General features: G+C 35.0%; 2 protein-coding genes across 3 annotated transcripts in view; one reads left to right on the top strand and one right to left on the bottom strand.

Moving 5' to 3' along the window:
- The first annotated feature begins 255 nt into the window (after window positions 1–255).
- On the top strand, window positions 256–42406 carry LOC140152626 (hyalin-like). 2 transcript variants are annotated; one of them, XM_072175048.1, is made up of 15 exons: window positions 256–650; window positions 8613–8738; window positions 13012–13311; window positions 15760–15885; window positions 25214–25465; window positions 25819–26088; window positions 29050–29334; window positions 30175–30453; window positions 33675–33953; window positions 35620–35868; window positions 38647–38719; window positions 39113–39153; window positions 40254–40420; window positions 40806–40893; window positions 42375–42406. In XM_072175048.1, exons 2-13 carry the CDS (start codon window positions 8657–8659, stop codon window positions 40409–40411), a joined length of 2394 nt encoding a protein of 797 aa, XP_072031149.1. In that variant the 5' UTR covers window positions 256–650; window positions 8613–8656; the 3' UTR covers window positions 40412–40420; window positions 40806–40893; window positions 42375–42406. The 2 variants fall into 2 exon arrangements, with proteins under 2 accessions (XP_072031149.1, XP_072031150.1); XM_072175049.1 differs by lacking the exon at window positions 35620–35868 and having other exon boundaries at window positions 262–650.
- Window positions 42407–62921: 20515 nt separating this feature from the next.
- The window catches only part of LOC140152627 (uncharacterized), a 24560-nt gene continuing 15392 nt past the window's right edge, over window positions 62922–72089 (bottom strand). The window contains exons 5-6 of the mRNA XM_072175050.1: window positions 71261–71344; window positions 62922–68033 (exon numbers count right to left, since the gene is read on the bottom strand). Of these exons, the coding sequence (XP_072031151.1) occupies window positions 63624–67937 (4314 nt within the window). The 5' untranslated portion in view covers window positions 67938–68033; window positions 71261–71344 and the 3' untranslated portion in view covers window positions 62922–63623. The remainder of the gene's footprint in view (window positions 68034–71260; window positions 71345–72089) is intronic.

Raw genomic sequence — 72089 nt, forward strand, 5'->3', positions numbered from 1 at the left:
ATTCCTTTTTTTTTCGAATATAATAACATTTTCGCCCAAACTATATTTACTTTTCTTTTGAAAATATGCAAAAAAAGAAAACAATGTTTGTTGTTAAGGATTACAAGTATATATAATAGAAAATAAGTCTGTAAACGCTTCACACTTATTTTATCTTTCATTGTCAAAACGGGCATAATGCATGAAATCGGACTTGAGTAATTTTATTTTGCGGCAGACGAGAGAGAGCATGCTTGAATGACGTTTCACCGTGCGTGCTTACTGCCGCGGTTAACAAGCACGCGAGCGTAAAACATACAACAGGAGTTGGTATCTTGCTCAAATAATTCACATACCTACCGCTACCTGTGAAGTAATACGTGCTACTCTACTTTGTCGCTATAAAAAGAAGTGTTGAAGCAGAGAATAGTCTCGGTAGCAAACAGAAACCCACCTGGATTTCTTTTTTTTAAATAGTTGGTAGCAGACATCGAACTTTGAACAGAGAAATACACATGCTATCTACATTTTGGTCACACTCATGGTGTCTTGTGTGCATGGTTCTGTAGGAATTCGTTAATTTCGTTTCAAGACAATGAGCGGATATATTGGAGCTGTTTTTTAATTGCAGCAGCCTTTCCAATATAAAAGGGTATTGATTTCCTAATAAGGTAAGGATGTTTTGTTGTTTTAAGCGACGCAATCATTTATTATTATTATTATTAATAATAATTTTATTAATAATAATAATAATTATTATTATAATTATAATTATAATTATAATTATAATTATAATTATAATTATAATTATAATTATTATTATTATTATTATTATTATTATTATTATTATTATTATTATTATTATTTATAGTAGTAGTAGTAGTAGTAGTAGTAATAATTTTAGGAAAACGGTGAAACCTATGAGGTAATCAATGGTTTAGTATAATTGATAAGCTTCACCAAACAAAGGGGTCAACAATCGACTTGGTCAGATTGCTGTATTCAACATGCATGGGGACTGTGCCATCCCAGAAATGCGTTAATTAAAAGTGCTGCAACTTCTTAATTATTCATGCAAGATATATATATACACAAGTATACCTTTCTGAAATGGATATTAGTCCAGAAATCTAAATCTAAACACAGATTTGGTGTAAAACCAACAATTTTGGAGACAACCACAAAAATCATCTTTTGCCTCGATGTTTTGAAAGAAACTATAGAAAAAAGAACAATCAAAAATTTGACGAAATATAGGTGACAGGCCTATAATTATCTAAATACAGTTCTTTACTTGACTTCTTGCAAGTTACATCATTAACATATTAGCAACATAATGGACGCTTCCCATAATTTAACGTTCAATTATAATTATATTACTATCTAGAAAGATTAGTTTGGTTTTCCCGGTTACACCCACACTCCCATTAGAAGAATAATCTCCAAAGAAAACACATAATTCCTTTTGAACTGACTACAATAATGGAACATGAATCGTTAATGCATTAAGGCGGGGACTAAAATGTCATATTTGGCATATATATAAATAATTTGAATCAATTTAGACTTGGATGATTGCCAAGACAAACACTACTATTCTGCTTCTGCATTACCAACTAAATAATTGTAAATCGGTGTTCGTTTAACCATTGTTATAGGAACGCAAACAATCAAACCCACTGCTTGTTGACAAACAGGCTGAAACAGCATATGAAAAAGTAATATGTGACGTGTCATGTCAAAAGGAGACACTTTTGGGCAGGATCATAAATGGAGAAATAGGCAAAAATCTGCCGGTGGGTGGTTTTTTCACAATTTGGGTTTGTTGCGAATTTGTGATGATATTAATGCTAAAAATATTGTCTGATAGTTTCAGACCGGAATATAATTGGCATCTACTAGTTTTTGAGACATTTTTCAAGTTAATTCCTACTCTCAACATTGTCAATAATATTTTTAAAGGTCAATATCTCAATTTCCAATTTTATAAAACCATAACTTTCAAACTCAATATCTTCGCTTAGGAATGTCCGTTTCATTGGGGAAAACGCCGTTGTGGAGCAAACTATCTCTATATTTACGATATGTAAAAAACTCAAAATTCATAACCTGCCCAAAAGTGTCTCCTTTTGACATGACACGTCACATATAATTTGCCACACTTAATACTTTAAACTTTTCAAACCTGAGACTAGTAAGGGACGCACCATTAGATATTATCGGGGGGGCTAGGGAGTTTTGAAAAAAAAATTTTGCCTCACTGATGAGTAAAAAAAATTTTGCCTCATTGATGAGCAAAAAAAAAAATTTCCCCCTACCCAGCTCTGTATAAAGGTATACATTAAAATTGAAAAAATACATCTTTGCCGCCGAAAAAAAAAAATTTGCCTCCAAAGCCAGCGAAAAAAAAAAAATTTCGCCGCAATGGGCGGCAAAGAAAAAAAAATTTTGCCTAACCCAAACTCCCTAGCCCCCCCGATAATATCTAATGGTGCGTCCCTAAACCAACAGTCTCAGTTGACACTAAATGATGGGTCAAAGGCTCAAAGCAACCAAAACACCATCAAAACTAAATTGTCGATGTTGAAAAAAATATATAATACATTACAGATGTTGAAAATAAACCTACCTTATACACATTAGTATTTAAACCGTTTTAATGTGCTTTTACTGAACTATGCATTATCTCCATACAAACGATCAAATAATTATGTCTTATTGCCAATACTAGTACGTGCGTGAAAATAACTCTTAGTTTCATTCATTACATATCAGTCAGCCAAGAAATATGTTGGGCGAAACATGTTTCAAATCACCAAATGGTTGGTTTGAAGAATAGAACACATTTTTGACGCCAAAACAAACAGTGCCGAGAACATTGAGACAAACAAGTATAGTTCCTCTCTACAGCATTCTGATCACAACGTGCTTTAAGCTGTAATATTTTTAATAGTTTTCGAATTCATTCGTCTAAACATTTACTAAATGGCAGAGCCAAATATATTTTAATAAAACTACATGAATATGTGTATTCAAAGTAGTACTGTTTGCTGATTACTGAAAAGCTTAGATATTGGGGGTAATAGAGATCAACATCACCTTAAAGGTTTCAATACCTTGGAACACTGATCATGAAACCATGAAACGCTGGTTCGAATCCCGCTTCAGCTCATGTCTTTGCTCCACCGTTTGATTAAATTAATGTCAATGCAGATACATCTATTTATATATATTTAATTCTTTCACGTTTGAATCCATGCATTATACAAATGAGACGAGAAAAATGTTTGTGGTATTGAAATCCGGATAAATAATTTGGTAAAAATAATATTTTCAAATACTGTTAATCCTACGACAATAACTTAACTCGTACTGAAATTGTTTGCCACTACAATTACATTCAAAAAGGTGCTGATTTCGTGTTGATAATTCGATCAAAATAATATTATAGTCCTACGATAATAAGTTCGTATGCGGAGATTGTTCACCAAACAGGTGTTGAAAAATAATATTATTCAAATAGTGTAAGTCCAGCGATAATACGATAATTCTGCTCTAAGCTTGTTCAATACTACACTTACATTCAAATATTGCCCCGTTCTTGAGATAAAAATCTAAACTTTCTACCCCATGATTTTTTTTCCAACACTACACAATGAACTATACACTTAAATGGGTGTTTGAGCAGAATATGCCTTGTCATCTCACAGAATTAGTTAGACCTCAAAAGGTCTGCAAATTATATGGCGTAAAATTACCTAATTGGTCGTTACTTCTTAGGACGCTCTACAAAATCCAAAGAAACCACATTCAACAAAGTTTAACTATTGTCGATCTAAAAATATTTGCTTAATAGAATTGAGTTTGAGTCTCTGAACGGGTATGGTTGAACTTTGGTTAGGGCGAATGGGATGACAGGAGACATACGTTTCTAGTTTTAGCCACATATAAACTTTAAAAAATGTAGTGTACTTCTTAATATTAATACATTAATTTTAGAGGAAATAGGGCAGCCAATAATATTAACATTTATATTTCCATGCGGTTCTTGAGTTAAGGCCAATAATATATCAAAACTAAAGTTTTTGGCGTTTTCCCGAGAAATGACACTCGTTATCAGGCCTTTGTAGAGCCGATGCCATTCCTCTTGTGTGTCAGCATTATTTGTCTCAGTATTTGCAATATTTAAGAGCAAACACCGCTAGGTCATGCTCCCCTCTGACCCACCTGGTGGGCTTAGTGATAGAGATTCGTAAAAAGTTGCCACAGTACTGGCACGACCATCTTGGTAGAATTATCGCGACTTTTCATCGCGACCTATTTGAAATGCAAAATATTTACAGTACTTACTTACTCTACTTTTATCCACCACTTTTGCCTTTCATAGCGTCGTGGGGAAATGTAACTTCCTTTCCTGGGCGAGTCGGGTAGCCTCACTCATGGTAATCCCATGTCGCACTTCCTTTACTCCATCTGCCCACCTCTTCCTTGGTCTTCCTCTAATCCTAGTTTTGCTGTTATATGTGGCTAGGGGCCATTCTCATAAGGTGACCGAACCATCTCACTTGTTGTTTTGCAACATATTCTGTGATTGGTGTGGTCCACCATCTTTCTGATATCCTCATTCCTGATTTTATCCCTCCTTGACTTATTAGCTGCTCTTCTTAGGCATCTCATTTCACAGGTGATGAGCTTTCGGGCTGTTCTGTTGTTGAGAGTCCATGTTTGGCACTGATAGCAGAGAGTTGGGAAACATATGGTATTGATGACATTGATGAGTTTTGCTTTTGTATCCATCGGTATTGCAGGATGTGTAAGAAGCGGGCCTAGTTGGTAGATGATATTATTGGCCTTTTGACATCGTGTCTCTATTTCTCTGGTGATACTTCCATCCTCAGAAAAGATACTTCCCAAGTACTTTTAAGAGTCTAAAAACTCCTTTGTCTGTTTTAGCTTGCTGTTGTCAATATCCTTGGGTAATCGGCTAACCACCATAGTCTCTGTTTTGGCTATGCTGACTTTCATGCCATATTTCTCACATGCTGCATTTAGTTTGTTGGTATGATCTTGAAGTCCTGCAGAGTCCTTGTGGATAAGGCTCTGGTCATCTGCAAAGAGAAGCTAATTTATTTCTCCACTAGTTGGCTTTGCCTCCTTGGCGATCTTGTCCATATAAATCAAGAAGAACAGTGGCGACAGCGCACAGCCTTGACGTACCCCTGATGTTTAATACTGGGAACCACTTTGACTGCCCACTTCTGGTTCTCACCATGCATGCATTTGCTGTCTTTATATAGAGCTCTGACGTTATCTAGCAGTTGACCTCTTATACCATATTTACCGTACAGAACTATATTAGTGACAGTGATTTTGATTTCATTCTAACCCGATTTTGTTTTACTGCTCTTTTCCGCTGTATCAAAATATCAAAAGGCTACAATTTGACATGATCTTAATTTGGTTGCAACGGGTCAAGATTCTATTTTCGTATTACCAAATAAATAAATATGTACAAATACCATTAAAATTAAACCGCATGTCACTTACTCAAACTTCAACAAATATATAATGTGTCCTTTTTGTTTTTCACTGTAAGCATGATTATTTATTCAATCGAGTTGGGACAAAAATGCTTTGGACTTTTTATTTATGCAAGAGTCTTCAAAAAACGCTTGATACATAAAAAAGCACACTTAAACAGTGTGAAGGTATTGTCACATAACTGAATCACAAGTGTGAAGTTTTCTCAGAATGAGAAATAAATCAAAGCAATATGACGCACACATTCTTTTAATTGGGCCTGTTTCACGGGTGGAGTTTGTTAGGAATGCCTATATTGTTTTTTAAATTGTCAGGAATGTATTTGAATTCTTTCTCGGTTATGTTTGCTTTCTTTATAGTGTATCAATAATTTAGCAGTGATTCTTTTGCCTTTGGTTATTTTGTAGTTATAGCTATCAAATTTTTGATAAGGAATTTATTTCGATTCTTTGGGATTATAATGGGTCTCTTCTTTGCGTTTATCAAGAAGCACACAGCTCTTGTTTCTTTGTACTTGTATGGAGTTCCGTTAGTTTCTTACGTAAACGTAAAAATCATGAACAATCAGTCTTTGATATTCGGTATAATAATTATGTTCACAATTGCTAAAATGTTACTCTTAGGCTCCTGTACTTCAGACGCCCTTTTATGTATTCTTCTCCAAATTATGTCAATGTTCTGGCAATACAATATTGAATCTTTAGACACTTATTAACGAAATTACAGAGTTAATAGTAATGTATTAAGGAACACATTAGCCCGGCACATTAGTGTCGGTAATGGGCAAATACTCTCAGCTTTCATGAAATAAAATGTCTAGATCGTTGCAGATATGTTATTAAATTAGCTTATTGAGACAATGTTTTGTGTGGTCGGAGTTTCAGGGGTACAATACAGGTCATTTCATTTTATAAGCGGATTAAGTTCCTCAAAATACTAGCGTTTTACCTTTTACGAACTTAATTTTTCAAAAGAAAGAAACGATAATAAATTTGATTTGAAGCGTTTGAACGAATATTGGAATATATTAAATATAGTATCGTGGCTTGTTCTTACAGCTTAAGAATCTAAACATTTTCAATACTCTATACTAAACGATCGGTAATCAAATCCCAAACGCTTGTCGCCGTCGCGACGCGTCGCCATCACTAACGACTGAATCATGGTTTGAGGTCAAATCTACGCGTACAAATGGGCTATTCCACAAAATAGATGCACACCCTAACAGAGGTGTCTGAGTTTTGATCAGTTTGTATGATTAATGGAAATCCAGATTTTCAGTGTCTCAATACGAAACAATTTAGCATAGTTCACAATCGAAAATTCTAAATTTGAGGGGCATATTTCAGACAATTTCGTGATTCCTTATAAATGTTATTGCATTTCCAAAATTTTTCCAGTAACAATGACAACTGGAATTGCAGTCGCTTTCAGGTAGCAAATCTGGAAATCAAGACATTTCTTTTATTTACTCCTCTACAGCTGCTATGCACTTATTTTCTGGAATAGCGCAATGTAATCAACAAAATTGCAACATACTGTTTTATGGGAATAGGCTCATGCGTTATGCTAGAAAATCAGTTAATTTACCAACCTCCTAATGTTCTATTTTTGTGTGTGTATGTTTCAAACAATCAAAAAGAAAACAATCAAATTTCATGGATCATCATGTTTTATTGGGATATCCAAATTGCATTGCGGTTTTAATTATGAGGTTAAAGTTAATGGATACTCTGAATGAGAAAAGTGTCATGTTCAATCACCATAATTACAAGTCAGTCATTACACCGTTAACTTAGGGACACAGGGTCAACCCCTACGAATGGAACATCACACCTCACCTCATGCCATGATGATTTCTTAATTTACGCAATAATTATTCTACTTTACATGTTTGTGGTGAAGTAAAATAAGTGGAATCACAGGGCGTAAAATAGATATTGTCCTGTTGAAACACAGCGTTAACTCCAATTGTCACTATTTCTTGCGTGGGAATAGACTACTAATAGCAAGGCATGCAGGATAGGTGGAATGTTGGCGGGTTCAGTGCATTTTGGGACGAGATTCAGGAAATGAAATATCGTTAAAATATTATCCGTCCTAGGTTATATATACTTTTCTGTGTGGAATTACGAACAAAAGTAACATTCGTTAATAGACATAGACGTGCTATATTTTTTCTTCAATATTTGACCTTGTACTAGTAGTATTTCTCACGTTTTTTTCTTGTTAAATTACTTTGATTGCCTGAAAAGCAGTTTTAATTTGTATGTTACGTTATGTGTGTATCAAATGTATAAATTTGACAACTTTACCTTTATTGTATACAATACAATATATCAACATATACAATACAACATATACAACATATCCAGTCTTATTATGGTACAGATGACCTTGACAAAAAAGGCACCACCCAAGAAATATATTTCAGTATTTCCAACTTGCAAATCACTATTTTCTTACAATCAAACACATATCTGTATTTTCTGTCCAATTGTTGTCACAAAGAGATATTTAACAACCGTCTGGCAGATGTAGCAAAAAAGAAACAAACACAAAGATATTCCAGTGGAGGTAAACTAACATCACTGAGCATTGCTTTACAACTGTTTTAGCTTATCACAACATACATACAATAAAATAATGCTTGAACCATGTGAATATAATTAATCAGTTGAGTTTACACTAGATTTTCACGTATTTAATATAATTTTCAGCAATGGTATAAATATGTCAATGTGTATTTTTCTTCCATACAAATAAATATCTGTGATTGATATTTTTGCCCAGAAAAGCAAAATAACCGGCAAGCTAATCTGGCACAGCAGAAACTAACACAAGTTTATTTCAGTGTGACCAACCTTTAGCATTACAACATAGGATAAAATACTGTTTGAATCACGTGACAATAATCAATCATTTGAGCTTACACTCGATTTCTCACGTTTCAAAGATTATTTTTATGAATGGCGTAAATCCTAATACATATTTAGCATTGCTTTATCGCCACGCAAATAACTCTTAAAGGCGTTACCACGAATTACCTTAATCATTTAATATACGCGGTTATCTTTGAACATAACTTTCAGATTCCCTTCGGTGTGTAGCGGATATCAGAAGCAAAGTTGCAAACATGGAACTAACACACAATAAGATGGTACTCCCCTGGAGCGTTATCACCATTATTATGGTAGTGTCTTCATACCATGCATACGGTAAGTACCAATTCAACTCTAGATATAAATGAATATCAAATTTACGAAGAATGCTTTGTAAGAATTTAATTTTTTTTTTACACATGAATAATTGAGTTATTTGGAACTCATTGTTCCCAACTTTGTTTCAGCTGGGACTGAGATAATACTGATCAAATTGCGTCTGTCAATCAGGCACCCGTTTTTTGTTATGACACTAACCATCATTGATATGGACGGGGAATATGAGAATTTATGTACAATGAAAAGTAAATATAGGTACTCATTTCCTACTTTTACGTCATTCTTGAATAGCAACAAATGAAACCTGAATTTACAAATACAGATAATCTGATACGACTTTGATGAAGTTCAGACATACTACCATAAATAAATTAAGAGAACTAAAAAATCAGGACTCGGTGGGGATTGAACTCCAGTCACTCGATTAGCGGTCGAGATCGTATACCACTGCACTACATCAGTTCATATCAAATAATTCAGATACATGTAGTGCCAGAGGATGATTTAAGGACTTCCCAACATCCCAGAAAGCTCTAGAATTTACGTTTGGTATCAATGTTTCATTCAATTTATTTCTGAATGTCAGTGAACTTAAATTTGCACTGGGATGGGTGAGTTAATTACTCAAGGGTGCATGTCTGGAAATGTCTGCATTTTTGAAGTTGATATGCCGAAAAAGAATTAACTCATTTAATCTTCACCCTGTACGATATGGGTTGGTTTTGGACAATGGTGCAAATCACTATAAAAACCGATATCCGTACAGAATAATTATCGATGTTTCCAAGCAGTGTTGGTTTTTGTTATAGAAAAAGTTTTAAAAAGTCACTAGCCATAGGCATTTTATGATTGGTTTTTATCAAAACTTTTGTGTACTAAGGTGTGACGTTCTACTAGAAAGAAATACACATCACAATCACTTAGTGTCAATACAATTTACTCTAATTATTTATCAATTTGTTCCCTTTTGTCGTCTGATTGCGGTAGGAATTTTAACAATAAATTAATAACAACATTCGAAAGATCAATAGATTAGTGCCCATGCACTAGTAGATTGACCACAACATGCGTCCCTTTTTCCACTTTTTGATATATTATATAATGGTTTTCCTGCCATACCACTAGCCTCAAGTAGCTAACCTTCGCCTTTGCTAATTACATTCTAGCTTTAATGAAGAAACTTATCAATAACATCGACTATATTGATAGATGTATAGAAGACCTGGTGAAAATTAACCTTTGAAACTGACCTGGGAAAAAATAAAATTGAAGATGAAACACTTAATCAGGGCAGGTTGCATAGAAATTTAATTATCAAAATCATCCGCGACTTCCGGGTCAGTCCAGTTAATATGGTTAATGGAGCACATTTCCATGAAGATGAAAACCATGACAACCATTTCCATTGTAACTCATTTTGAAATTAAGATAAATCATTTATCCTTTTATCGGCTCGTTTTTGTTTCATTTTTAATAGCATTTTATATATTGGACCTGACCCAATTTTTGATAAAAGTTATACATTTTATTACTATTAATATTCTCAACAATAATGCAAATGCAAAGACCTGTCGCTTATAATGACCAAGTACTAAATTTTATGTTTCTTGTTTTGCCAGTAAAATCTAATTATGGCAGTTACTTTGCCTATAAATTTTACAGCAGTACTTAAAAATGCTGTACAATTTTCATTATAACACCAGGAGTAATCAAATAAACAAAGTAGTATACCTTTAGATTCTTGTATATTTTTACATTCGTTTACTTTTTACAGTACACTTTTAAGTGTAACAAAATGTCCTTTAGTTCAAAAATTTATTTTAAAATTATCATTATTCTTCTAAGTGTACATACTATTTAAATAGCTTCTTTTTTATTTTATTGTTTGTCCTTTTCCAATATATGTCCATTAATTTAAAGAAACGGTCCATTAAATATTTTATCAAGCATACTAAATACAATTAACTGATTAAAAGGTCTCTCTCATTTCATCAGGGAAAGTATTGTGTGTATGTCCTCAAATACCTAATAAATACAAGTTTTCGTGTCTACTGCTTCCATCGAATGGAAAGAATTTTAGTTCATAAATTATGCTTTCGATTTATATAATTTTATAGATTATTGTCACCATATTAATAGCATCTTTGCTTACAAGGTCTATATTGTTTCTGACCATCGATTTCCAATGTTTATATAAGTATTAACAACCAAGAAAAGGAGGCACTTCGTAGCTTCATTGGTAGCAAGGAAAGGGTGACTTCATAGCTTCCTTAACATTCAATATATGGGGAAAATTAAGTGATTCTTAACATGCTTAACTAGGAATAGCTACATGGAAATGACGAAAGGGGTGCCACGGGAGGGGTGCATTAACTAGAGTCGTGTGTCTTGAGCTCGCCACCAAAAAAAGGTGGCGACGTTACATTTTGCCAAAGTCGACTCAAAACAAATGATGATATATCTGTTAAGCAAGAAGTTATTGTCATGCTTGTGGTCTCATTTTATTGCTAAATAAAATGCACTTTCAACCCTGTAAAAAGAAATACTTGAACTTTTTAAATACTGACAATGTGCTTCATATAATTCAGAATGGGCAGGGTGGCGGTGGTGGGGGATGTGGTGGTGGGGGATGTGGTACACACAAACTCTATGGGATTGGTATTTTTAGTGCGTAATCTGCTTCTGTAAAGGCTGTAAATTGGATTTGAACTCTATTTAGCATCTAAACGACTCACGACCTTACAGCTAAACAATTCTACTAATTGTTTTTAATCATTTATGATTGGTTTAGTGTAGAAAATACAAACTTTTCCATACAAAACTACCCGTTGTCATATTAAACACTGTAGTAAATAATGCAGATGTCTTCAAAATCTGAAAGTTACTGTAAAATTTTAATTACTTATCCTATCATAGTCAAAGTAAAGATTTTCTGAAGGGAAATTTGACGAGGAATCTAAATATGGACATATTTTTTCTGTATGGGTTAGGGGCAAAATGTTTAGGTTCAAAATATGTTGAATTGTAAAAAAATCTAACATACGTTGGGACACCCTATAATCCGAGATTACCAAACAGCTGTGATTTTGGTTTCTTCCGAAGTCAGCTGGGTCTCCATTTCCTCTAACCAAATGAATGTTGTTTACTTCCAGTTTATTACTGTAAGTTGGTAATAAGCAATGCATTGAGTGACCCATTTTTTATCAAAATCTTTTTTATTCCACCCTGTATAACTTGCAGGTCACCCTGTATACTGAGTTGAAATGTATATATTGGAATTGCTGATGCCTTCAGCTTTCCAAAAATGTATACTTTTGCTAGTTTAGGGTTGATGATTGTCGAGATAATCTAATTAGAAACCCGGTTGGTGTAAAAATTCATAATATTTGTCATGTAACGCTAAGGGTGGCGAGTTCAGGACACACGGCCCTAGCTTAGTTGGTAGCAACGAATAGGTGTTGCTTCATAGCGTTATTTAGACTTGATCCACCAGTCCTTCAACTGCTTACGCACGGTCATCGGGTTGTGCTTGCAGGTGCGGCCATTTTATTCCGCCATTTTGAATTGTTTCGAGGTCGGGGCCAAGGGACTCAGGCTAAGCGTTATTTAGAACAAAAGGGTGGTTTCCTAGCTTAAATGGGAGCAAGGAGAGGATGGCTTCATAGCTTAATTAATAGCAACGAAAGAGCGCTTCATAGTTAAGTTGGTAGCAAGGTAAATAAGGGTGGCTTCATATCTTACTTGGTATGAATGAAAGGGCAGCTGCATAACTTAGTTAGTAACAAGGAATAGGGGTGGCTTCAGAGCCTATTTGGTAGAAACGAAAGGGTGATTTCATAGTTTTCATCCTCTTTTTGTGATATTTTTCAGTAGATATCCGCGAAAAAGGCTTATTCCCAAAAAGTTGGTAGCAAGGAATGGGTGGTTTAGTATAAATTACTGTAGATAGTTGCCACTTGCCAGGAATATAGGGGTGGCTTCAATTTATATGAACTTTTAAATTGTCTGATTTACGCTGAATTGCTGATAGTGTCTTAACATTGGAAAAAGTGACCAAGAAATCAAGAAAATATCATGATGCAATTTTTGCACAAGCCCAATGTGGAAGTATGTAAACAATTTAGCAACGGTGCCTTTAATTGGTTGTTCATTGGTATGATGATAATAACTCAATTGTAATAATTGCCTCCTTTGCCCGAGTGGATCAATTCAGGACAATATTTCATCTAAAAAAACTAATAAATTTGTATTTTTTTCGCTGTTATTTCAGCTCAACCGGGTCTAGATAGAAGATCAAACATAACTAATTGTCCGCAACGAGACTTGTACTACGTAACTGACAATGACTTTATCCATCTCGATATTTCTGCACCAAGAATCACAGATGCCTGGAGATTGAGGCCAGGATCATGGCCCATTACGGTAGTCAGAATGGTAGGAATACCACCTGATTTCTACATAGAGAGTGGGAACGCTTTATACGTACCGATTGGGCTTTCACGTACAGTCATCTATACTTTTACTGATTCAGTTGGTTATGTAGAACAGTGCCTATTTACTATTCATGCTAGTAAGTATAAATTTCATATATTATTCAATATTATTATATTATTATAGTGAGCATCCAAAAGGTAGTACCTGCACCAGCATATCCAACAGGAAAAATATGTCCCATTACCGTATGATCTTGATGAAGGGAATAAGGGAAATCCTCTTCTTGGGGGTCATGTCATGATGTGATGACCTCATATCAACCTCCCCTTCCCTCCCTCCAAACTGAGATGTTTTGGATGTATTCTATGTGGTACCCCGATTCGGTACCAATGGGTAGCAATGTGTTTCTACTATCCTGTGATATCAAAATAAGTACAAACCATCTCCATGACAATGATATCATAAAACATGTAAGGTTTGAAAAAAGGAAATCACTATTGGAATCCTAACATCAAGTTTGGACCAACAATAAATATCAGTGGGTTTCGTCACTGTTACCATCCTGCCATCCAGTAAGGTGACAGGTAAAAATGAGCACAAGGTATGGTTCCAAGATTAGCCAAGGTCATTTAGTGGCTTATTTGAGCGTTTTGGAGCAAAGGGGAACTTATTGGATGAGTTAATGAATACAGATCGATAAGCCAAAAGGGGGGCCAGCAAATTTTGGTACCTATTAATGGCTCTATAAAAAAAGGCTTAGGAAAACAGTACAGAAACGCTTAAATATGCACATTTATCTGATCGCTGTGCTCCTAATATAATGACCATTTAAAGCCTCCCGGCTCATAATTATTGCACAGACCAAATCCCAAGTACTGGTACACAAGGAATCATTTTTGAAGGGCATGTTCAAAAGTTAAGGGGTCTTAAAGTGACATGGACTAAAAGGGGACCCTTTTGGTGACATGTTGTGATAAAGATGTCTTTATCAGATCAGATCTTATCAGGAAGATCTGGCAATCTCTACTGAAATCACAGCCTCATTGTGAGTCAATCAAATGGAAAGGCTGCTATATCTGTCCATCTACAGCAAGTACTTACAATATATTTTCAATACAGAAAATGAAATCATGCATGGTAGATGTCACAAAGTTTATTTTGGTTGGATATTAGGTTAATGAAACATGAAAGTGTCACAAAAAGACAGCTAGGCTATTGTTAGGTAGATAGCCATCCCACGCACTGTCCTAATAGAGATATGGTCCTGACACCATTTGAAATGGACTTACATCTGGGTGTTAATGTGTTATTTCTAAGGTTATGTAAAATTAACACCTGGTTGTTATATATTTTGTCAATCTTTTAACGTACTTGAGTCACATGTATGTATAGGAATACATAATAGGGCCAGATAAATGAAAAAATAACTTTTTATACATGTAATTTTATATGAAAAATCAATTTTAGGCAGTGTGGTTATATCATGATACTGCATCAAATGGAATATGATATTAAAGGTGGGTTAAAATTGTTAAGAGTCTTAGAGTGGTTTGGTGGTTTTATGCTTGTACAGGCACACATAGTGTGAGATTTAGTTAGATTGGGTGGGGTTTGGGTTTAAATGGTTTTCAAGGTCATTATACCAAACCAAAATGGGTACATTTCTTGTCTTCCACAATAGGATACATAATTTAATATTCTGATATTATTTTGAAACCAAGCCTCACAGTTCTGGTAAACAAGTTCAATGGGAGCCATAAAGTTTTAATTGTGTTCAGCCTGAGAGCTCAGACTGAATTAGTCATATTATATTGGAGAAAACACTAATGTGCTGTTTAATTCAACCATTTGGAAATGTTCAATGTTGCACTCACTATATTCATTGTTCATTCCATGTTATTGTTCATAATGCATTCCATGAGTTGTCACAATATGTGCTAAAATGGGTGGTTAAACTTTTGAAACTCTGTATAAAAGTGAGCATGCATAATCTCACATTTCGGAGATTAGTCTTCAAAATATCAGCTGGATAGAAAATCTTGTGTTAAATATATTGGTATCAGTGTGCTAAATTGGGGGAGATATACATTCCTAATGGGTAGTAAAAGGGAGATAACATCTTTGATTTTCAGCAAAAGTGATAAAATAATTGCCTGAGTATACCAGGTCATCAGTTCTTCTAAAGAGTGCAGACAAAATACAAAAATAACACATCAACAGCTCCATGACTTGAACATTTGTAATTTTAATGTTTGAGTAACTAACTGTTAAAGCTGCTAGTACCCCAATTTTACATGAGGATCTTTAGTGACATCATATCAAATAAGTTCTAAAACATTATCTAAGTAACATCTCTCCTATAAGGACAAACAATATTTCATTTTACCAGTAATAAAATAAATTCTATAAACACTCTAAAACTTATCAAATGACCACTCCAAAGCAATGTCCCTAGAACATTTACAGAGAATTATCACCCATTGATTGAGGTATATCACCCATTGGTTTAATTTAAGACAAGTGTACAATTATTATCGATACACCTTTTGCTCAATCAAGTACCTATGTTTCTTTTATTTTTCAGTTGATTGGGTATATTGCCAGAATGACATGTGTCAGAATGGAGCAACCTGTATCAGAGATGGACCAATTAATGCTGAATCTATCTGCATATGTCCAAGGGGTTACTATGGACTTTCCTGCGAAAATGGTAAGTTATTACTTCAGCATACATAGCATATGTTTGATTTGTATAGATAGTTAGCATAATGTTTGATTTGTACAGGAAGAGTCAAACCCTGTGCCCATTAAGTGTCAGAGCTATTTGAAAAGAGAAGGGCAACCATCCCCTGTTCTGATATCTGCAATCAATCTTAGGTTCCAGGATCATGCATAAGTAAACTGTGCACATAAATCATGTGCAACAATACCCAAAATTGAGGTTTAGCACGTATATAGGAAGAAGAAGGACCTCCCCGTGCCCATATTGGACCAATTGCTGCATGTGGTTTGCAACTTGCCCTCATGCATTTTAACTTGCCCAGAAAGTGCAAATCATATTAAATGAGTGCCTTTTGGTGAAGTTGTCTTTCCATATAATGTTTATTCACACCTGGACAAGTAAGAGCAGTGTTACAACTTGCCTAATATATTTACAGCTGGTTTTTTTTCAATGGCAAATTAAATTTGTGCTAGAGAAGGATTAGAACTTAATGAATTTGCAGAGTAAGACAAGTAACTAGCTTGGTCATTCCGTTGTGGGTGCAGCAAGCTCCGTAATTGGTACATTTTTCCTGCTTGTAAGGGAAGCAGGGTCCAAAACAGGGTGATTAAAAGTCAAAATGGATGATTTCCATCAATTTTAACTTTGTTACCAGTGTTCTTTACTCAACATGCTAACAATATTAGTAATAACTATCAGGAAAGGGTGCAATCCATTTAAAGCTGAAATAACAAAGTGGAGTTTTAGTGGAACTTGATGCCTGTATCTCAAAATTGCTGAAAAACACACAGAATTTGGCTGATTCCGTTTAGGTGTAACTTGCAGGACCTGAGTTTTTGGCATAATTTGTAATGTAAACATTACAAATTATGCCCAAAAATCAGGTTTGAAAAAAATAACCAATTTATTATTTTAAGATCATACATTATGGCTTTAACATAAAATATCTTTCTTTCCATCCCTACTTCACACATACACAAATAAGTTCCGTGGGGGAAGTCTGCCCACAATTGAGAGGTCTGGAGTTGTTCAGTTGTTCATTTAGGCTTTGTACAATATTTGCACTTGTATGTAAAACCTAAAATAATCAAAAAGTTTACAAAAAAAAACTTTACAAATTGTTTCTGACAAGTTATTCACCACAACCACAATAGTCTGTGCAAACAAGCAAGTTGGTCAAAATGTAAAAGTGTGAAGTCTGTTTAGTTTTAACTCAAATAGTATGATTAAGACCATGCTGATAATAATTATACTAGTAGTATGTGAAACAATAAAGACACTATCCTTGATAAGGAGCATAAATGTTAATTTTTTTAGGAATGATTTTAAAGAGAAGTTAACACATTTGTCATTAATTAGGTGGGGTTTTTTCATGGAAAAAATTGCCCAAATCATGAAAATACAATGTAAAAGTGTTGATAAATGTGATGGTCCATTCTATTGGGTGTAGATAAGTGTCCATATGGACAGACCCCTACAATATTGTTAAGTCATGTTTGGTTTATAACTTGCATGGTATATGTTAGCTTACCTATACAAAACTTTTTACAAATATTTGAAAATCGGATTTTCAAAGAATTTTTAGATTTTCTGACCCGATTGAGCAAATTACTCACAGTGTCTTATAACTGACAATAATACTCTATTATAATAGCAATAAGGAAATAGTATTTCTTCACTAAATTTGAAAATGTTGTGTAGACTGTAGGTACTCAAAGAATACCAATTCAAAACTGTTTCTCTGTGTAGTGAACTGAAAATAAAACTATTTATTATTTTGTCTCTTTGGACTGCTTCCAGTAAATAAGTGGGTGGAAATGCATTACAAAGTGCATAATATATCATGACTGAATCCATGTATTATACCTAATATGCTGGTATTTACTTGGGTTCAAAGGCAATTATCTTATATGCCATGAAAAAGAATAAAATGTTTAACAAACAAAAAATTTTTTTGACTGTAACATATCTATATTTCGTCAGCGATGACATTCAGACTATTTTGTCTACTTTGTAAATGTACTGACTATTTGTAACTTAGGAGCAATGACAGTTCAATACTGCCATTAAAGGATTTATTTTGGGGTTGATGGGCGGGGTTATGATAGTAAAGGTAGACACACTGATACATGACTGTACAGCTGCAATTTCAAGCTTTCACCATGTTTAGATATGGGTCACAAAGCTTAAGAAAGCTGGTTTGGGGAGTTTTTCCAACATTTTACCAAAACTGTAATACAGTAATTTTCATTGTTTTCTTAGCACAATTGAACAAAGCAATAATTGAGGGATACATTATTAGAATTGATAGCATGATTGCTTATGCCCAAGGTAGAGACAAGGACATTAACAATGGCCATGCCCTCAATTCTTATCAATTCTCAGGCAACATTTGATAATTGTATTTTATCAAATAATCAAAAAAAATACAATTCTTAAAAATGTGATTTTCCTACTTTTTTTCTATTCTGCGATACTTGTGCTAAAGCAGCTGTGCATTAAACATGGCTGGCCTTCTACCAATAATGTGCGCCTTTAGATAACGCACATGCATAGCCATCAATCGGGGGCAGGTGGATGTGCCCCTGCCCCCACACCTTTGGGCAAAATGGCCCATTTTTTGTTCTTTGCAGCCACTTTTTGACAATTCAGGCCAATTGCCCCCCCCCACACACACACACACACCCCACATTTCAAGCCGGATTGGCACTAATGCACACATGTATGAATGTCATTGTTTTGTGGCAAATTTAGCTTATCTGGAATGGAAATTATTTCAGTCAAAGTCCAGACCATCAGTAATTTTCATACAGTATCACCCTGGTATCTTTACTGGCAAACTAAGATACAATGAACAGAGTGCAATGCTCAGTCAATGGAAAGTAAACTATTCATGTGATAATGTTTAACTGGTTTAATCTCAGCAGTCAGCACTGGTTAATAAATGCAGCAATTTGTTGTTGTTGATGTTGTTGTTGTTGTTTTTCCAATTTGGTAATATTATATTGCCAGTGACAAATAGTCTCTATTCACAGGTCATTAGGCACATTTTTTCAACAGTAGAGAGTAATTTGCTTCTAGACCAGAAATAATTGGAGCCACTAATCTACATTAAGGTGTGTGTAATGACAGGAGCAATATTTGTCCAGTTTCACTCATTTAAATAAAACAAACCTGCAGTGTACATGTATTTTATTGATATTAATACATTGATTTTATAGGAAATGAGTCAAGGAAGTCAATAACTGGATTTATATTTTCATAGGTCTTGCAGTACTAAAGTTAAGGCCAATAATAAGTATTTCAAAACAAATGTTTTACGGCATTTTTCCCCCTCCCAAGAAATATCATGCACATGAGGCAAAAATGAAACCCCTTATATCAAGTCTTGGGATCTCCTTTACAGGCGTTTTGCTAAGTTTCTTGTGTGTCAGCTTCATTTGTCTCAATATTGGAGTGCAAAGACTGCTAGGTCATACTCCCCTCCGACCCACCTTAAATGATAAATTGACCCAGAACTTGTTATTATTTTCTGCAAGTGTACCTACATCTGATCAATATCACAAACAAACTAACTCGATTTCTTTAAAAAGGTTACCTTTTTGTCAAAATTTATTTCTGAATGGAGACCAAAATTGGAATGTGTTTGGAGTCGGAAATGTGTCAAATTTTATGAATGGATCAACAAATTTTGTCACCTTTTATGAGTGGCTGTAATATTAAAAGTAAGCCTAGTCACCAGATAAGTCGAGTTATTTGTGTTGAAAATTGAAACAAAAATTCAGTACTTGTTGTTCTAAACAGCATTCGCTATGCCTTGAGCTACTAAACAAAATTATTATTTAGGCCTGTATAAGACATGGTTCATGCATTCAAAGATACTTGGCTTAATAAAAACTGCTTTTAGCAGAAAAACCAATGCACCAGAAAGTCTTCCAGTAGATTTTTTAAAAAACTAAATTCAAAAGCATATACCTTTTTGTGATTGTTTTTGTTTGTCAGTTTATTTTCTGAGATGGCTATAGGCTAATATGAAAATTCAATTGAATCATAATAAAAACAAGATAAGATCTTCCAGATACTTCTACAAATGTGTTTTTTTTTCCCAAGTGATTCTCGACCTTGATTTTTCAGGCAAATCAGTGGTACAGACCCCTGTTATATATGCAACCCCAAGTTGTGAAAACTTTCACTATAAATTCACATTTCTGCTTGAATTGTTAACAAATTGTTGTTGATAAACAGATTGGCCACTGTACATTAGGTGACAAATGTAAATACTTAATACTGAAATTAGTTTGACCATGTCTACGCCCAAACACAAAGCAGAGACTAAGTTTGAGATAAAATTTTGGAATGGCGGTGCCAATTGGGGGGGGGGGATTTTCTCCAATCTACAGCTTCCCCACAGTCAAAATAGGTCTTTAAATATGCTCAGTGGCATACTTATACTAGGCAAAGTTGTGAGAGACTGTAAAGTCTTCTGACAGTCCTCCGACTGATCTGCATCAAAATGTACTCTACCACAACAATTTGTGTGCAAACATTTTTTTGGATATTTACACTATTTTGGCCCATATTGAAGGTAAATTTTGGTATTAAATGAAGATGCACCAAACAACTTTGATCAGTTTTCTGCTCCGTAGATCGAGCAAGCCTATAGGTAAAAGCCATCTGGGGGACACTCTGCCCCCTGCCTCAATTTAAATACATTTATTGCTACTTAAATTTGAATTCATCATGTAATGAGAGCATAATGTTTTGTGTATACATTTATAGGTAAATACACAACAAATTATTACAGATCTATTATTTATACTTTGAATAGTCATGCAGACGTCGATGATTATGAATAAATTGTAAACATCAGCAAATGAGTTTTGAAAAAGAAAAGAAGATATGTTGACAGGTCTCTATTACCATCTCTATCTAGAACAACAACAACAAGCCCTTCACTTAGAAATCAAAGGTTTGATTTCCAATATTGCCTTCATTAAAATCACCTGTTTGGCTTCAGAACAATGCAATAAGGAAGTCACTTTCCATTCACACTTTGGCAACTGTCAACACAGTCACATTAAGGAGAGGAGTACAAAGATTTGTACCATTTGTATCTGTATGTTTGTTTATTTTTCACACCTGTACATTTAACCAACAGTATTAAATAGTATCAAGACTGGTTGACATTATGCTCATTATGCATGATTTTCAAGCATACCAACCAATCATTTATTTTAAGGTTAGCAACTGTTTTAAACTGTTGCGATTTGGTATTCAGAGCATCTTGCCAATGGTAGCGAGCATTGGCAAAAATGGCATTGATCATTTCATAGCGAGTGTGTAGAAGAATTCAAATATCACAGATATACTTTTGTAGGTCGATCCTTTGGTTCTTGAGTTATGTTGTAAAGAGGACTGAAACAACAAGACCTTTTAAAAACGTACATAACTCATTACAATGAATCAAGCAAGTTTTCAAAGTATATGATTTGTAGAATGAACTTTTGCAAAACATCAAGTGTTATTTTTCAATAATATATTGATTTAGATAATGAAAATCAATTTTTTGGCTGCTTCGACCAACAATTACTCGTCTACCCTTAAAAGGTAGATATGCTGCAGGGAAACAAATTCCAAATGAAAAGAAAATAAACATGAATTTGTTAATTGTACAGCTCATTAGGTTCTACTAAAGCAATTTTGATTTAATTCAGTATTAATATCATATCAGTGCATGGCTTTAACAGAAGGAATTTTTACATAACCTTGACTGGTTTGTACTTTTTAAAAATTGTTTTGAATTTTGCTTAAACAAATGTCAAAAAAATGTCAAAATCAAATTATACAAGTTGCAGAGGATATGTACTGGTGAGCTCTAAATACTTGAGGATTAAGCAGACAATCGGCGATTAGCTTAACCAGAACACCATGAAATTCTTCAAAATTCAGGTTTGGGCATTTTTAGAACATGTGTTTTATGTACTAATAAACCATGCTTTGGTGAACTTGAATGTGAAAGACATCTAAATAATCTGATAAATTCTGACATTAATATGACCATAGGATAAAGGTGAGTATCAGGTGCACTTTTTAACTTGCCTAAGCAAGACTGTAAAATTTGGATATCACTGTTAACAGTGAGAGTGAGCAGTCAATGGAATATCCATTACGACTTACAAGACTACATATGTACAATCCTGGTCAAAAATAGTTGGAACACTTGTGTGAAAGTAGGACTGTAAACTGTATTTCCATATATTGCTTTCTTTGGTGTGAATTCCTACTTCTACAACCTCCCCCTTATCAATTTTGGCTGTCACTAGGTGGGCATGGCCAGCTCAACTGGTTACAACATTTAATGGAGGGAATGAGTGGGTACATATGAAGTATACACATGTCAAAGTGTTTAAACAATTTTGGATTGTAGTTATTTGCAGTGATATAAGGATGTGTAAATATGTGATTAAATTAACATTATTATTTGCTGGAGGACAGTTATAGGCCAAATACTTTAGAAGAATCTTTGATTGTGCCAAAATTGCAATCTTGATTATTTTGAACTCTTTAATGTGAATATTCAGAGTGATATGTGCGTTTACTATTTTTTTTATTTATACACTCCTATGAGCATTGTTGTTATAATGTTTTTAAAGTAGGCTATAACTTCATTTTGCACTGGTCTAATATGTTGTACTTGCTTAAAATATGCTTTGAAAGTGGTTAGATTATATCTGGATGCAGTTTGATTAGATCTAAAAGCAGCAAGAAATCACATGGGATTTTTTTAATACAAGAATTATTAGACTTTTGTAAAACACTGGCCCCTCTCCAAATAAATCAAGAATATGATGAGAAGATATTTCATTATTCGACCTTTACACTAACCGCTCAACTCGATTCTGTGTGAAAATCTTAAGACAGATAACAGGGACTTTTCTGTTGAGTTTGGCATAGATATTCCTAATCTTTTTAAAGAAAATGTGTATGTTATATTATTCAAAATGAAACTTTGATGTGTGCAGGCAATTGGAAACTAATGACTTAGTTCCTTAATGCTCAAAATAATGTTGTCAGTAAGAGAGAGTAATAAGGTATTCACAATTTTCAACATGTGGTGTCCTGAAAACATTTGACCCTATAGAATATCATGCACATTGCCAGTGGGTATTGTCAGGTTTGTGTTTAGACTCCATAGAAACGTGTTTGGTTAACCGGGAATTCAGAACTACCCTACTTAGACGGACTAGGAACATAGTGTAAGCATACTAACACCATGTATAAGTACAGTGCACATTTTGACACTCAAAACTGTTTTGGAATCAACTGTATAAAAACATACTACAAGATATAAGTTGATTTAATTGTTGTGTATTTATTGTGTGAGGAGCGGATGGGTATGCATGGGGGATTTGAGTCTCATGAAAGTAAATTCAAAATGGTTAAAAATAAGCATATAAAAATACCATTATTATTTATTATGGCCATAATTTTATTAATGCAAAAGTGACTTATTTACGATTTTGTAATATATTTCAGTGAACACCAATTAATGCAGTTGAGCTTTTTTTGACCATTTCTGGAGCAAATTTCTCAAAGTTGGTCATTTTTTTTTTAAATTTTAAAATGGTTCCTATATCTAGTTTTTAAAAATTAATTTTAAAAAAGCTGTTTTGGAGGATTTTGAGCCAAGATGAGCATTTTTGGCCCAAATTCTAAATACACTTTAGACAAACAATTTAGCAGTTATGAGTCCCAAAAGTTTCCATAATTCCAGGGTTAAGGCCAACCTTAAAAGCCTTAATGTACGATCTTATAATATAAAACTGGTTAATTTTTTTCAAACCTGATTTTTTTGTAATGTTTACATATGTCCCAACTTGCACCTAAATGGAATCGGCCAAATTTGTTGTCTTTGTAGGTCAACAGAGCAAAGTTCGACATATTTTCATATTTTTTTAAAATTATGATAATATGTCCTCCACAGAACTGTGTGTTAAATGGCCAAAATAACCAGTGCAGTTTCTTTCACGTTACCTTGTTATTTCAACCTAAAATGGACAGCAACCCTTCTCGTTAGTTATTACTAATATTATTTCAACACTTTGAGTAAAGAATAACAAAATCAAAAGTTGATGGAAATCGTACATTAAGGCTTTAAGTTGAGAAATTATATACATATATTTGAATGAGGCTGCTGTTTTCCTAATTTTTACCAAATTTTACAATTTAAAAATATCTACTGACAATTTTAATGACTTTGATTTATATAAACAATTTAATTTTTTTACCCTTTCACTGGATCACTGAATGGGTCTTTAAAATGGGGCATTTTAATAGAGGAAAAAATAAAAATCTATTTTATTCTGGAAATGTTACAATATTGCTTTAAGGATAGCTAAATAGCAGAGGCTTTGCACGTTTTCCTGTCAACTTGGCAAGTGTGTCAACTCCCTTTTTTCTTTATTGTTAGTCAATAAACCGTGTCTCTCAATGGCTCTCAATGAATTTGCTACACAAATCCTAAGTATTCAACCATGGATATCAGTGAAGATCCACCAAAAATTGTTTGTAACATCTTTGTCAAAAAAGTGACTGTGACAAATTAGCTGCATATTCTTTGCTTGTAATTAACACAATTAATTTGACAAGTTTAGGAACTTATAGGAAAGAAAGTACATAACACCATTAAAGCCGGCATTAAAGTGTCTTAAATCACACAATTGAATATCACATTGACAGGTGTTTGTATGGTCATTTATCAAATAGGTCATTGACATCATTAAACTATTAGTTACAGTGGTGTAGACTTATTTTTGACATGGGGGGGTTGGAAAATAATTCTTGAAGTACAATGAATCCCATACCTTATGGAGACAGAATAAGTTTATAGTACAGATTTTTTGTCATATTGGAGCTAAATTACTGAATATGGTGCAGAAGTGGAATAATTGCAAGCAAAACACACACAAATTTGCACTTTTTAATGGCCCAATATTAGGTTAATTTGGTCAGAAACCCACATATACAGGTGTCAACATTAAGGGGGATGATTGTATGGACCATCCCCCCTCAACAGCAGGAATTATAATAGGTATTGTTTCCATGTAAAGTACAGTGAGTTCACTTCTGCGGTTCACATACAGCCTGTGATTTGTGTTCCTATGATTGTGATTTTGTTCCTTCAAGATATTCATTCTGGATCATTCTCTGCTTTTCTCTTCCCACCACCCCCCCTTTTTTTTTAATTTTGTCACATTGTCCTCACCCTACCATAATTCACATCACATAGCCTAATATATTATTTTGTTCTTTTCAGTTGATCAAGAGCCTCCAGCAATAGTCGCCAACAGCTGTCCTAACAATACCATAGGATTTGCACCAGAAGATGGCACAGGCAGTTATCTGGTGTCATGGCGAGAACCCATAGCAACAGATGAAACAGATATCACCATTGATAAAAACCATGAGCCCTTCACAAGTTTTCAACCTGGTATAACAGATGTGGTGTACACTTTTACTGATGTGGCAGGGAATAGAGCAACATGTTCCTTTACTGTCCAGATTTATGGTAAGAATTGGATTAGAAATTATTAATACCTGTAGCATGACTGTGATTAAAAACATTTGATATCCCTAGCGGGATTAACAGAGACTTTTGGAATATGATAATCATAGCAAGTCTTTTTTTTTTATTTGATACCCCTAGTGGGAGTCCCAAAAGCGCTAGTCTCTCTTTTTGGGTACACTACCCGGCAAGAATCCAAGTACCTCTGGGCATACGTGCCCCTGGTCCCCTTTTGCCCTCGCCACGTAACTGTTTTGGGAGAATGCTAAACATTTTTTTAATTGTTTCTCAAATCTAGCAATTTTGTACACAAAGATATTCATTTTCTTAAACTTAACTCAATTTCTTCATTTCAGAGGGTTACTGGATTCTTTATGATGGTGAGGCACCCGAAATCTACCACTGTCCCTCTGATAATGTAATCATCAGAATACCACCTGGACAGACACAGACTGTTGTAGGATGGACAGAACCATGGGCTAAAGATAAATCTGGCAAGCTACCAACCAAGAATAACAACATTGGTCCTATGTCTATGTTTCCAATAGGAAGGACAAGAGTAGAATATGTCTTCACTGATGATCAACAAAACAGTGCTACATGTGCTTTTGACATCATCGTGATAAGTAAGTTACATTTTAAATAACTGAGACTACTGTGGAGGTACAATTTGACAAGGTTGCTACATCAGCACACAAAATACAAGTTATGAGTCAGCCTAAAAATTGTATTTTATAAATCACATTTATGGTAATTGTCGGACCAACTATAAACTCAATTATTATGTAAAATATTGTGTGTTATTGTCTGATGTCTAACTTGCCTCAGGTTGCCTTTAAATGATATTTATTGTTTACGCTCAATGCACACAGATAGTAACATTATTGTAGGGCAACAAACCTTTTTGTGAATGATCAAGGCTTTCATCCATAAATTCTTAAATTCAAGCACATTCCTGTATGTCTGAGCTTGACAACTACAAGAGTGTGACACAACACAGCATTGAATAATCATCATTTGACTTTTAAAGCTTCAATCGCAAGTTTGGTAGAAGTTCTTCTTTGCTCGTGTTAATTTTCATTTACGTAAATATAAGAAACATGATATGATCCCCACTTTCCATTAAAAATGGCATTAAATAGGAAAGGAGTGTACAAATTGTACTTTTTAATATATTTAAGGCTACTTTGGGTAGACTTCAAAACCCATCCGCTAGTAAACCGCCGGCATCCTGCTAGTAGAACCAGCTAACACAAGTTCTGAACAATAAAAAACCAGGCCCAATCACCGGTTGGTTTGCCAAGACACCAATGATCAACTGGCAGTTGGGTTTGAAGCTATCCCTTATGCTTACCTTGTCAAATAGCTAATAAAACACACATTTAAATGGAAATTGAATGACTAACCCTAACCAGTATACACCCATAATCATGTTAACATAGTCAAGATGACATTGAATGATTTTAAACTGAAACTACCTGACATCAAAAAGCAAATACTGATTGGTGTGCCTTTGCAACAAATTGTAACTGTATTTACACAACCAGCAGAATAACAAAAGACTCAAACAAAGAACACATTTGTTCCACCTAATTGAAATTAACAATACTGATATAGTAGTAGAGAAATGGGGAAATTCCCTGTGATGTACTAGGGCAGAAATATATGTTATGCATGACAACAAACACTGCTGGTCAATATTGATTTAGTTAGCATTTTTGTAATTAATTTTGATCATCAATAATGAAAATTAAAATACTACCTTGTATAATGCTTAAAGGTCAATGAAAACTATATGTATATCCCTGGATGTATATGCAGTTAGAAATAGCTTATGCAAGCTATGCAAACTTACAAGAAGGACAGGTTGGACCAGTTATTTCCCATGAACTATTTACAAATTTTTTCCCTGTTTTCCCAAAGTCAACAAAATAAAGATAGCATACACTTAACTACCTCGTAGTTTGCTATCTACTGAAGACAGCATAGAACACCTTGTAAATTGCTATTCCACTGGAAGCAGCAGATAATACATTGTAATTAGCTATCAATTGAAGATAGAATAGACTACATTATAACTTTAAAAGGTGAGCTGTTGTAAACTGCTTATCCACAAAAATAGCCTGTTAAGTAAAATTTCAAAGTTTTAGGGGCCTGAGCTTTCGATCCTAGCAGGATATTTATCAAAGGTTCTGCCTTTGATAAAGATCCTGCTAGGATCGAAAGCTCAGGCAGGATCTTTATCAAAGAAAGCTCAGGCCCCTAAAACTGAGAAATACATTATAACTTGGTATCTATGAAAATGCATATACCCACTATAATCTACTGATATCATATAGTCTACTTTAACTTGCTACTGCAGACACCATACGACTACTTTTAATTTGCGATCTACTGACAATAGCACATATTATGATTGACAACCTAGCTTACAACTCAATGTTTCAGAAGACAGGATACATTAATTCTAAATAAATTTGTAATTTGCTATCTTCTGCAGATATCATTGATGAAATAAAAGTGTAATTTACAATTGACTGAAGATAACATATACCTTATATTTTAGATAGCATAGATAACCTTGCAATAATTACTTTCTTTTGATACCTTTAGATAACCTCATAATATTTGCAATATGAAGAGGGCATATAGGAACAACAATGTAATTTGCTGTCTTCTGATGATACCATAGACTTCTTTTAATTTGCTATCTACTGAAGATAGCACATACCTCGTATCATGCAATCTATTGAAGATAGCATGGATGACCTAGCTTGGATGACCGCAATGCCTCCACCTTGACGCCCATCATTTTAACAGGTGCAATTTCACTTGACCCCAAAATTACCTTAACATTATTTACCTCACTAAGGTGGCCGTTCCCACCAAATTTCATGAACCTGCAGCAGTCTATGCATGGCGATTTGACCACGAATTACCCCAAAATGACCTTGACATTTTTGCCTTGTTTCAGTGGTCGTTCCCACAAAATTTCATGAACCTGTGACAATCTATGACGATTTGACCTTGGATGACCCAAAAATTACCTTGAAATTTTTTTCTTCCTACAGTAGTCCTTCCCACCAAATTTCATGAACCTGCAACAATATATGGCGATTTGACCCCGGATGACCCCAAATGACCTTGCAATTACGCAAATTGAAAAGCAAATCAGGTCAAGAACCTCTGGCTGTGCTACTCTCCACCAAGTTTCATCACTAACTCGTACAGATCTCCAGATAATCTGTGCACAAGGTTATTTTGCTTGATATGCATAAATTATGCAAATTAGGTACTTAATTACCATATTTTGCAAATCGAAAACCTGCTAAAATTTGGAGACCACCAATTGCCACCCCTCCACCAAATTGCATCACAATACGTCTTACCAGTGCCGAGAAATTGCACTCGCAATTTGCTCTCTACTGAAGATACTATATACTACTTTTAATTTGCTATCTACTGAAGACAGCACAGACTACCTTTCAATTTTACAATGTTATAATCATTATAGTCTGTGCTAACATTCAAGTTGAGCAAAGTGCACTATCATCAATTGTTATATATTTTGTTTCTTTTTCATGCAGCTGATGAAAACCCAATAGAGATCATAGAAAATGACTGGGAAATCATCAACTGTCCAGCAAGTACCATTATGGCTAATATACCACCTAATGAAAACAGTGTTATGGTGATGTGGAATGAACCTACTGCAGTCAGCAGGTCTGGACGCCAGACAATCAGTTCAAGTAAGAACTATTCACCTATGTCTGGGTTTCCTGTTGGAGGAACCGAGGTTATTTATCAGTTCACAGCAAGTGATGGGACACAGGATGAATGCAGATTTACCATCTTTATTTCACAAGGCTTAGGTAGGTATAGTTACTCTTAACCTAATTTAAGCCATAATATACTAGCTTTAAACAAATCAAACCTGATCTTTTTTTGGTATAATTATAATGTTTACACGTACACATGTCCTAAATTTTACCTAAATGAAAGCAAGTAAATGTGTTGTGTTTGCAGGAAAACAGAGAAATTTGAATGAATGATAATACTTAAAATCATCTATAGAGCTCCACAGTTAAATTCAATCAAGGTATTACCCAGCAAACATGAAATATTTGACAGAAAATTTTAAAAGTTGGGATATATAAAGGGTATTAATGTATTAATAACATAGAAAACAAGTTCTAACACAATGTTATTTAGTGTTGACAAAATATTTTGCCAAATTGTTTGCTAAAAAACATTTTGCAATAACATTTAAACAACATTTTAAAATTAAAAATAGCATTTTTTCATACAAAATATTTGAAAAATGTTTACATACCTTTTTTTCTTTTTTTTACTCTACAAAAGAATACAACCCTAATTTTGGAAACTCCAGAAAAAGGGTTTTTTTTCCAAATTTTTTTATATCCTTAAAAGCTTTATCAAGCAGTTTCTTCACACTTCTAAATATGTTTAAAAACAATGAAGTAGTAAACAGTAGAGAAATAATCCAATTCACACCAATAACCACTAAACAAGAGGGTGAAGACAGTAGTAGTGTAGCCAGGATTTTAGTGTGAGGGGGCAAACATTTGTCTTTTTTTTGTCTCAGTTTTAGTAAAATTTATGGGGAGCAAATCTCCCTGCCTCCCTTCTGGCTATGCCCCTGGTTGAAGAGGATGTACCATTGCAGTAACATCACAATATTTTTCTTTCAGATAACCCTCCTCCACCCATCATCGCAGTTCCTGAAGAAGCACCTGTCGTAGTTGGATGTCCCACAAATATCCAAGCCACCTTACCATCTGGAACCACAGAGGTCATAGTAGATTGGAAAGAACCACAGGCACACAGCCCAGTCAATAAACCTATCACCATCACAAAAACACATCAACCCAGTTCTGTGTTTCTGGTGACAACCTTCTACACTGTACGCTATGTTTTTACCGATTCAGATGGGCTATCCAACACTTGCAGTTTTGACATATTTCTAAGTCGTAAGTTGTCTTTTCAGTTAACCAATTCACAATTTAATCTTGTTGCATAGTGTGTGTTTGCTTGTTTGTGGGGGGGGTGTACACACTTGCGTATATATGTGGTGGGTGGGGGTGTGCGGGTGTATATGTTAACACCTTTGACCGAGAACATTTAGCACAATACACTTTACATAACTGCGGATACCCAGCAATTGTGACATCCTTGGTTCCTTTCTCCCACCAGAATATTGTAAATAGCATAAAAATACATAAGAGTGGTTCATGTTATATTTGCCTGTACGCCAGATCTTGCTTGGAGTGTAAGGCTTCAAGCGGGCCCTGGTTTAGCTCAGGCTTTCAGATGTACAAAGTCCTTGCTGTGATATGTCTGAGTTAAAGGTCCTCAGATCCTCATTTGCCAGTCAAACCAAGTATGTGTCCGGGTGGGGGTGTGTGTGTGGGGAGTGATACAAAAGTATAAGTAGTGCTTCAATTTAAAATCAGTTTAACAACAAATGTGTATGTGCAGCATTATACTTGTTTTTTGTAGAACCACAATATGATATTACAAAAATACCCAATACTTTGTAAATAGTAGGCCTAATACATACAGATCTAAAATGTTGCAAATAGCTAACAAATAATCCAAAATGAAAAAAAAAACACTTCACTTGACAAGCATGTTACTTATTGCTATTTCAAAAACAGGAGAAAGGCAAGAATACAAACTAGAAAACCTTTTGATATAACTAGAAAACTTAAGTTTTGTTGTTGACACTTGCTATACAATCACTTGGTTTCTGTTTATAGACATGCAATTTAAACAGTTTGCGAAAGTGGAATCTGCATAATATATAAACAAATACAATAGGGCAGGAATATTATCTACTTAATTGACCATGGAAACACACCCACTCATTTACTGTGTTGTTTTATTTTATTCAAAGAACATTCCAGATTTTGCTTCCAAATTAATTATTTTGTTGAAATTTTTGAAGTATGAAATTAGTCTGTGCATTTACTGCACAGACTAAAAGTTAAAACAAATTTCATTCAAATTAGTACAGAAAAGAAGGTTATTGATCATTTTTTTTTTTTGTTAGCAAAATGCTCCCATGTAAATTGCTTATGTTGGCACGCCATTAAACCTTAAAATAATCTGTCTTCAATGCAGTATACGCTGCAATTCCTTTTCCTTTGTTCACAAATAGGTCATAGAGTCCAATAATATTTGTACTATATCGTAAATGTAAATACGAATTCAATGCATAATGTAACGAAACCTACAGAAATACATAAACTGATTGAAGAGTTGTCAAAAGGTTCACCATTAAAATAAAATGAGGACACAATTATAATATATAGTGACATGGAAAACCTGCCTACTTGTTTTATTACTTTGGATCTTTTGTATTCGTAGTTAAGACTTCTTTGTGAAATTAAACTTTGTTTACTTTTGTCTCTTTATGATATGAATACAATATGTTTTAAATGTATTATGCACTCTATTTTCTCTTACTTCCATGATAATACATACATACTATTAGCCAATATTTTCCCTAGTGAATTTAATCACAAGACAATGTCATATCAAATCACTGTGATCATAACTGCATGTAAAATAATTGAATGCCAATTCTGCCTGGAACCCTGTGAAAGACCACAATGACATAAAACACAATAAATTTATAACCATTCACTCTGAGGCTGTATTTGATAAAATGTAAATGAGATACTTGGTACAAAAATTACCATTCTTAATACCCAATAGAAATTAAGAAAATTGTACATTTTTGTAAAATAAGGCCATTTTAAAGCCATAATTTATGATCTTTCTAATGATTTTGATTTGTTTTTTCCAAACCTGTTTTTTTGGCATATTTGTATCATGTTTACACACGTCTCAACTCACACTTAATCCAAAAGCTGAAAAGCAGCCCAATTTATTTTGTTTGTAGGACAACAGAGCAATTTTGAATTAATGTCTTAATTAAGTCTTTAAATCCCCAAAGTTAATAGGCCAAGATAGTTTTTGGCTTTGGCTTACTGACACTCCTTATTAATATCATTTCATCAAGTATAGGATTTGAATTAAAAATTCACGACACTTTTGGCAAGTTCTCACAAGACAAATCTCAAAATAAAGTAGGCCGCCAATGCAATTACAAGCTGATCAACTATAGAAACTACGTTTTTTGCTTGCTTGTTTGTTTGTTTACCAAGTTGTTTACAGAGGAAAGTTCTTTGAATATGACCAAGACCATTGCAACAGGTCACATGTAACAAATAATAATAGTATCGCTGGCCAGCCACACAATATCTTTCTTGACTGTAGGGTATATGTTATCATGTAGCCCAGGGGCACTCAACATAATGATAATATGGGAAGAGATACTGTGCAGCTCCCAAAGACCCCTGAATTTTGACCAAAACAGAGCATGAAGAGCCTTGATTTTGACAATTTTAGCTTTAAAAGACCCCTAAATATCACATTACTCACATTTCTGGGGTTTTTTTTCGGGCGATTGTCAACCAGAAAGCCAAAAAAGACCCTTGATTTTGACAATTTCAGCTCTAGAAGACCCCCAAATTGCCTGTTACTCACATTTCTGGGATTTTTTAAAGGTGATTTTCAGCCAGAAAGTCATGAAAGAACCTTGATTCTTTGTTTGACTGTTTGCAGCTCCAAATGACCCCCTTTTCCTGGTACACTGTGAGCTCCCAAAGACCCACCACCACAAAATTCTGGGGGAGCATATACCCACCAAAAAAGAATGATGTGCCCCCCTAGGTTATGTAGATGCATGGATGGGTGATCATATGCATCATGGTTCATCATTTGGGGAAGAAGTCATCCATACACTTTACCAATACATTTTGGACAGAGGATTGCAACAAATTTTTATGAAATTGTCTTTCTCTTTATAATGCACTGGCAACATATGCGCTGGTATTAATAGTGATTTTCTTTGTTTTGCCTCATCTTTCGGTCAAATTTAAAGGGGGCATATCTGACATGAAAACTAACATGTGTGGAAAAGAAATAAAATTCTGTTTGGAAACATATTGTTTCAATGGTAGGCCTTAATGAAAGATATAAAAAAATAGAACATTACAAGAGAATAATTTGGCAATTTTTCAGTGATTTGACCTGTGATACAGGCCAATTTTTTTTATAGGCAACTTGGCCATTTGCATCTACCCAGTTTAAATATACCTTATGTTTTTTTATATATATTCAGTTGGACCAATGAACCCAACCATACCATTTGATGACAAAATACCACCAAGAATCTACGACTGTCCTCAAGACATTGCAGCACCAACACCAGATGCTACTAGAATGGCATCTATCATATGGGTAGAACCCTATGCCACAGACAACTCTGGAGTCACACCTAAAGTCAATAAAACATACAACCCATTGGATAGGTTTGATCTAGGACAAACCACAGTCACATATACCTTTACTGATCTAAGCAGCAATAAGGCTACTTGTACTTTCACTATAACAATCACTGGTAAGTTTAATGTCTATGTACAAAAATCACCCTACTCAGCCACACCTTCAGCGATATTCAAGGAGAGTCTTGAAGTCTGATCATTAGCCATCATATAGGCATATATTAGTTTAATGGTAAATATTGAAGCAATCTGGCAAGTATAGAATATGTAACTCAAATAACCATATATAAAAACCTAAGTTAGAATTTCAAGTTGTAATTCATAATATCAGGTTTGCTGCTGGTGATCAGTGTTGGTGAACCTTTCCTGAAGAGTGGCTGATTTAGAATACTTCTATTTTGCTATATTAGGTTTGACAGGTAATTGTAGACAGGTACCTTAAGAGTTTGTAGGGACCATGTTTCAAAGATACAGTTTCTTTGCTAATTAATAAAGCTACATGTTTGCAACTTTATACAATATTTCCATGCTTAACAGATCCTTTGCATTTATCAAATAATGTATGCATAATATTTCTATTATTTTTGTGGAAACCTTCACTAAAGTATCATTAATAACAGCAGTTATCAGATGCTATGTATATCCAATTCTAAAGAGCTTAACATTGTATTATACTATGGTGGTGGAAAGTCTTACCAGAAAATAACAAAATACCTATCAAAATTATTTATAGCATCTGCAATCCACTCTCAATTCCTTTTGCTATTTAATATGAAGTCTAAGATGCATACTGAGAACAGCCAGACTCCTCTCACAACTAATAGACACAGCACAAATCCCAATGCTGAATTACTCCATGTGAACATGCTACCCTTTTCCTTTACTTGGTAGGGCTAAATCTTAGATGCTCACAGTAACCTTCATCAGCTAGTAATTTATACCAGTAGTGACTTGCCCTTTATTTGAGCTGATCTGTGTCTAAAGTGCCCCTTATCTGCAACAAGTTAACCATACACATGATGGGACCCTACAATACTAACATTATGTACTCTACTCCAGTGGTACACCATGGTTATTCAGGAGAAAGGCACCTATGCACTATAATACATTTACATAACTTGGATTGACAGGAGTCAGTCCCTATATTTCAAAAAAGCATGCCCTAAACTGACAGTGAACTTTTGGTTTACTATGTGAATACTAACACATTGGTGCATACACTGTCAAAACACTAGCTGTGTAATTTCCACAGAATGAAGGTGTAACTATGAACAACTCATCTGTAGGTTAAAGTTCAGTATTACTTTCAGTTCAATGGTTTGCAATTTTGCACCTGACCATTGAACTGATTGAGTTGTTCAAAGTTTAACCAACATTGGGCTATTCCAGTTGAAATCCATACACCCCTATGAAAGACATGACTCACACCTTCATGATCATAATCACAAGGATGTCTACCCCAAACACAAAGGCATCATATTCATCATTAATGAAGCTAATCTGCATTATTCTTTTTAGACCATAACAATCTATTAATTTAAATTGATTTTGGAGCTAGATGTAAATGTGGGACTCTGGGAAGTTCACAGAGGTGATAACGAGCTATTCAATAGAGGTTGTAGATTTGAAATAGAGTCACTCACTCATGAGGTAGCCCCATTTGAAATTCACACTCCTTGTGTGGCATATCAAGGTCATGGCTTCCATTGGGGGTGTATCAGTTTCAACTGGAACAGCCCATTTGGTCAGTGTTTTAACAATGTACCCATGTTTTATTTTCAGCCGATACTGAACCACCAAAGATCACTAACTGCCTACAAAGTTTTTCTGTACACCTAACCACTAATCAGAATCATGTCAAAATCTACTGGCCTGAGCCATTTGCTACAGACAACACCGGAATGCCGCCCTCTGTTGCCCGAACATTCCGACCTGGGGATGTGCTTTCTGTTGGGGTTTCTACTATAACCTACAGCTTCACTGACTTTGCTAACAACAGGGCTGTGTGTTCATTTGACATTACTGTCACTGGTAACACATTAGGTCACACAAAATTGATTCTCGTGGCATTTCCTGGAGTTGATCTCTATATTTTCTACTTTAATATCTTATTTCCAAAAATTCATGATGATGATAAAAAAAGTTCATTAAGCAACAAGAATCACTTTAAAGAAGTTTGTAGTATTCTACCCCTCAGAATCTTAAAATAAAAATTACCTCATCAGTTTCTAAGAAGTGTCGAAAAACGATATGGATAGCAACAGCTGGCATGCCCTCATCACTTATCTAAAACCTCCAGACAAGAACCAAAATATCAATTTTATGTGGCCTTATACAATTAGCTTTTCATTAGATGTGTGTATTTTAGAGTGAAAGAATGAGAGACAGAAGTACTTTCTACAAATGCTCACATGTTTGATTAAAATTTCTGTCTAGCACTGGTAGCAAAAAGAACATTTGAAACTTTGATCTGCTGCTGATAATTTGAAAGACTTTAAAGCAATATTATAAGATTCCAACATTTCGTTTTCACACAAAAAAAAGAAAAAATATCAGATTATGTTCCCTTTTCACTTCGAATCTGCCTAATGAGCTTAAATGAAAGAAAATAGTTATTTCTTTCTAGCCCCTAGATTTAGAATGTGTGTATCGGCGAATCTGATTACCTAATTAAAATCTACGTAACCAGCTATTTATTAACAAATCTCATATTTTTTCAGCGCATCTTAGGCCTTGCTTTTCGCAGGTTATTTTAGATCATCAATGTACATCACAATTGAGCAACAATCGGGCATGCTCTTGAGTAAATCTTACAACATTGCTTTAATAAAGAACATTTCATTCACTTTTTCATTTCATTTCATTGTTATCTACTCCTGATAGCAAGTAGTGCACATTAATTTATTTGATGTCTTCTGCTGGTTCACATCCTACTGCTGATAGCAAATAACACATTTGGCTTTATTTTCTATCTAATAAACAGCAAGCATAGCATGTTAGATAAAATCACTGGTAACATTAACAATGTGCTTAATGTGCTATCTACCCCTGATAGCAAAGGTTAATATGCTCATTATAACTTTAGTGATGTTTAGCATGGAACACATTGGTTAACTTAACATACTGAGAGCCCTAGCAATTTACGTTTGTCATTTCTGGGTGTCATCTACCGCATGCAATGACAACATAGAGCAAGTAGATCATTTTGTTATCCTCTAGTGCACTGATAACTATTAATTACAAAATAAATGATCCGAAGCCGTAGTGGATGCCAGCGCATAAATATTGGACCTGCCTGTCATCTATCACATGGTGGAAGATAGTAAAAACACAAATTCCTATCGTTTATTCTTATTCTTAGTCATTTACAATATTGTTTTAAGAACTCTTTTAGTGTGCAAAAATTAAGTTACCATCATGAAAATGCCCCTTATTCTAAAATGAAACTTATATACAATTTCACATCTTCAGTTGTATTGTGCACAAGGTCTACGCATACAACGCACTACAAACGCACACCTCTACAAGCCTATTATGCGTTAGGCATTATGCTCGTGATGACATAGGTTCGTCTACAGCCTCATAGACAGTGGCATAGCGTGCCCCCCTCCATCGATCTGAAATTTAAAAAAATCTCATCTAGGAAAATTGCCGAAATATGGCTTGTGCCCCCCCCCCAAATCAGACCCAGTGCCCCCTACCCCAATCATAGTCGGTGCCCCCCCAATATGATGACCCACCCTACGCCACTGCTCATAGACAACACCCCAAATCATGTGATTGCCAATCAGATTATATGTGTATGGACTAGACCACCCCCACTTACTAAGAATCCCACATAATTGCTATTTTTGTATTTCTGCTGATAGCAAGTCCAGCATAGTAATATAGTCATAGAACAATGTTATTATACTTCTATTGCAAACAAGTCATTGTTGCATATTCAAGTGTATGTTCATCCATTATGTTTTGCATCATTACCCAGCAAACACAAAAAAGTTTTTTAAACATTTTAAACCGATTATGTTTTTGATTTTGGTAAAAGCGTTTTAATAACATTAAATGTCTGGTTATATAAAGGTCATGAAAACGTTTTCAAACGATTTGTATGAAAACACACTACAAAAAATATTTTTTTAATGTTTTCAAAATGTTATTGACAAATATTTTCTGCAAACATTTTTTGCCAAATATTTTGTCAACACTTAAATAAAGATATGTTAGAATGTTTGCAGTAAGTTTTCAAAACTTTTTTAATGTTATGACAACGTTTTATACCCGTTATATAACCCAACATTTAAACGTTTGCTGGCAACCTTTTGCAAATGATGTCAAAAGCGTTTTGTGTTTGCTGGGTAGTTTACTTGCTATCTACTGCTGATAGCACAATACAATAATTTGCCATCTACCACCAATTACAGCTATGATACTGCTAGTGACAAATTATGCACTACTGTCTAATGCTTAGAGCACATCCGTTCTTGCTTATCTGTAGTTAAAAGGGCATTTCGTGATCCACAGCATCACCCCTCCCACTTTTCTCAAATAAGGTTGAGATTTTTAGACCACTGGAAACGAAATTACAACACATTGTCTATGGAGCAGTGTAATGCACATAATCATGCATAACTCGCAAACGCAAAATCAAAATCAACTGTAATTTTGGGAATAAGCTTTTTTCATGGATATCTACTAGGAAACGTCATAAAAAGAGGTTGCTAGGATCATGAAATACTCCTCAAGTGAATTATATCCATCAAATCTACTGATTATAAATTTCACTGACAAATATGTTTCATTTTTCAACAGAATCTTTGTGTGAACACAACGGGTTATCTTACAGCAGTAGACAAGTAACAGAACCCAATAGTTGCAGCCAGTGGTAAGTAAACATTCATTTTATTTATTTGTTATTTATCAACTCTTCTTACTTTTTTAATCTATTTATTGAAGAGTTGCAGGATTGTTTCTGATGAATATAGAAAAATCCATATTTTTTTTCAACCTACTTTCTTAGCTTTTGATGAAATGTAATCCATCTTGGACACGGATATTTTTTAGGTAAATCTGTTTTGCAAATAATAGCCACAAAAATATCTTGCTGTACTGTATATGGAATCAAATTGTACCTAAATCAGTACTGTAAGTAGGCCTATGATATATAATCACTTCTTTTTGCCATCATAATTAATATGCCAATGTTAGATCAAAATTAGGTCAATTAACCAGTGTTACCAATCTAAGTTATCATTGGTTCATCTTACTTTTCCAACAGTGCATGCTTTACTGGTATATGGTATTGCAGAAAATTGTGCAGTAAGTATGTCATGTTCTTTTCTTTGTTAAAATGTATAGGATCCTGTGTCATATACTGGGGTACCCAAAAAGGTGGTTTTGTTACATTTTGATGTGCAGCTTGGATTTCAAAATGCTGTCTCTTGAGTATTCCTTCACTTAGAAGATTCAATTAGGTCTTAAATTGAGGCCAATTTATTCTATTATTACTCATGTTTTTATCCTGTTTTAAATTTTTTTTTTAATTACTGTCTTATGACGTTTAGCATGAAATGTGCCAAGGGTGGCTGAGGATTAGGGGGAGGAGGATTAAGGGGAGGGATTCATATCGTAAATTTGATTTTAAACCCCCGTTAAAAAGTTGAATCTAGTAATAAAATGTCTAAATGAACTCCCAGACATCTAACCCAAGTAAATAAATACAGAAGTTCATTTAAAAGACCAATACTTGCTCAGAATGATTGTAAATGTGGAAAAAAGAGGTGGGGTTACACCCTCCCTACTTTGTCATTGTTTTTGCCCGCACTCTCTCAGGAGGATGAACCACTTCAAATGAGATGTGTAGGTAAAATGTTTGAACCATTTCATTTTTTTACTATGTAACACAAAGGTACCCCAGGTTGTAACACAGGTCCATACCTGTTTTGGCAGGACTATGCTTTGCCCATGGCAGTTTCAAAAATGAATGCGGAATGTGTTTTGGGGGTTTTTTTTAAAGATTTTTATACAAAGTACAAATAAATATGTACAAGTAAATTTTCTTCAAAGTATTTCTCAAAATTTTATAATTTTATGGCAAAAAAAAAGGAAATAAAAAATGAATTTTGTTGCTTCAGCTAAAATGGATGCCGTAAGAAAACAAACAAGCACGAGGGCTTGGAGACATAACATTTGGTACAATTACAGAATAGGGTGCAACCTGCTAGACTTGAGTTCAGTTGTCATTTACAGAGTTTAGGGTTAGGGTTTAGGGTTGGGGTGGGCCAGTCTTGTAATAAGACTAGTAGAGTTGCACCCTATTCGGCAATCGCTCCTAACATTTATTTTTTTTAGCCTAAATGAATCAAATAAATTTACGAAAGAAGATCAATTTTTTATTCAAGTTTTTTGCTTTTATACAGGTGAGCAGTGCCCGCTTATATATCCCAAGGATTCTGGTATATGCGATGCTGCAGGGGACCTGTTTCTCCTGGTTCACCATGTAATAATGATTTCGATTGTGCTGGCTTTGGTACCACATGCTGTGCACATGTTTGTGATGGAAGAAAATACTGCTTAAAACCATCAGGTAAGAAGTCAAGTAATTGAAGAACTTGGTTCTAAAAGGATATGTAATCTTATTTTCCATTGCACTAGAGCTCAACCTGACACACAGAGGTCATGCAAAATGGAGATAAAATTGTTGATTTTAATTTTTAAATCATGTCACTCTTTCTTTCTTATCTTTCCTTTTTAATTCCTTCTCATACCTTTTATTTTAGAATTTCCTTTATTTGTTATTCTTCTATCCTTTTTTCCTTCTTAATCTCTTTTTCTCAATTTTATTCTTTACTTCTAGTTCTATCTCTCCTCATTTCTGTTTCCCTTTTTCTTTATTGCTGTATAATGGTTGCGTTTGATTTACTAGATACCTTTCTAACTTGTTTCAATTTTGTTTTTATTTTATTTCACAGGCTCTCAATGTTTTAGCGGTAGCACTCCATTCAGTGAGGGTGAGAAGTTTAAGTCAAATGATGACAGATTTGATGTCTACACTGAATGGTATGTAAATATGAGCAATATATTTATAATTTTGAATACACTTCAAATAGCACAAATTTACTCTCTACAGCTGATACACACATTGCATTTGCTATCTTCTGCTGAAAACACACATTTCATTTGTTATTTACTGCTGTTAGCACATGTTTTTATCTACTGCTGATAGCACACATATCATTTGCTATCTATCATTTGCTATCTTCTGCTGATAGCATATATTTCATTTCCTATCAACTGCTGACAGCCTGACAGCACACACTTTATTAGCTATATACTGATAGCAAATATTTCATTCACTATCTACTACTGATAGCACAATTTATTTTATTTATTTATTTATTTATTTATTTATTTATTACACTTTATCACAGGCACAGAATTACAGAAATATAATATTGCACATAAGTTACATCGAAAATTTCACAATATCATAAAAAGAACAAAACTGTTTAAAAAGTCCAGTGAATGGCTGGAGCGAACAGGTCCTAGGCACCTCTAAGACTGCCCCACTAAATCCAAAAAAGAAGGGAAGGGAAGAATAAATTAGAGGGAAAATGCAAGTTAAATTACGTTTGCCTGCAATTTGGACAATTACAAAAAGAGGTCCAAGTGCAAACACAAGTTGCATCAAAGGTGCGAGCAAATTTAAGGAGTATCAGCAGAAGTATGTCCACCCACACATCATTTTGAACAAAAAACCCATAGGTAAATCACTGATAACAGACCATGATGGTGGTGCCCCCCCCAGGATGACTCACACTACGCCACTGCAGTCTGTTGGTGACAGCACACATTTTATTTGCTATCATTTATTGATGAATGCATACTTTTCATTTATGTTTTACTATACTGGGGATAGCAAATATTTCATTGCTATCTTCTGCTGATAGCAAGTATTTCATATGCAAACTATCTACTACTGATAGTAGTTTATTTGTAAACTATCTACTGCTGACAGCACACATTTTATTTGCTATTTACTACCGAAAGCAAACATTTGATCAATATCTATTTATTCACTATCTACTGATGATAGCACATGTCATATGATATCTACTGCTGAGGGCATGACTTTCATTTGCTATCTACTGATGATAGCATACATATCATTTGCTATCTACTGCTGATAGCACACATATTTCATTTACTATACTGCTGATATCACATATTTCATTAATATCTACTGATAATATCACACATTTCATTTACTACATACTGCCAACAGCCCTTAATAGACTACCAGTGGCGTAGCAACATAGGGGCACCAGGGGGGCATGTGCCCCCCCCCCCCTTTGATTGCAAAATTTAGAAAATCCCATAGGAAATTTGCCAAAAATTGGATTATGCCCCACCAATCAGAACTGGTGCCCCCCAATCATGGTCGGTGCCCCCCTAATTAGATGACCCACGCTACGCCACTGTCTGCTACTGTTAACACATCATATACTTATTCATAATTATATCATTTTTACTGTTTACAGCACATGTACATCTGGTGACTGGCTTTGCATAGGTATGTAGCATTTTAATAGTTGCCAGTATTTAATTTGGAATTTGAAATGTTTCCTATGTACCTTCTTAAAAATCCATTTTCAAAGAATTGAAAGAACATAACATGCAATATTATTCCTATATGTCCTAAGATTAAAAAAATCAATCTATGAGATTTTGACGAGGAGCAAATCCAAGCTTATATTAGGGATTCAGAAAGCAAGACATTTAATTGATTAGTAGCATTTTGTGCATTTAGAAATGAGATTTATAGCAATTTTGAAATCATATGTCAATTTTTGTTCTAATGCTGTTTGATCTTCACACAGCAAATCTGAGATTGGCCACTGCTTTACTTATATTCAAGTTTATTCTGGTTCTTATCTAACAGAAATAACAGTGAATGGATGCATGTATAATGGTCGTGAATATGCAATAGGTGAAACTAGAGCTGCTGCAGATGGGTGTAATTCATGGTAAGGACAAGATTCATTTCTATCATTGGGTGATTAAGACTTATCTGGAATAAAAGTATCCTCAAGAATAAGGCTAGATATCAATTGATGGACAGTCAGTGGCTTCTGTGATTCACTACAAGAGAGGGCAAGGGAGACAAAGAGATGGGTGGGGGAGAAGAGATGAGAGACTTACCTTATACAGTTTCCTTTGATGTGCTTTTATTGTATGTTACCCCCTTCCTCCAGCTGAATGTGAACCTGGTAATGAAAATTGAATAAAGAAAAAAAACAGACTAATATTCTTATTCAGAATTTTAAACATATTTAACTGGTTTTATAATTTTGTTTCTCCTTTGATTTACAGCTACTGCACAGAAACACATTGGTCATGTACAAGAAATCCATGTGGTAAGTCAGTGTCATGAAACAGTTGAGAATAATATTCATAAACACATTTGAATGTTCAAAGCTTGTGTACATGTTAGCAAAATCATAAAAAATTTCTCCCCTTTTCTTTTTATAAGTAAAGGGAAAACTTGAAGAGCCTTTTCAAAGTTCAACTGGTGTTTTCTCTGAAGTAATTTTAGGTGGTTTTGTTAAGATTTACATCGCAAGGCTTGTTGGGTACTTGTATTCTGAGGTGAATATCACGCTCATGCATAAACTTTCAAAGCTGACACTAAACAAGTATTTTCAGGGGCTTCCATAATACCCTAAACACCTAAACACATATTTTAGTTTACTACCCTGAAACAGCAACAACAACAAAAACAGGTCACTATTTTCCCTTTTTGATGTCTCATGTTTAAGTTCCTTCCAAACATACCCTCTTTTCTGATTTTTGATATGTTTGACACCCTAAACGATGTATGTGCATACATTTCTTGCCTATGAAAAATTACCCAGCCTTATACACATTATTTACATGAGCATGATATCCATCTCAGAATACAAGTGCCCCCACCCTACGCCACCCTGGGTCCCAAGAAAGCATTTCCTGGTCAAGTGAAGGATTTTAATGTTAAACTTTTAAACAGATTTTTGTTCCATTAAATCTTAAAAATCTAATAGTACATTCCTAAATCTTTTTTTTTTTGTCTCCTCTAGGGTGTGCTAATGTGAGATGTACACCACCACCAACCAATCCACAATGCACACAAACCCAGCAACCAGGAGCATGCTGTCCAACATATAACTGTCCTATTAGTAAGTACACTCAATTCATACAACTTAGGCTAAAAAAAGTTTGTCTTGGAAGTTGGGAAAAGCCGTAAGATGTATGCATTTTTAGTTGCAACATTGCCTGCAAATAAGCCAATCTGCCAAAATATATCCTTTTCTCTCCTGTTTTCTTCTTTTTTTTAATTACATTAATTTTTGTACAATTTGTTTTTTCCATGATGACATTAAAACAAAAGTAATAAAATTGGACAATTTTTGATAAAAACAAAAAAAAATATGCTAATCTGCAAAATCAGGAATTTGTTAATGCATAATCCAAGAAAAAAATCTTTTTTGCTTGGCCTTATTAAGTTTATAATAAGCAGATAAATGAATGGTCATCATGATTTCAAAATATTGTTTTCAAACCTTGCTTACTATACAGTCACTATTTATATCAACTTACCTTTCAGAAGTAATGTGATGTTTCACAAGTTTGCATCCATTTAGCTCAGTGCTTACTGAATAAAACAATATTTATCAGCTTTTATACAGTCAACTGTAATGAAGTAACAAAAACCTAATATATAATAGTATCTTTCCTCTATTACAGTTACTAATAATAGTTACCTTTTCAGCAGTTATGTGATATTGAATGCAATCTGCTTCTGTCTTCTGTAAAACAAAATCATATTGCAATATTGTTAACTTCGGTCAAGTAAAAAATAGACCAGTTACTATGTTAGAATTGCTAATAATTACATTTTTGTCAGCAAATGTTTCACAAGTTCACATCCATTCAGCATAACTTTCTGATGTATTCTGAAATCAACCAATTACAGTTATGTCACCTCATCTTTTCTTTATTATAGTTACTAATCTTGGCACATGTCCCAGTGCTCCCATAGAACCTACAGGATCATGTGTGGAGACTTGTCAACATGATGGATATTGTACAGGTCAAATGAAATGCTGCTATAATGGATGTGCTCGTATCTGTATGCGACCGACAAACCTACCTATACAAGGTAAATACAGCAACCATACTTTGTTTCATTTAGCATTTGGTAGTGATATTGGTGCTTTAACATGGTTACCCACAAGCATGACAACAAACCTCCCCTCAAACCTCTCTTGTATGTGCACACGTTATTGATATTGTGACCAGCTAAAATGCACCCTACTTTACTACCAATAATAGCTACCAAACTTGAGGTGAAACAATGTGAGGAAACATTTCACCACCTTCCAAACTTAGATGGCTCCCGACATTCCAGGTGGGGACAGGTCATATATTGCAAGTTGTGAAACACTACCAGGGATGTAGGACTTTTCAAAGATGGGGCATAGGGGCATGGCAACTTTCAATGGAGTGAAATTTAACAAAAATGGGTTAAAACGAAAAAAGCCTAAAAATCTTAATAACAAGCTGGCCAGAATCCCAGGGGGTGAACAAGAGGGGACTAGCAGCAGCCCCTGGTTACACCACTGAACACTGCAATTAATGTCTTGTCTAGTAGGTTCAAGTTTGCTTTTAATATAAAAAAAATGCAATTCAAATTACTTCTTCACATCTGATGATCTAATACTTTCACATCATTAAATAAAAGCAGAAGAGATATCACCATCCTATTGTCAACCTTTGATGTTCCTTTGTTTTCTCTCATGACAGGTCCACCAGATAGCTCATTTTGTATATATAATGGTATCAGATATGAGAATGGAGCAATCATGACCATAAATGGGTGTACAAATTGGTAAGTCAAAATCTCTTAACTTGATTTTTATAAATTATCATAAATATAAAGGTGTCTTTCCCCCCAGAAAAGAAAATGAAACTTGCTTGTATGGTCAATGGCCAGTAACATATTCAGTGTGCAAAATCCATCTTCAGAACTTCCTTTGTAGAATATCTTTCTGTTATTAGATTGCTGAATCAAACAATCAAATATTGTGTTTTCTTATTTCCAGTAATTGCCGAGATGCACTTTTAAGTTGTGATTATTCATCCCTTTGTCGTAAGTATAATTTTTCTTTCTTAATTCTTTTATGCTTGCAAATTACTCATTCCCTCAAGTCAGCCAAGGAAGTGAATATTTTCATCACTGACCAAGATTTGAACCACTATGCAAACACTGCAGAGCAACACTAAATAAACACTTGAACACTTAAATAACTAAGGCTTGTACAGTGAAGGTATAAAAATACAATGTATGAAGATGTTTATGCTATTATTAACACACAAGATAGTGTTAAATGTGATCTTTTTAACCCTATTTTATGTCAATTTTATGTCAATAAAATATAATCATCTTCATATTATTTTAGTGTTAACAAATTAACACTCCTTATACCTTAACTGTACATGCCTTAGCCATTAAAGTGTTTATCAAGTGTTGCTCTGCTGTATTTGCAGTGCAAGGACCCCCGGATATCTCCTGAAATTTCCTGGTTCTATTAATTCTTAACTTTAGTAATCAAAGGTTTGCAATATAAAGATATGTAACCCATCTATTTCATGTGAACATAAATTCATACAGAAATACAAATTGTTTGATTCTTGGCTTGTTTAACATCTTTAATCTGGGTTTAGAAAAAATTGTACATATATAATCACAAATTCAACTGGGCTCAAAAAGAAACTTATATTTTTTTCACATGGTCATACCTTAAAATCCTCAGTTTCAATCAAAATGAACCAAAATTACACACAGGATTACTTCAATACTCCACCCTAAACACATATCAGTGACCAAACAGTTGCACAACTGATACAACAGCAAAATGCACTGACATGGAACAGCTTCCTGGACCACATGTCACAGCCTATTTGATGTGTGTGTAAAGCAATAATGTGGACTTTCCTGTCTCAGGATTGCCTCACAAAAATAACACTCATACAAAGACCATAAGCACACTTGGACATAGGCAAACACAGATACATACGCCAACTGCGCGCCAACATTCTCTCACAAATACCTTCATTTGTTTTGACTTCTTCACATGTCTTGGGAAGTGGCCTGGGTTCATCAGGCCCTATGGTAAATTGAGCCCTGTTCCAGAATTATCAATCACGCAACACACAATTCATATGATGATATTTCTCTAATAATTGTTCATTACTTGCAGCTGTTGGTCGCCGCAAGAAAAGAAGTACGCAAGAAATCATAGGTGAGAATATAGTCCTTAAAAGTCATGAGAAAGGTGTCTTCTTCTCTTCATCAGTTACTCTCTGAACAGGACAAACAATGTTATTGGTTCCTGCAAATGTTGCCCTTCTAATGACCAAGAAATTTACACAGATGTTCAACTTTTAGGGGCAGGGTGAATCTTGGGCTTCAATCCAAAAACAAATATGGGAGGGGGATTGGAATTTTCAATATTGGAGGAAATATCCACTTCTATATGGCATTTTAAAAATATTTTGCACCTCCCCCCCTCAGAAAAAAAAAATGGAGCCACCACTGTCAACTTAAAACTTACTTTAAAATACCTTACCTAAATGCAGGCATGAGACTGCACTTTCCTAAAAAAAAATGAAAAACTGAAAATGTGTGTAAAATTGGGCAAAAAGTACTAAAAACAGGCAAAAATTAAATAAAGTTGCAGAAAATTTTGACTTAAAAAAAAAAAAAATTCAGTTTTAAAACTGAAAATTTTCATGCCTGTAAATGTTTTGTAAAACTCCAATTGAATAAACATATTGGTAGACTGGCACATTTTAGTATTCTATATAAAAGAATTCCAACTTTTAACTCTACAACTTTGTTCCTATAATCAAAAGGAATTTAAGTAGGGTGTACAATATATTACTACATACAGAATGTAAATTATTGTTTATGCCGTTATTTTTTTTCTTTAGATTATATAAGAAGAAAGTCAACAGAAAATAGCTGAGATTTTATGCATGTAAGTACAACATCTTGGGGAAGCTTTATACCAAGGGCTCTATGAATTAACAAAAAAAGTGTCTGGTCCTGTGAATATTTATTCTAATTTGTTTCAATTTTTGGTTCAACTTGATTGGCTAAATGCTGAATACTGTCCAATATCCAGCATCTGGTACTTTACATATGAACCAGGTTGCTGCATGTTCATGATATTTGTGTGAACGACCACCCGGCACCCTAGCAAGACAAACAATGGCAGGATCATTTTGGGTCAATTGGGGTCATCTGGGGTCAAATTGCCATAGGATGTTGCAGGTTCATGACATTTTGTGGGAACAACCACCAAAACAAGACCAAGAATGTCATGGTCTTTTAGGGTCATTATCGGCCATCCTGGGTCAAATCACCATAGATTGTTCCCACAAAGTTCCATGAACCTGTGACAATCACCGAAACAAGACAAAGAATGTCAAGGTCATGTTGGGGTCATTCTGGGTCAACCAGGGTCAAATCACCATAGATTCTGCATGTTCATGAAATTTGGTGGGAACAACCACTGTAGCAAGACAAATAATATCCACCAAAAAACGTTGACAACGTAAAAAGCAGCAAGTTTAAAAAGCCCCCACCTCGGCTCACTTTTTTGAAACTTGGTCCCATTTGTAAAAGATACTGATTTAAACTTTGTCATAATTATCAACTTAAAACATTGAAGTGTTATGTATCTTTAATGTGCCGATGCGATATTAAGTTGTTAGCATTCTGGAACGATCAGAAAGGTTATTATGTTGTTCTTGGCCAATATCCTATATATGTTTTGTTTTTTTGTTTTATAATAATTATTAAGTTCATGATCAATGATTGAATTAAACGAATAACAAGTAGGCATGTTAATGGCAATGATGCTATTGTTTAAACGTTAAAAACACCGATTTGCTGTTGATATTCAAAATGGGACCAAGTTTCAAAAAGTGAGCCGAGGTGGGGGCTTTTTAAACTTGCTGCTTTCTTTACGTTGTCAACGTTTTTTTGGTGGATTTTATTTCTTTTTATGAATGTAGCCAAGCAGCTCTAAGTTTGGAAAGTCATCGGGTTACTGGAAAGAATAAAACGAAACATAGATGTTTGAAATTATATGTTATCCTTGATTTATGACAGTAAATAATTTAATAAAACTTTATCAGCCGTTTATTTTTAAAACTTGCTGGTCACAGCTACCGCGTGAGTCGTGACTGTAATGTTAATTACAGTCACGCAGGGATACATATACATTTTAATATACTTTATTCAAGCCAACTAAGAAAATGTAAATATGAACAACACATACCCAATGTTGACGATGCCAGCGAGACACAGAGTCAGTGCGATTTACTTCAAATTGAAGCTGAGAAATGCGTGTATATGTAGCAAGGCTTATACTACGGCGTCTAAGTGCCACGACTTAGCAAGATAATTATGTTTTAATGATTGTAGTTTTTGTAGCCCTGCGGCGCAATCTAGTTGGATATCCAAATTTGCGGTTGATAGTTCTTTGTAGCCCTTTGGGCAATCTAGTTGATTTCCCTATTAAGCGGCGGTTGTTGGCGGTCTTTCGCGGTTTGAAGTTTTAATTTCCTCATTCTTCATGCCAACCATGATTGTGGTTTTTGTAGCCCTCTTAAGGGGCAATCTAGTTGGATATCCAAATTTCATGTTGATAGTTCTTTTGTAGCCCTGCGGGCAATCAAGTTGATTTCCTATTAGCGGCGGTTGTTTGTGGTCTTTCGCGGTTTGTAGTTTTAATTTCCCTCATTCTTCATGCCCTACCCTCTATCGGAGGGCTATTTTATGGTTTAAGCTTGTTGGATAACTATACTTCGCGGTGTGTGGTTCTTTGTAGCCCTGCGGGGCAGTCAAATTGGATATCCAAATTTCGCGGTTGATAGTTATTTAGATTTATAGAGCTAGTTGAATTTCCCTATTAAGCGGCGGTTGTTGGCGGTCTTTCGCGGTTTGTGGTTTTGATTTCCCTCATTCTTCATGCTCTACCCTCTATCAGGGGTTAGTTTATAGTTTAAGCTTGTTGGATAACTATACTTCGCGGTGTGTGGTTTTTGAAGACCTACGGGCAATCTAGCTGGATGTCTCTATTGAGCGGCGGTTGTTGGTGGTCTTTCGCAGTTTGTGGTTTTAATTTGTTGGATATCCCAATTTCGCGGTTTGTGGTACTTTGTAGCCCTGCGGGCCAATCTAGTTGGATATCCCTGTGAGCGGGCGGTTTTGGGCGTTCTTCGCGGTTTGTGGTTTTAATTTCTCTTTTTTCAGGCCCTGGCCTCTATCGGTGGCTAATTTGTCTTTTAAACTGGTTGGATATCCATATTTCGCGGTTTGTGGTTCTTTGTAGCCCTGCTGGGCTAGTTTGACATGCCTATTGAGCGGCGGTTGTTGGCGGTCTTTCGCGATTTGTGGTTTTTAATTTCCCTTATTCTTCAAGCCCTGATCTCTAGGGGAGTGGGTAATTTATAGCTTAAGCTTGTTGGATAACCATACTTCTTTGTAGCCCCGCGGAGCAATTTAGGTGGATATCCAAAATTCGCGGTTTGTGGTTCTTTGTAACCATGTAGGGCAATCTAGTTTGACATCCCTAATCGGCGGTTGTTGGCGGTCTTTTCGCGGTTTGTGGTTTTAATTTCCTCATTCTTCAAGCCCTGCTCTCTATCGGGGGTTCCGTATGACTTTAATAGCCTTCCATATTTGGTTGTATCTTTTTGGATACGTTTTTGTCCCTGCTGGCCTTCCATACTATAATAATTTTTCACACCTATAGAGTGTATGCAATAACAATTGAAATGACAGCCATGTTGGAATACAGTTCTACGATAGCTGAAGATGACAAAGGGACAGGTCTCTAGATCGATTCAACAACCATTCATACATATCACATGTTTTATTGTCCTATTATCATGCGAATCGCCCCGTGGTAGGACAGAACTAAAAATGAGAAAAATATTGGTAACCTGATCTAGTTTCTTGTGTTATTCAGATTTAAATAAATACAGAAATAAATAAAAAGATTTCCTTTATTATTTGTTCAGCTAAGCGGCTGCACTATACATAGGTTGTTTTAAATAGGCCCTTAATGCAATAAATAATATCCCTGAGAATCAAACATCTTGCTTTGATAAAAAAAATAATATCATAATAGCACTGGATGATTAAAATTGTGTTATCCTTGATTAATGACAATAAAATTATTGTTTAATAAAATATTGAAAAAATAAGTTGGTCATCGGATTTCGAACTCGAGTCCCCGGATTAGGAGTTCAATGCCTTAACCATTACACCACGAGACTCGGCTGTGAAATAGCGTGTCGATGTACAATATTTATTATATGAATTGATGTGTCGTCCGAAAAGAACAAAAGAATTGTGGAAAACTTGATTTTTTGGCGAATGGGGTTCGGAATTTGTATGTACGGTATTTCAGAAATTGCTAGGGTATAATTGGAAGTGAATCTGAAAAAGTAGTGTGAAGGTGATAACCAGGTAGACCTGTAGCAGTGTCTAAAATTCTGGATCAGTATGATTTGCCACTAATTTTCGCTATGAAATACCACGTGAAATGGAAGCAAAAATATTTGTTTATTACGAACAATGATTGACTGTAGGATTGGTGGCCCTTTTTGAATTAATGAGTTGTCAAGATATTACACCTGGGACTGTAAATAACATTTAGCATGGTTTTAGATACATTTTGTACCCAGCGAAAAATAACATCGAACAATAGAAGTCAAGTGTTTTAATGTTAGCTGTAAATATAGTCTCGCGGGAGCATCTGTTATTAGTCTTCTTTATCAGTCTTTTTTTTTTTTTACTTGCTGGTCACGGCTACCGCGTGACTCTAATGAAGGTCATTTTGGGGTCATTCAGGGTCATCCGGGATCAAATCGCCACAGATTGTTGCATTTTTTAAATATATATTTTCCATGTTTTCCCTTGAAATAGCCCCAGGTAAAACGATGCATTTGGTGGTCTTTTCTTACAAAAAATTAATTTTTGCTCTAAGTGAAATTGCACCGCGTAAGTTGAGAAATCGAAATTCTAGTTCTTTATAATTTAGACCTTTTTGGTACATTCTTACATATTTGTCCTGAAAAATAGACCTTTTATCAATGCACCCCTGGCTATAGGCCTTCAAATGATATTTCCTATGTTAAAATCTATAAAATTGTTTCATTATATTTCTTTTTCAGATCTTTGAAGTGGAAGGACAAGCTTATGTAAGGCATATTGTATAAATAACAGATTTCTATGTACATTTTCTAATTTTGATATATTTATATTGTCTTACAAATGGAATTTAAATACCTTACATTAGGCTAAGGTGACACACACACACAAAAAAAACCTGTCCTATGGGCCTGACCCACCCAGATTGTGCATTTTTGGGATTAGCTGAATATAATAATTTGAAACAGTCATTTAGGGCCAAAGCAGATTGATTTGACTGAAATTTTTTGAAACATGTGTATACACAAATTTTCAGAATTTTCCAGACTTTCTGTAATTTTTAGGGTTATTAAACCTCTGTCATAAAAATAATGTAAAAGAAAAAATATCCACATCAACCAACCCTACTTGGCAAGTCCCTCTGCCCATAGAACAGGGTTATTTAGTTGCCTAAAAATGGTTTGGTCTCAAAAGCAACAAGCTGCATGCTAGGCACATTATCGTCTTTATTGCATTTTTTGTCACACTTTGTTTCTTCTTTGCAGCCAAAAATTCTAAAATTTTAAATTAAAAAAAAAAGTAAAAGCTATATAGTCTTCTGAGGCAAAGCTTTTTTCAGCCTCATCTGAGGGAAACATCAAAAGAAATGTGAAGTACAGGAGATGTTAAATGTATATGTTGGTTTATCTGAAATAGTTTTCTATGTGCAAATTACGACGATAGCAATAATATTGTACTGGGTATGATTGTGAGTACAAGTCAATTTGTGGATCCTGGGATACTCTACCAGAAATCAGTTTGTATACAACTTTCTTCCCACAATATAATATGTATATTAGTTTAGAAAGGAGATGGATTTATGTATATTCTCAGTCATCCAGGTATGCAAAATATCAAATTGAAAATTATAATATTCAACTGGACGTACTATTTTGAACTGGAGACAGTTTTACATCCTATCCTGGATGTTTCGTAAGGCTGATTTTTCGGCGTCACAGGTCATTAACTAATCATCATCAAAAATCAGACAGCCTGAGGAAATATCCAGGATAGGATGTGAAACTGTCTCCAGTTCAAAAATAAAATAGTAAGTCCAGTTGAATAGATTATAATTTTCAATTTGATAAGGAGATGGATTAACCTGTATCAATTATGCGATATGCCATTACCTTGTGGGAAGGAATTTTGGTACAAATTGACTTCCGGTAGAGAAACACAGGACTGCCGTATTGTAGATGAGAGTATTGAAGTATATTTTAGACAAAATAATCTGGTATAAGATTAACGCTATATAGTAAGATTTTGATAATGACATGAGACAGACAGCATTAAGTTGACTGGTGAGATAGCTAGTAGTTTTATTTTTAGTTTTCCCAACCATTTTTTCCCTATTACATGTAGTAGAATACACTTTGATTATTACACAAATATTAAGCTGTTCCAGTCGAAATACCCCCTATCAAAGACATGACCATAATCTTCCACACAGGGATGTATTTCAAATTGGGCTATTCCCATTTGAAATCTACACCCTCTGTGTGGGAGATTAAGGTCATGTCTTCTTCTATAGGGGATTTTGAACTCATAAAATACATCCTTACCATGTAATCAGTGTTGAAAATAAGCCAAAATACTGGCATTTGGCGAGTATGTGCCCTCATCAATTTGTATGGGTACAAACTAAAATTTTGAATTTTAAACATGCAAAATGTTTCAATTTTAAAAGACATCAAACTCGGAAATCACCAAATAGTAATGTCACAATATAGGAGGAAACTTTACTTTTTGGAAATTACTATTATAGTGCTTTCCAAAAACTAAAGCTTTCGCCCATACAAATGTTAAAGTATGTTTAAGTGGAAAACAAGTTTGTCCTGCTGACTTGTGGTATCAAAATTTCATGGCCCCTGCAGGTCCACATGGGCTCACAGTGATTTTCATAATCATTTGGCCCAAGGGTCTGCCTTATTTCCAACATTGCATGTATATAGTATTTTTGAATCCATCTGATGCATTACATGGAAATAAGCACATAAATTAATCAAACAATTGATTCAATATATACCATGCTATGTAATATACAGTACTTATGGTGTTACATGGGAATTGTCGCCCCTCCTTGAAATGTGTCTACAATCTTGTGTAAAAATGTTAAGACACTTTGTGCATGTTATGTATTTCCACTCATTTTCTCAATGCTTAAATTACTGCCATTACCATTTTGAAAGTTCAATTAGTAGAGCCAACTAAATTGAGTCATGTGTTACATAACATATGGTCGGTCGCAACACAGTAGCATACTCAATGAGGCGTATGATTCCGACACGAGCTGAAAACCACAAATCTTACATTTCACATGACGGATGATGTGGCGTAAGTACGATATGCTCCGGTTCACAATTGACATATGTGCAACATAGGTTTCAAAACGTACCGAAATCCTAAATTTTCTGCTTCACAAAGTGACGTATAAGTTTAGAGCTGGATACATCATATAAAAGTTATTCCTTTTTAAGTATTTAAGTTTCAGTTTAATAATATTATCCTTTAATTTCAAATGGAATCGGTCCACTGAGAGATAATATTGAAGGAGTACTGACTATGTTATTAGTAGCATATCCTTCAAACACATTTTTCTTAGAATGTACTATTATGTGTTGCGACTGACAATATTTAAGGCACTCGCCACTGCTCTCTACCAGTACAAAAGTGTACAATGTATACCATTTACAATACAGGGGAATTTGACATTTTTGGGTTCACAATGACTAATAAATTTGTCTTGATATGTGTATTATTTTTTATTATTGTTAATATTATTATAATATTGAAAGTATTTAATTATGTTATATTTAAAATAAATATTGCAACCAAAGGTGTAGCCAGGATTTACTTGGGGTGCTGATTTTGAAGAAATCTGGAATCTTTATATGACACTTGATGTGATTTTTCTTTTTGCCAAAACACTGGACCATTTTTGTCCAAAATCACCAAATAGGTGGATTTTTGGCCAAAATGTGCTTGAATGTATACCTATCTGTATGCTCCTGGCGACAATCTTGTTACATTGTATATAAAAAAGTTTTCAATACTTTGTCAATACTTTGACAAAATATTTGGAGTATGCAACTTCATTTTGAATTACTCAGAATTGTATGCATCAGTATAATAACAATGCTGACAAACTTCAGGTGAGGCGTTTCAAACTTCATAAAAAATAAAACATAATAGTTAATAATCTGTAAAACTTCTAATAACTATAAAATAAACTAAAAACTTAATGCAACATGCTGCATGTACACAATACTGAGCTAAATCACTGCAAAAGACATTAAAATATGTATGAAATCTTTACACAAATCTGGAGCAGCCTGTCATTTTGTTTCCATTTCTGAAGTGCCAAGTATAAATTGATGGACTCATCCCCTCAGGCTCAACACCATGCTGGATTTTGCATTGGCAGATTCAAATCATGGACTCTAACCAATGCCAGTGGGGCATATACACATACATAGAAAAACAATGTGTCCATACGTTGGTGACATAACCATGTAAATGCACTGATTCATATCTGCCACTGTAAAATCAAACATGGCACTACTCAACATGAGATGAGACACAGTATATCAAATATCATCCACAAAAATTGAATTTCTATAATCTACATCAAACCTTGGGATCAAAGCCAAAGTTGTATTGTTTGCCTAATTATTCTAACAGTTGCAGTTTAGAGATTTATTACTTCATGCAAACACTACTACTAGCGATTATCAGCAGTGGCCAAAACTGCTAGCAACTTGCAATGGAGGCCACAGGCGGCAAATTTGAAATTGAGATAAAGTCAAATCTATAGATTAAAAAAACAATAAAATTCATCACAGTGACAAAACTTCATAACTTTGAAACTAAGTATGCTAGACCTTTTGCGTTTTAAGTTAATACTTAGAGCAACTCAATGTTCAAAAATGCTTCCTTTGGCCTCCATGGACCAGATTCGTGTCACATATTAAAGAGTCAACTTGTGCTCACTGTGATTGTGTCGGTGACCTCTGATCAAGATATCAGCTAATCATTTCGAGTGTTGAGAACTATAAAACCATTAAAAGAAACCTTTGTGAGTTACGGCTTTCTAGTTCTCAAACCTCGATTTGTAGCTACATTCATAGAGTAACCAAATCTTAGAAACATCTTCAACAGTTGCCATGCTTGTAGCAACTTCTTTGTAGCCCTGCGGGGCAATCTAGTTGGATTTCCCTATTAAGCGGCGGTTGTTGGCGGTCTTTCGCGGTTTGAAGTTTTAATTTCCCTCATTCTTCATGCCAACCATGATTGTGGTTTTTGTAGCCCTCTTGGGCAATCTAGTTGGATATCCAAATTTCATGTTGATAGTTCTTTGTAGCCCTCTTGGTAATCAAGTTGATTTCCCTATTAAGCGGCGGTTGTTTGTGGTCTTTCGCGGTTTGTAGTTTTAATTTCCCTCATTCTTCATGCCCTACCCTCTATCAGGGGTTAGTTTATAGTTTAAGCTTGTTGGATAACTATACTTGGCGGTGTGTGTGGTTCTTTGTAGCCCTCTTGGTGCAGTCAAATTGGATATCCAAATTTCATGTTGATAGTTATTTAGATTTATAGAGCTAGTTGAATTTCCTATTAAGCGGCGGTTGTTGGCGGTCTTTCGCGGTTTGTGGTTTTGATTTCCCTCATTCTTCATGCTCTACCCTCTATCAGGGGTTAGTTTATAGTTTAAGCTTGTTGGATAACTATACTTCACGGTGTGTGGTTTTTGAAGACCTACGGGGCAATCTAGCTGGATGTCTCTATTGAGCGGCGGTTGTTGGTGGTCTTTCGCAGTTTGTGGTTTTAATTTGTTGGATATCCCAATTTCGCGGTTTGTGGTACTTTGTAGCCCTGCGGGCCAATCTAGTTGGATATCCCTGTGAGCGGCGGTTTTGGGCGTTCTTTCGCGGTTTGTGGTTTTAATTTCTCTAATTTTTCAGGCCCTGGCCTCTATCGGTGGCTAATTTGTCTTTTAAACTGGTTGGATATCCATATTTCGCGGTTTGTGGTTCTTTGTAGCCCTGCGGGGCGAGTTCGACATGCCTATTGAGCGGCGGTTGTTGGCGGTCTTTCGCGATTTGTGGTTTTTAATTTCCCTTATTCTTCAAGCCCTGATCTCTAGGGAGTGGGTAATTTATAGCTTAAGCTTGTTGGATAACCATACTTCTTTGTAGCCCAGCGAGCAATTTAGGTGGATATCCAAAATTCGCGGTTTGTGGTTCTTTGTAACCATGTAGGGCAATCTAGTTTGACATCCCTAATCGGCGGTTGTTGGCGGTCTTTCGCGGTTTGTGGTTTTAATTTCCCTCATTCTTCAAGCCCTGCTCTCTATCGGGGGGGTTCCGTATGACTTTAATAGCCTTCCATATTTGGTTGTATCTTTTTGGATACGTTTTTGTCCCTGCTGGCCTTCCATACTATAATAATTTTTCACACCTATAGAGTGTATGCAATAACAATTGAAATGACAGCCATGTTGGAATACAGTTCTACGATAGCTGAAGATGACAAAGGGACAGGTCTCTAGATCGATTCAACAACCATTCATACATATCACATGTTTTATTGTCCTATTATCATGCGAATCGCCCCGTGTAGGACAGAACTAAAAATGAGAAAAATATTGGTAACCTGATCTAGTTTCTTGTGTTATTCAGATTTAAATAAATACAGAAATAAATAAAAAGATTTCCTTTATTATTTGTTCAGCTAGCGGCTGCACTATACATAGGTTGTTTTTAAATAGGCCCTTAATGCAATAAATAATATCCCTGAGAATCAAACATCTTGCTTTGATAAAAAAAATAATATCATAATAGTACTGGATGATTAAAATTGTGTTATCCTTGATTAATGACAATAAAATTATTGTTTAATAAAATATTGAAAAAATAAGTTGGTCATCGGATTTCGAACTCGAGTCCCCGGATTAGGAGTTCAATGCCTTAACCATTACACCACGAGACTCGGCTGTGAAATAGCGTGTCGATGTACAATATTTATTATATGAATTGATGTGTCGTCCGAAAAGAACAAAAGAATTGTGGAAAACTTGATTTTTTGGCGAATGGGGTTCGGAATTTGTATGTACGGTATTTCAGAAATTGCTAGGGTATAATTGGAAGTGAATCTGAAAAAGTAGTGTGAAGGTGATAACCAGGTAGACCTGTAGCAGTGTCTAAAAATTCTGGATCAGTATGATTTGCCACTAATTTTCGCTATGAAATACCACGTGAAATGGAAGCAAAAATATTTGTTTATTACGAACAATGATTGACTGTAGGATTGGTGGCCCTTTTTGAATTAATGAGTTGTCAAGATATTACACCTGGGACTGTAAATAACATTTAGCATGGTTTTAGATACATTTTGTACCCAGCGAAAAATAACATCGAACAATAGAAGTCAAGTGTTTTAATGTTAGCTGTAAATATAGTCTCGCGGGAGCATCTGTTATTAGTCTTCTTTATCAGTCTTTTTTTTAAAAACTTGCTGGTCACGGCTACCGCGTGACTCTAATGAAGGTCATTTTGGGGTCATTCAGGGTCATCCGGGATCAAATCGCCACAGATTGTTGCATTTTTTAAATATATATTTTCCATGTTTTCCCTTGAAATAGCCCCAGGTAAAACGATGCATTTGGTGGTCTTTTCTTACAAAAAATTAATTTTTGCTCTAAGTGAAATTGCACCGCGTAAGTTGAGAAATGCGAAATTCTAGTTCTTTATAATTTAGACCTTTTTTGGTACATTCTTACATATTTGTCCTGAAAAATAGACCTTTTATCAATGCACCCCTGGCTATAGGCCTTCAAATGATATTTCCTATGTTAAAATCTATAAAATTGTTTCATTATATTTCTTTTTTCAGATCTTTGAAGTGGAAGGACAAGCTTATGTAAGGCATATTGTATAAATAACAGATTTCTATGTACATTTTCTAATTTTGATATATTTATATTGTCTTACAAATGGAATTTAAATACCTTACATTAGGCTAAGGTAACACACACACACAAAAAAAACCTGTCCTATGGGCCTGACCCACCCAGATTGTGCATTTTGGGATTAGCTGAATATAATAATTTGAAACAGTCATTTAGGGCCAAAGCAGATTGATTTGACTGAAATTTTTTGAAACATGTGTATACACAAATTTTCAGAATTTTCCAGACTTTCTGTAATTTTTTAGGGTTATTAAACCTCTGTCATAAAAATAATGTAAAAGAAAAAAATATCCACATCAACCAACCCTACTTGGCAAGTCCCTCTGCCCATAGAACAGGGTTATTTAGTTGCCTAAAAATGGTTTGGTCTCAAAAGCAACAAGCTGCATGCTAGGCACATTATCGTCTTTATTGCATTTTTTGTCACACTTTGTTTCTTCTTTGCAGCCAAAAATTCTAAAATTTTAAATTAAAAAAAAAAGTAAAAGCTATATAGTCTTCTGAGGCAAAGCTTTTTTCAGCCTCATCTGAGGGAAACATCAAAAGAAATGTGAAGTACAGGAGATGTTAAATGTATATGTTGGTTTATCTGAAATAGTTTTCTATGTGCAAATTACGACGATAGCAATAATATTGTACTGGGTATGATTGTGAGTACAAGTCAATTTGTGGATCCTGGGATACTCTACCAGAAATCAGTTTGTATACAACTTTCTTCCCACAATATAATATGTATATTAGTTTAGAAAGGAGATGGATTTATGTATATTCTCAGTCATCCAGGTATGCAAAATATCAAATTGAAAATTATAATATTCAACTGGACGTATTATTTTGAACTGGAGACAGTTTTACATCCTATCCTGGATGTTTCGTAGAAGGCTGATTTTTCGGCCACAGGTCATTAACTAATCATCATCAAAAATCAGACAGCCTGAGGAAATATCCAGGATAGGATGTGAAACTGTCTCCAGTTCAAAAATAAAATAGTAAGTCCAGTTGAATAGATTATAATTTTCAATTTGATAAGGAGATGGATTAACCTGTATCAATTATGCGATATGCCATTACCTTGTGGGAAGGAATTTTGGTACAAATTGACTTCCGTAGAGAAACACAGGACTGCCGAATTGTAGATGAGAGTATTGAAGTATATTTTAGACAAAATAATCTGGTATAAGATTAACGCTATATAGTAAGATTTTGATAATGACATGAGACAGACAGCATTAAGTTGACTGGTGAGATAGCTAGTAGTTTTATTTTTAGTTTTCCCAACCATTTTTCCCTATTACATGTAGTAGAATACACTTTGATTATTACACAAATATTAAGCTGTTCCAGTCGAAATACTTCTATCAAAGACATGACTATAATCTTCCACACAGGGATGTATTTCAAATTGGGCTATTCCCATTTGAAATCTACACCCTCTGTGTGGGAGATTAAGGTCATGTCTTCTTCTATAGGGGATTTTGAACTCATAAAAATACATCCTTACCATGTAATCAGTGTTGAAAATAAGCCAAAATACTGGCATTTGGCTAGTATGTGCCCTCATCAATTTGTATGGGTACAAACTAAAATTTTGAATTTTAAACATGCAAAATGTTTCAATTTTAAAAGACATCAAACTCGAAATCACCAAATAGTAATGTCACAATATAGGAGGAAACTTTACTTTTTGAAATTACTATTATAGTGCTTTCCAAAAACTAAAGCTTTCACCATACAAATGTTAAAGTATGTTTAAGTGGAAAACAAGTTTGTCCTGCTGACTTGTGGTATCAAAATTTCATGGCCCCTGCAGGTCCACATGGGCTCACAGTGATTTTCATAATCATTTGGCCCAAGGGTCTGCCTTATTTCCAACATTGCATGTATATAGTATTTTTGAATCCATCTGATGCATTACATGGAAATAAGCACATAAATTAATCAAACAATTGATTCAATATATACCATGCTATGTAATATACAGTACTTATGGTGTTACATGGGAATTGTCGCCTCCTTGAAATGTGTCTACAATCTTGTGTAAAAATGTTAAGACACTTTGTGCATGTTATGTATTTCCACTCATTTTCTCAATGCTTAAATTACTGCCATTACCATTTTGAAAGTTCAATTAGTAGAGCCAACTAAATTGAGTCATGTGTTACATAACATATGGTCGGGTCGCAACACAGTAGCATACTCAATGAGGCGTATGATTCCGACACGAGCTGAAAACCACAAATCTTACATTTCACATGACGGATGATGTGGCGTAAGTACGATATGCTCCGGTTCACAATTGACATATGTGCAACATAGGTTTCAAAACGTACCGAAATCCTAAATTTTCTGCTTCACATAGTGACGTATAAGTTTAGAGCTGGATACATCATATAACAGTTATTCCTTTTTAAGTATTTAAGTTTCAGTTTAATAATATTATCCTTTAATTTCAAATGGAATCGGTCCACTGAGAGATAATATTGAAGGAGTACTGACTATGTTATTAGTAGCATATCCTTCAAACACATTTTTCTTAGAATGTACTATTATGTGTTGCGACTGACAATATTTAAGGCACTCGCCACTGCTCTCTACCAGTACAAAAGTGTACAATGTATACCATTTACAATACAGGGGAATTTGACATTTTTGGGTTCACAATGACTAATAAATTTGTCTTGATATGTGTATTATTTTTTATTATTGTTAATATTATTATAATATTGAAAGTATTTAATTATGTTATATTTAAAATAAATATTGCAACCAAAGGTGTAGCCAGGATTTACTTGGGGTGCTGATTTTGAAGAAATCTGGAATCTTTATATGACACTTGATGTGATTTTTCTTTTTGCCAAAACACTGGACCATTTTTGTCCAAAATCACCAAATAGGTGGATTTTTGGCCAAAATGTGCTTGAATGTATACCTATCTGTATGCTCCTGGCGACAATCTTGTTACATTGTATATAAAAAAAGTTTTCAATACTTTGTCAATACTTTGACAAAATATTTGGAGTATGCAACTTCATTTTGAATTACTCAGAATTGTATGCATCAGTATAATAACAATGCTGACAAACTTCAGGTGAGGCGTTTCAAACTTCATAAAAAATAAAACATAATAGTTAATAATCTGTAAAACTTCTAATAACTATAAAATAAACTAAAAACTTAATGCAACATGCTGCATGTACACAATACTGAGCTAAATCACTGCAAAAGACATTAAAATATGTATGAAATCTTTACACAAATCTGGAGCAGCCTGTCATTTTGTTTCCATTTCTGAAGTGCCAAGTATAAATTGATGGACTCATCCCTCAGGCTCAACACCATGCTGGATTTTGCATTGGCAGATTCAAATCATGGACTCTAACCAATGCCAGTGGGGCATATACACATACATAGAAAAACAATGTGTCCATACGTGGGTGACATAACCATGTAAATGCACTGATTCATATCTGCCACTGTAAAATCAAACATGGCACTACTCAACATGAGATGAGACACAGTATATCAAATATCATCCACAAAAATTGAATTTCTATAATCTACATCAAACCTTGGGATCAAAGCCAAAGTTGTATTGTTTGCCTAATTATTCTAACAGTTGCAGTTTAGAGATTTATTACTTCATGCAAACACTACTACTAGCGATTATCAGCAGTGGCCAAAACTGCTAGCAACTTGCAATGGAGGCCACAGGCGGCAAATTTGAAATTGAGATAAAGTCAAATCTATAGATTAAAAAAACAATAAAATTCATCACAGTGACAAAACTTCATAACTTTGAAACTAAGTATGCTAGACCTTTATGCTTTTAAGTTAATACTTAGAGCAACTCAATGTTCAAAAATGCTTCCTTTGGCCTCCATGGACCAGATTCGTGTCACATATTAAAGAGTCAACTTGTGCTCACTGTGATTGTGTCGGTGACCTCTGATCAAGATATCAGCTAATCATTTCGAGTGTTGAGAACTATAAAACCATTAAAAGAAACCTTTGTGAGTTACGGCTTTCTAGTTCTCAAACCTCGATTTGTAGCTACATTCATAGAGTAACCAAATCTTAGAAACATCTTCAACAGTTGCCATGCTTGTAGCAACTGCTTTAGTATGATTTGGCTTTATGTCTGTAGCTGAACAATTTTTTTTTTCATCTGAGTTTAAACGTAAATGGAACACATATTAATTAATCTGGAATAATGTAATCTTTCATATGTGCCTTGAGACTTTTTCCAGACCTAAAATTCTTCTAACAAACACAATGAAATAGTTTTTCTCTGGTGTAATTATATAAATGCTGCTTCAGATTGCTGGAATTCACAAACCCCATACCACACTCATGACACTTGAAGGGCCTTTCTCCTATGTGAGCTCTCATATGAACATCAAGAACACTCTTTTACATTACAGTATTGTTGACTTTAATAACTGAATTTTCACTTTACTCTGAAATCATGGTGCACATCTGCAATTGAGACAGGGATTTCTGTTGCCTTACTATACCAAATTAATCTTGAATATGAAAACTCTCAATCATATGTGCCTTGAGACTTTTTCCAGACCTAAAATTCTTCTTACAAACTGCACATTGAAATGGTTTTTCTCCAGAGTGCTTATACAAATGCTGCTTCAGATTGCTGGAATTCACAAATCCCATACCACACTCATGACACTTGAAAGGCCTTTCTCCTGTGTGGACTCTCATGTGAACATCAAGACTATTCTTTTCTTTGCACATTTTGCCACAAATCTCACAACGTAAATTAGCCACCAGCTTGTCTCTTTTGGCTTGACTATTATGCTTATTTACATGTGATCGCAACTGAGATGCCGAGGCCACATTTTCCCCACAAATAGGGCACAACCTTTCAGTCTCATGGCTGTGTTTTATGTGAATATCAAGAATTTCTTGAGTGCGACATTTCATTTTACAGTAAGTGCATTCATGTAGCTTAGGTAAGTCTCGATGACACATGTTCATGTGTGTCTCTAAGCCTATAGGAGACACATACTTCTTACCACAAATACTACATGTCCGTGGTTCAATACTACATCGTTTATACTTAATGTGACTCTCTAATCTCTTTTCCTTTGCAAATTTTTCACCACAAATAAGACACTGAATATTTTTTTCCAGGCACTTCTTCTCATGTTTGGAGAGTAACAATTTGTCAAATTCCTTGCCACAATATTGACATGCATTTATGGTATGATGTTGTAAATGCTTCTTCAAAGTTTTATGTTTTTTAAATTTTTTATTACACACTGTACATGTTAATGGTTGTTCCTTGCGACATTGCTCTAAATGGCCTGTTAGTAACTTTTTGAGAACCACCTTATCACACACACTGCAAGTCACAACTTCTGAGTGAACTTTAAAGCACTTTTCCTCGTGCTTAGTGCACGACTTTATCCCAACACATTCCTTGCCACAATATTGACATGCATTTTTGGTATGCCTTTCTAAATGGTTCTGCAAGAGTCCAATGTGTGTAAATTCCCTTCCACAAACTGTACATTTCAACGATTGTTCCTTGCAACATTTCTCCATATGTACCTTCAAATACAATTTGAGAACCATCTTGTTACACAGTCTGCAAGGCACACCTGCCTTAGTTTGGCCGAGATGAGATTCTCTTTTATGGTCCCTCAGATTATTCCTGTGACTGAATCTCTTCTTACAAATACTGCATTCAAATGGTTTGTCAGTTGATAAAGCAAACTGAAGGGATGAATCATCACCATCACATTGTTGTTGGGATGATATCTGCTGATTTTGTGCTTCTCCATTGTCATCTTTTGTCATCTCAGATCTTGATGAGTCACTGTGGGTATTCTGTGTAAATAAGTCACTTTTGGCATTATAATGTTCACCTGGTGACATTATTGGATTGCATCTACTGGTTGGTAATGCATCACCACTGGGTACATTATCAAGCATATCCACACTTGATAGCTTTTGCTCATTATAGTTACTTTGTACATCCTGGGAAACTGGAATGTCGATAGCTCTTACCAAATTAGAAATACCAGCTAAAGAACTTGACACACTCTCTATATTGTGAACTTGATCATTCAAAGTGTTAGCAGAACTCAACCTATTTGACTGTTGGTGGATTCTGGGTCCCTCTAATTGAGTGACTTGATTTGGTGTGACTTCAACATCTGCAATTCTGTCACAGCCCAAATTTGTTGACTGCAGATGAAGAAACTTGTTTCCCATTGATTGGGTCAAGTTTGGCATGGCTTGGCCATTTGCAATGCTATGAGCACTTGTTGACTGTTCGTGGATTCTGCTTTCCATGGATGGGGTGAAGTTTGGCATAGCTTGACCATTTGCAACACTATGGGCACTTGTTGACTGCTCATGGATTCTGCTTTCCACTGATGGGATAAAGTTCGACATGGCTTGTCTATTCATAATGCCGTGAGCATTTGTTGATTGCTCATGGATTCTGCTTTCCATTGATTGGGTGAAGTTTGGCATGGCTTGTCTATTCATAATGCTAGGAGCACTTGTTGATTGCTCATGGATTCTGCTTTCCATTGTTTGGGTAAAGTTTGGCATGGCTTGTCCATTTGCAATGCTATGAGCACTTGTTGATTGCTCATGTATTCTGCTTTCCATTGTTTGGGTAAAGTTTGGCATAGCTTGACCATTTGCAATGCTATGAGCACTTGTTGATTGCTCATGGATTCTGCTTTCCATTGTTTGGGTAAAGTTTGGCATGGCTTGTCGATTTGCAATGCTATGGGCACTTGTTGACTGTTCATGACTTCTGCTCTCCACTGATGGGGTAAAATTTGGCATTCTTTGAAGATCATGATTACTCATAGTATTCAGGGGTTTTACTAAATTGCTAGCTGCTAAATATTTGTTGACATGATTCATGTGGTCATTCACGCTGCTTTGAGAACCATAATATGTTGACTGCTGATGAAGGGGAAGGGGGTTACTCACAACTGAAGGAGCAAAGTTTGGATTGACTTGAGTAGGATTATTTACAAGGCTAAGAGAACCCAAATTTGTTGCCGGAGGAAGATAGCGTCTCAGTTCAACTGACTGAGTGAGATTTGAATTGGCTTGAGATGACGAGACCTGCTGCCTTGATCCACCTGCAAGTGAATGTACCAATTGATTGTTAGTTGCTGATTGACTATTCAACTGAAAGGTAGGAGACTGCTGCCTTGCCACGTTTGTATTACTAGTCGTTTGTGGGTAGACATATTGTATGCCCTGTTCAGCAGGTGGGAACTCTTGGTCTAGTCCCTGAGCCAGGCATGGCCCTGGTATCCAATTAGATGTACCAAATGACGGCCTAATATTCTGATTATTCAACAAAACATCCTGGGGATCCTGTGTACCATTACTACTGTCCTTGCTTTGTGCCAAATATGCAGTGGTGTTTAACACACCCTGGTTAGTACTACTGTTACTGTTGATTTGTGATACTTGATAATTAGCAGAGTACAAGTTATTGAGGTCAGTTCCATCAATATTGTTTTGTCTGTTGATTACACTTGGTAAAGTACTTTGACCTACTACTTCATTATAAGATGCAGCTTTTTCAATCATCGTTTCTATTTCAGATTCAGAAGCACTGCATGGCCATACAAAATTAGTTTGCTCCTGTTTAGGCTTTGTAGTGTTGTCCACTCTATCCACAGCATAATCATGTGCTTCTATGCTATCATTAGTAGACTTTGGAACATCATCGCTTAATTGACTGCTAAGAGATGGCTGGTTGGAAGAACTGCTCTTGTCACATGCAGTACTAGCCATGGTGTTATGTGACACTTCATCATATGATGATACACTCAGAGATTCCTCTTTGATCTCAATACCGCTAGTAGTGTGGTTCATCTGGTCCAAGCTTCTTTTGTATCTAAATTTCAAGTACTTCTTTTCATGTCTTTTCAAATGTCTTTTGAAGACAGGGAAACCGCACAGATGTCTACGGAAACTTGCTCGGCAATACTTGCATCTATACCTCTTGCTAATGCTACTCAGACCACTAATTTTGTGTTTAGTGCTATTAGTGCTACTACCCTTTTCACTTTCTTCATGTCCAATATCTACTGCAGGCCTACACTTTTCACTTTTCTGATGTCCACTTTCTACAGCAGGACTACTCTTTTGACTTTCCTGATGTCCAATATCTATTGTACGCATATTGTTTTCAATTTCGTGATGTTCAATTTCAACAACAGGTCTACTCTTTTCACTTTCCTGATGTCCATTTTCTACAGCAGTAGTACTCTTTTGACTTTTCTGATGTCCAATATCTATTACATGCATATTGTTTTCACTTTCATGATGTCCAATTTCTGCTGCAGGCCTTCTCTTGTCACCTTCCTCATCCCCAATTTCTGTATTACCATTATTACAGCTGGGATTTGTTGATTCACTATTGTCATCTTCAATAACACATTCACTTTCATTTTTAATTGCCTTTGTTAATATTGAGACCAGTAACCTTTGCAGCCATTGGACATTCTGCATTGTATCTTCTCCACGTACATGTGCATTATTACCAACATATCCAAACAACAGTACAATAAATACATGTAGAGACATACCTTTCCTCCTCTTTTGTGGGTTAAAGTCCCCATAAAAGTGATCGTCTATATTCAGTTGGTAACCTGTTTTTATAAAGCTATCAATCCTCGCCCACCCAGATTTAAAAACATGGTAGTTCAATCCTAAAAATTGTTTAACAATGTTGACATCTATATAGTTACTATGATATCTGCCACTTCCAATATCATTGTAGCAAACAAGCTCCTCCCACATAGCATCTTTGAGCTCCTGCCTGTTCATTGTGATCTACCTGCTTCTACTATCTTGTCCACTGGAGATTGTTTTTCAGCATTCCACTCAAGCAAGTCTGCGGTTTTTACTCAGGTGGTGATTTCTCTGTAAGGAAACGTAAGTACTTTGTCAAAGGTGCATTAATATCCTTAAGATGACTAGAAATTTTATGGGAATAGATTTAATATAATGAAAGACAGAGATAAAAAGATTAGTTCATGTCTAAAATTCTGACAACTAGACAGAAAATGCCGTACTATGCAGGTCGGCAACCAATCATGGTGTGCCTTTGCCCTGACGTCAGACGCGATTTAGTCTTTTTTAATCTATGTCTTTCATTATACAGAAAATGACTCCAGTGCCACATCCAGAAGTTGGACCCATATGAATATTGACCCGAGTCTTATAATGAGTGTCACCCTTGGTGGGGAAATTTTTTATTATATTCGTTACTTTTTTCCCCTCCATGCGACACCACTTGCGGGTCATACCTTGAGATATATGTCCATTTAAGACCCAAAGGTAGCTGTGCAAGTACATGTAAGGAATTTGTAAGGAAGCAATATAGGCTGTGTTCATTTCATGGTTCAGCTAAAATACTTTGAGTCGGCCACAACAAACGCACATAATTTGCAATGGTTTTCAGGCTTTCATTACGTTTCACTACCTGGAGAGACTTGATCAAAAATTCCCTCCTGAGGTTCGTATCTGTCAACAATGGTCAATGAGTTTACCAGATCACAAGGATGTCATTATAGCTAGAGGCAGTATATAACACAACTGGGTCAATGAGTTACATAAAAATGACGTTATGTGGTATTTGGTTCCCAGGAAGTGAGTTTTGCCTGAGGCAATTTGTGATTAAATGTTGATCCCTCATTACAAGAGTTATTACCGTCGATTTGGTTGAGAAAGGAGGTGAGACATGATCAAATCTCTCCAGGTAACAAAATGTAATGTATACAAGATGTGACCAAAATGGGTGACCGCAACAGGTGTGTGCATGCAGTTTAAAAATTCCAGCCATTAACATCCCTTTCATGGTGGGAACCCTGGGTGGGATTAAAATAATTTTAGCTGTACCTAATGAAAGGAGGTTTTTATCTTTTTGTTGTAATGGAAACATGTATGCATTTGACTTGCACATGACTTGCAAGTTGGCTTTAAGTGCCAATGAAATATTAGTATATACTTATAGTTTTAATTCAGTGTAATTAAAATTAGGGAACAAAATAAAGGGCTGACCCCCTCCCTTCCTGCCTTAGAAAGCATAATAGGGGGTATTCAAATTTGGTTTGGATCGGGATGCGTCGATGAGAATTTGAAAGAGGACCCATCAATATACCAATTTTGTTGACAATTAGGTACTTTTGTTGTAATGGAAACATGTACATTGTGATGCCTTTAATGACTTGCTAGTTGGCTTTGATTGTCAGTGAAATATTAGTACTTAGCTAATCCAGTGTAATTAAATTGGGGAACCAAGCATAGGGCTGACTCCCTCCCTGCCTTAAGGTAGTATTGGAGGCATTTTGAAAGTGCTCTATTCATATTTTAAACAGATTACATGTAATTGAGTAGGGCATGATTGAAAGTGCTCATTAATATGTAATTTTTGCCAATATTTTGAAAAAATACAATGTATAATGTTCATAACATTCTTATTCAATAGAATATTGGTTTCAAACTTGGTCAAAGTTAATGAGCTAGCCGCCCTAATTTGCATCACTATAAAATACATAAGAACATATTAGATCAAGTTTCAGGGCAAAAGTCTGCAAAATAAAAGTACCATGAACATTTATGTATTGATATGTAGCAAAATATTGGGAAAAATGAGTCCTTTTAGCTCATTAACTATATTGATTATTGATAAAAAACAATATGATACAAAGAAAATATAATTTGATGTATTATGGAAACCGTATATCTGATTTGCTGCAAACAAAAGGCATATTGATCAGTGTACTTTGCCCTACTCAAGTACTCTGTTTAAAACATGCTCAAAGCATTTCCTAATTTCTAGAAAATTCCGCCAGTACCGTACCACCTTAAGCATAACTAGTGTATTCAAATTTGGTTTGGGGGATGCACTGCTAAAAATTTGAAAGTGGACCATTAAGGTGGTATTGGATGCATTTTCTAGAAATTAGAAAATGCTTTGAGCATGTTTTAAATAGATTAATTGATTAATATGTTTTTGTTTTAATGGACATACGGTTTCCATAATATCAATTATATTTTTTGTATCCTATTGTTTTTGTCAATAATCAATATAGTTAATGAGCTAAAAGGACTGGAAAGGTTTAATATGTAATTTTGCCAATATTTTGCTAAAAATCAATGCATAAATGTTCAGGGTACTTTTATTTGCATATTTTACCCTGAAACTTGGTCTGTTCTAATATGTTCTAATGTATATATAGTGCCGCCTCTAATTTGCATATTTGCATAATTAATGAGCTAATTTGCATAAATGCTAATTAATTATGCAAATATGCAAATTAGGGGGCGGCTTCACTATATAATACATTAGAACATATTAGAAACACTTTGACCAAGTTTCAGGGCAAAAGTATGCAAAATAAAAGTACCCTGAACATTTATGCATGGATTTTAGCAAAATATTGGCAAAATTATATGTTAATGAGCTTCTCCAGTCATTTTAGCTCATTAACTTTATTGATTATTGATAAAAACAATAAGATACAAAGAAAATATAAATTGAAATATTTTGAAAACCGTATGTCCGATTGACTCCAAACAAAAGGCATATTGATCAGTGTACTTCGCTCTACTCAATTAATCTGTTTAAAACATGCTTAGAGCACTTTTATAATGCCTCCATAACCACCTTAACCCTTACACCCAAAAATACCACAGAATACCACAATGAAAAATTCTGCGCATGCATGCATCCCAGGGTCTGCGATGACGCAATCACCCTAAGTGTCAAATGCTTACGGAATTGCTGGCCGGGCAGCAATAACCCGTGTAGCTCCCGGTCCGCGATCGTGTGGTTGGCATGCGGGGGGTCAAAGGTTCTAATCCCACGGGTGCCAAGTCACAAATTCTTCTTCTTCTTCACTTTTTCGGATCTTCTGTGACTTCCGATAGCAAAAAACCTGGGTCAGTGTTAGGGTTAATATTAGTCTAGGAGATACCTTTACTCGGTTGTCTTATTTAAACAGTGAATTTGACTGATTCCAATGTAGGGTAAATTGCATTGGGACCAGTGCTGTGCAAACATTATAAATCTGCTATAAAATCAGACTCGGGAAAAAATAACCAATTTCATTTTAAAAGATTGTACATTCTTGCTTTATACTCACATATATTCCTCCTCATCAGCCCATGCGTCTTAACCAGAGTAATCAATGTATTGAGCGTGAGCTACATGTAGTGTACATTCGTCACTGTAATAAGAAACGAACAAAAAAACCGATTATCATTATTTTATTCCATTTTATTCAAGTAATTGCTAAAATATCTGACTAATCCCAGATATTGAAATTTATTTTATATCAGCGAAAGAAGTCACAGCTATTTTGGATGTTTAATGTAGAACTCTTTGGGGGATCTAATGTCATAATTACGCCATTTATTCAAAATTACTCTGCTGACCTACAAACACAGTGAATTTGGTTCATCTTAAAAATGTTCAATGGGGAAATTACCCGGTACGTTATGCAAGTTGGGACATGTGTATAAAACCAGGGTTACTGGACAGGGGTGATGGGGGACATGTCCCCCCACCTTTTGGCACAATGACCCATTTTTTGTTCTTTTCAGCCACTTTTTGACTATTCAGGCAGATTGCCCCCTCCCATTTCAAGCCAGATTGGCACTAATGCCAGCAGGATTGTAAATAGTGGCTTGGGTAATTAGGGATGTGTGATGGGGGATTTTTGAAACTATAATGGTATAATGGTACCAGTACCTAAACAAATACGATATGAAAAAGAGACCCCAGAATATGTAATTTGCAAAATTATTGCAAATTGGGGAAATTTGAAAAACACCCATCTCTAAACACTAGTTGTTCTGAATATAGTAACCACAAGTTATACCAAACAAAACTCCACCCGAATTCTGCTACACATTCCCGTATCCACCTTTCCACTAGGAGGCTTCCCACATACCCCCCACCACCCCCCCCCC

Source organism: Amphiura filiformis, chromosome 5, assembly GCF_039555335.1.
Source record: "Amphiura filiformis chromosome 5, Afil_fr2py, whole genome shotgun sequence".
NCBI classification, from domain to species: domain Eukaryota; kingdom Metazoa; phylum Echinodermata; class Ophiuroidea; order Amphilepidida; family Amphiuridae; genus Amphiura; species Amphiura filiformis.

Bases quoted from the DNA above. Each gene is read 5' to 3' on its own strand.
- LOC140152626 (XM_072175048.1), top strand. From the start codon at position 8,657: ATGGAACTAACACACAATAAGATGGTACTCCCCTGGAGCGTTATCACC. The intron at 8,739-13,011 runs GTAAGTACCAAT...CTGTTATTTCAG, and splicing joins GTCTTCATACCATGCATACG to CTCAACCGGGTCTAGATAGA. The intron at 25,466-25,818 runs GTAAGAATTGGA...TCTTCATTTCAG, and splicing joins CTTTACTGTCCAGATTTATG to AGGGTTACTGGATTCTTTAT.